Here is a 72,089-nt window from a genome sequence, read left to right as displayed (position 1 = left end):
CTCACTTTATAAATATTGTTTTGGTTTTTGGATAGAGAAATTCAGAATGTAGAATGTTGTCTTGCAAAACAGAGCATTTTTGGAAATATATTTATCTTTTTTGAGAGGTGGAAGAACCACTTAAGTTGATTTTGGGATTTGTGGAATATATATATATATATATATATATATATATATATATATATATATATATTTCACTTCAAAGAGGAAGGGAGAGAGAGAGAAACATCAATGATAAGAGATAATCATTGATTGGCTGCCTCTTGCTCATCCCCTACTGGGTATAAAGCCCCCATGTGCCCTGTCCCAATTGAACTGTGACTTCATGGTTCATAGGGCAAAGCTCAACCACTGAGCCACATCGGCTGGGCAATTGTGGGTCCTTTTTGACTGATATCGGTTACTTTACTCACATCAAATGTTTACTTTGAATGAGGTGCCTAATCCAACCACCAGGGCCAGTTCTTGGCTAACTGAGAAACAGGTGGGATCCAGCTTTCATTTCTGCCCTGAGGTCCAGTTGTCCCCTCCATCCTGCACAGTCCTCCAGGCACTCTGTTCAGCCCGTTCTCTACCCCCACTTAGGTTCTCTGTACTTGAAAGTGATCCACCTTTGCCCTAGAGGCTCACTGCTGCTGAGACACCTCTGCTCACTTTCCTCAGTTACCCGGATTATTCAACCACATATATACATAAGCACGGGTGGGGGCTGAGGAGAATGCTGTATCTCTCCTCTCCCCAAACACACATTCACAATTTTCTCCTGTTTGGGCCTGAATTGTGTCCACTCTCCCAATTCACATGTTGAAGTCCTAACCCCTAATACCTCCGAATGTGACTGTATTTGGAGATAAGACCCTTACAGAGGGGATTAGAGTAAAATGAGATTGTATGGATGGGGTCCTACTCCAACATGACTGGTGTCCTTAGAAGAGGTGATTCGGACATAAACACCCCCAGAGGGAAGACCATGTGGGGACACAGGAAGAAGACAGCCATCTACAAGCCAAGGAGATAGACCTCAGAAGAAACCAACTCTGCTGACCCCTTAATCTCCAGAACTGTGAGATAATAGCACTTTGCTATGGCAGCCCTAGTAAACCAATACACCGGCCCTGAAGAAGTTTGTTGACTGAAATGAGCCTACACCTATGCAATACATAGGGGAGATAGCTTTGAGCATGGATTCCTGGTCTCGTCTATTTTCAACCTTCTTCTCCGGCTACTTTGGGAAGCACTGTGTCACCAAGGCTCACTTTTAAGTCGGCTAGATAACAAATTGTATTTGTCCTAAAAACACTATTATGTGCAGTGATAAGGTGCCCAGACCACAATGGTCTTTTAAACCTTAATATATGGCATTCTTAGTCATTCTGTGCCTTCTCTCACAACCTCTTAGACACACACACACACACACACACACACACACACACACACACACACATTTAACCCCAGCCCCAGAGGGCACACTTGCTTTCTGTTTTGCTGGTACCACTGACAGCTTCCTCTTGGGCTCATCCCAGGGTGTGGGGCTGGTGTGCTGGTGAGACCCCAGATGGAACCTGGGACAGATGTGGGGTGGAGGAGTGGAGGGGAGCTGTGTCCTACAGGACTGTCTTTATCCCTCTACTTGAAATCACACTATTTTAGCAAATGGTTTTGCTTGTTTTTCCTCCACGTGGGTTATGAGCTGCCTGTGAGCAGGGACCTCGGACCTCACCTTCTTTTCTGTAGTCCTTGATGCCCAGCAGAGCACCTGGCACCTGCAGGTGCTCACTAAGTACCTGGGACTGTGCTGATGGATGCTGTGTCCTCAGTAGAGGGTGTGGGTGTCCCTCCTTCCCTTTCTGTCCTTCCTTGGGAAACCTTACCCAGAGAGCTAAAATATCTCTTCTTCCCTGTCCCCAAGGGCTCTATAAGGGAAGCAAGAAGGTAGGACAAGTGCAGGAAAGAGGAATTGCCCAGCTGAGCTAAAACTGGCACCTGTGGGTGTAGAAAGCCAGCTTCGTGGGCCAGAAGCTGCTTGCTCCCCTGCTCCCAGCTGCTTGAGCCCAGAAAAGAGATGTCCTCCAACCCCCAGATTTCAGGCTTCTAAGTGGCATTGTGGTGGAAAGTTTTCAGAGGCCGGAACCAAAGCAGTTCCCTGAGCCTCTGGTTGCCTGTGGTGTCCCTGAGCCTTGGCTGTGGCAGGTTTGGCTGGGATCCACAGGCTCCCACACAGCTCCGCAGGCCTCCTGCCTGGGAACCTCTCCAAGCGAATGCAGACGCAAGCGATGAGCCAGCTCAGGCATGGAACCAAAGTGGCTATTTAAAAAAGCAATACGCAAAAGCTGTGCCTGTGACACAGAACGAATCTTCGCTCAAAGCAGCAAATGGGATCCATCTTATGACGATTTGCAAATGTCACCATGTCTGAGGTCATGAAGACATGTGAAAACTCATTTTTCAAAGGCCTAGATTTGCTGAATTTTATGAAGTAGTAATTTTTTTAAAATGCTCATATTCGAGAATAGTATTACAATATCCAGATTTGAAAATAGTGTTGGACTAAAAATATGTAAATGGAAAAAGTTTTTTAAACATATTTTATTGATTTTTTACAGAGAGGAAGGGAGAGGGATAGAGAGTTAGAAACATCGATGAGAGAGAAACATTGATCAGCTGCCTCCTGCACAACCCCTACTGGGGATGTGCCTGCAACCAAGGTACATGCCCTTAACCGGAATCGAACCTGGGACCTTTCAGTCCACAGGCCGACGCTCTATCCACTGAGCCAAACCGGTTTCGGCTGGAAAAAGTTTTGAAACCATGCCTGAAAATATTGCCCTGTCTTCAAAGACATGTCCCTGAATTGGTGTCTGAGACTTGTTTATGTGTTTTTAGATGGGCCTCTCACTTCCTAAATTGAACTCATTGGCTATCAGTTTAAACAATCTTCCTCCCTCCCTCCCTCCCTCCTTCCCTCCCTTCCTCCTTCCCTCCCTCCCTCCTTCCTTCCTTCCCTCCCTCTCTCCCTCCCTCCTTTCCTCCCTCCCTCCCTCCCTCCCTCCCTCCCTCCCTCCCTCCCTCCCTCCCTTCCTTCCTTCCTTCCTTCCTTCCTTCCTTCCTTCCTTCCTTCCTTCCTTCCTTCCTTCCTTCCTTCCTTTCTCTCAGCTTAGAACTTCTAAGCACAGAAATGACCAAGCCCCCCAAAATCTGTGATCAATTCATTTGAATTTTGGCTTTGACCAGAGCACCAAGAATTTCAGATTAATTCAACAAGCAATTGTTGGTTGACTATTGAGGAAGAGATACAGGAGTAAGCCTAATGTCAAGGTAGGTTCCAGAAGGAGATGATTGTCTTTTCTGATGCCAGTTTCAGAAATGTGCCCTGGACAGCCTACTTTCCCATAAGAATGCCATTAATAATGTTATTAATACACTTAGATAGCTTGTACTAACTTATGTGAGTATTGAATTTCATAAGTTTACTCATAACCATGTGCAGCCCACCTTCTTTTAGTCTTAAACTTGCATCTTTCATGCTTTGGTGAAGCTTTTTCATTTGATACGTAGAACCTCTGTTTACCCACTTATAAATGCTTGCATTTCTACCTATTATTAGTGTTTGCTTGATCTCATTCCATGAAGAATTTGGGACTCATACATTGGTTGTTATCACCTAACTTTCCTTTATTACTTACACTAGAGGGCTGGTGCATGAAATTCGTGCATGGGGGAGGGGGTCCCTCAGCCTGACCTGCACCCTCTCCAATCCAGGAGCCCTCAGGGGATGTCCTACTGATGGCTTAGGCTGCAGTCTGGCATCCATCTGCAGGAGGCCCGAGCTGATCAGGGGATGGCGCCGCCCCCATCACCCCACTGCTGCTGCCACTGCTGGCCACCATAGCTGCCAAGGTGTTTTCATCAACACAGACTCCAGACCCTTCACCACAAAAAAATGACAACTTTATTTAGGCATTTTCAGGATGTCTCTTTCATAGGATATGACATTTCGTTCTTTCTTTTTTTTTTTATCCTCACCTGAGGATATTTTTCCATTGATTTTTAGAGAGCATAGAAGAGAGAGGGAAAGACAGAGAGAAACATCAATGTGAGAGGGACACTTCGATTGGTTTCCTCCTGCATGAGCCCTGACATGGGAGGAGCCTGCAACCTAGGTACATGCCTTTGACCAGAATCTAACCTGGACCCTGCTGTCGGCAGGCCGAGGTTCTATCCACTGAGGCAAACCAGCAAGGGCAGGATATGACATTTCTTAGCCCCTCCAGCAGTAGACCTTCGTTTTTTCCTCCAGGAATGAGGTGGAAAAACCCTAGATCATCTTCTTGGATTCTTATTACCCAAGTTACCAAGAACACTGCTAGTGGCGTCTGGGGAGCTTAGCCAATGAGCGGTCAGAAAAGGTGTTTCCTCTGCAGCTCACATGCAAAGGTGGGACTGCCGGTGCTCTGCAGCTGGCAGGCCCTGTTCTCTGCGAGGCTGCACATCCATGCCTTGCCTCATTATGCATGCAGTCCCCTCCTGCTCACCTGCGCGCGCAGCCTCCTTCTGCGCGGTTGTGATGTTATGGTGTCCCAGACAATTTGCATATTACCTCTCTCTCTATATCTATCTATCTATCTATCTATCTATCTATCTATCTATCTATCTATCTATACATATACATACACACACACACTAGTGGCCCGGTGCACAAAATTCGTGCACATTAAAAGGGGATTAATTAGAGGAAATAATTTAATATTGCTATTTGCCCTTTCTCTATAATAGAAGTGTCAGAGATGAAAGAAAATTAGTAAAATGTATATGAAAATCTTCCTCCTGTCAGAGTCTGGGGCACACCACGGGACTCAGAGTCAAGTCCCTGCCCACCCACATGCGCCTCAAAATCGCATGAGACCCAGACCCGGCTGGTCCCCGCCCCCATTGGGCTAGATCCAGACCTGGCTAGTCCCACCCTTGTCAAGCCCTGCTGGGCAGGGGAACATAGCCTCAGGTCCCTGGCCCGGCGCCAGGACGGGGGGCATAGCTTGAGGTCCCCTGTCAAGCTCCACAAGGCAGGGGGGTGCAGCCTCAGGTCCCCCGGCCTGGCACTGGGAGGGGGGCACAGCCTCAGGTCCCTCATCAAGCCCCACTGGGCAGGGGGCGTGGCCTGAGTTCCCCAGACCCAGCACTGGGGGTGCACCTTGAGGTCCCACTGGGTGAGAGGCATGGCCTCAGGTCCCCTGTCAAACTCTGCCGGGTGGGGGATGCGGCCTGAGGTCCCCTGTCAAGCCCTATGGGGGCAGGAGAGGGCGTAGCCTCAGGTCCCTGCTGATTGCTCATTAAGGCTCCTTATGGGAACTTGGCTTCAGCTGTGGGTGCATCCATCTTGGAGATGGAGTGATAGTAAATTAGCATATTCCCTTTTTATTAGATAGGATATATTTTTTTTTATTCAAAATTATTTCTTAATCTCTTGCTTGTCTGAAGGGTTATTTTTTCCTACTGTGTAAATGTTTGAGTCCAGTGGGTTGAATTTAATGAGACATTGTTTGAAGTTTGATAAGTAAGATGTTTATTTCCTCGGGCTTTTTTACTGTACAAAGAATGGAGAGGTGTAATAAGTCCTGGCACCACTAAAGCACAACCATGTCACAGTTATGCTCACAATAGCCACATTAGAGGTCCCCTTTTAGTCACCAAGGTTCATTTGCTTCCCATTGTCATAGGTTGTGGCTTTTGTTTGCAACTCATCGTTTTTAATCTAATTCCAAAGTCAAATTACTCTTGTTTATTTGAGTCAAATGAGGTCTGCTGTTAGTCAATTTTGCAGGTGTGAAAAATATATTGTTCACTTTTCATCAGCCTTTCCCTTGTTGTATCAAATGACAAATTCTAGCCCTAGCTGGTTTGGCTCACTGGATAGAGCATCGGCCTGGGGACTGAAGGGTCCCAAGTTCGATTCCGGTCAAGGGCATGTACCTTGGTTGCAGGCACATCCCCAGTGGGGAGCGTGCAGGAGGCAGCTGAATCGATGTTTCTCTCTCATCGATGTTTCTAACTCTCTATCCCTCTCCCTTCCTCTCTGTAAAAAATCAATAAAATATATTTTAAAAAATGACAAATTCTAGTGAATCAAAATATAACAGGAAAGTAACCATCTTTACATAGTCAGAACCAGCAACTCTTCCTCTTAACCTGAGGAAGCCACATATAGGTTTCATTTGTTCGATCATTCATTCGTAAAACATTTGCTACATGTGATAGACCATGCAAGGCTTTAATAATTAAAAGAAAGAAAGAAACGAATAGAATGCAATACCAAGGACTTCAGGGCTTTACATTTTGTTCAGCTGTCTCATGCTGGCTACACGCACTCACCTGGGCAGGGGTGTAGAGCTGTCTTAAGGAAAAACTGATGCTTGCTCCCTGAGGGCCAATTAAATAGAACGTCTTGGGTAAGGCTCAGGCACCGGTACTTTGAAAGTCTCCCCAGGTATGATGTGTAGCAAGGTTGGAATCACTGGCCTGGTTAGACATTTGGTGAACAAACCTCCGCTGTGCTGAGTGCTCTAACTCAGTGCCAGCCCTGGAGGAGGAAGCATGGTTCTGCTTGTCAGCTCAGAGGACATGACTCCCACAGGCTTGCATGGACTCCGACCTTGTGAGCTGCAACCCTTCAACACCATTCCTGCACGGCCTCTATTAGGCCAGCCTATCCATGGCTGTGCTGTGGACAGAGTCATGTAAGCTGGGGCCGACTGAGTGGCTAGAGCAAAGCATGTCCGGTGTGGACAGTGTTCTCCTCCAGGGCCACACACTGGCTCAGAAGCCCCCAAAGCAGCTTGCTGAGCCTGGGCAGGTTCTGAGAGGGTAACCTGTGTCACTTAGCACAACAATCCTGTAAGATGTGTGTACTGGTGGGGTGACCTGAGGGTCACTCTGGGTCTATACTCTGGGCTTCAGTGCTGAGCCAGATGCAGGCATCCTAGATGGCGACAGAGGGTCTCCTGCAGCCTCGCTCCAGGTGGGACAGTGCAATGAGCTAACCACACTGCCCTTGTGATCTCAGACTCAAGTCCAGAATCCCACTGAGAAAAGGACGGCAGAGCGGCAGTCCCAGGTCACAGTTGAGATGCCTGCTTAGAAACAGAATTGATGAGCACACTTTCCTTCCTCTGTTTTCTCTAGATTGAACTTTCAGGTCATTATTTGTCATTTTTAAGAAGATCAATAGATACCCACCTGTTCCATAAAAGTAGTCCTTTCTGTCAGCGAAGGGTCCAAAGTGGGCTGGTGGTATTGTAAGTGGTGGGAACGGCACCAGGTGTCTGACCAGTGGGGTCAGATCAAACCTGGCTTCAGAAACCTCGGTACTTGGTTTCTGGCTAGGGAAGAATTCAGAACAAGAGCCAAACTGTAAGAAAACATTTATTGTGTAAGTCATAGAGGTGGAAAAAGTAATTTCTAAGAGAAACGGGCTTAGGAAACAAGTTACAGAGGTAAAGGAAGGGCCCTTGGAGCTTGGGAGTGAGGAAGCCAATGGTAACCTGCAGGGCGGGGGTGGCGAGCAGGAGGGCAGGGGAAGGGAAAGAGAAAGGCTCTCCTGTGCTTCCTGGAGGGAGAGCACCCTGGGTCCTCTGTCCTAAGGGTTTTAAGGGTGTAGACATTAGGGGAGGTCCTGGGTGTGTCAGCAGTTTTCCTGGTGTGTCCTTTCAGGATTGTGGTCTCCACGGATTGATTGGCAGGCACCAGGGCAGGGGGTTATTATTCCATGCAGCCAGTCCTAATGTCAGCCATGGCTGGTTTTATTGCTTATCTGGGTCTGGAGCTGAAATACAACTCGAGGCCTAGATGTTATCTCTAGGGAGGAAAGGTCAGGGGGTCCAACTGCATGACCAGCGATATGCTAGGGGAGGAAAGTCACCCTGGGGGCGAGGTCCCACCCTACAGTGATTGTCTGCGATTACACACCCAGGGCTTTCCAATCTGTTGACCTTCTGGTAGGGACCATAGACACCCAGGGGTAAAGGTTTTTGTCTGTGACTATTACATCCGGTGTTAAGGAGTGATAAAGGTGCCCACCACCCATTGGCTGCACTGCCCTCTCCCACATGGCCTGCATCTGTACTGTCGTCAGTGTGTCCCTCAAGACTCAGTGTGCTCACGTCAGCTCTGGACAAAGTCCCAGCTCTGGACAAAGCAGGTGGGTGGGAAGAGGTACCGGTACAACTAAGCAGCACTTTTCAAAGGAGATTTTTTTTTTTCTTCTAAAATGAATTCAGCTTTTTTACCACTAGCAAAATTTAACTGGATGAATTTTAATTAACTGGTCTGTGCTTCAGCTGTGGACCTGCTGACTCCTGACACAGAAAGTGATGGACTGAAAGGAGGTGAACTCCTCCCAGGGATGCTGTAGCAGCTCCTCAGGCTGGGCTCTCAGAGCATCCTCTCCCAGTCCTGGAGGGCAGAAACATGCTGTCCCGTGTGGGCAGGGGGCCATTATTCCACGATTCATTTACCGGAATGAAACTCCAGGTAGAATCCCTCAGTGTCTCCTCCTGGCTTCTGGTGGTGCTCATAGCCCTTGGCTTCCAAGATTTGCAGCTGTGTGGCTCCAATGGCCTCTGCCACCACATGGTGACCCCCCCCCCCCCCCCGTGTGTCTCTGTCTTCATATGGCATTTCCTTTTCTTATACGGATGCTAGTCTTTGGGTTAGAACCCATCCCAAGGACTTCCTCTTAACTCAATTACATCTGTAAAAGAGCCCATTCATAAATAAAGTCACATTCTAAGGACATAATTCAACCCATAGCAGGTGAGAGAAAATGGAAGGTGGAAAACAGTGAATGGAGCAGTAAAAATAGTTGGTGGTAAACCCAATATGGGGACCAGGAGGGCCCCTTTGTCTTGCATATGTATATGCATACTGACCATCGCAAGCCCTCCACATGCTGCTGCTGTCCTATAAAATACATCCAATTCCCGTGAGAGGGGTTTTCCATCTGCAAATAGGGGATTATGTCATGAGTATCATTTAAATGGACAGAATTTGAATGTCTTAAATGGCAAAGTACACAGTCTGTCTTCCTGTTTTGGTAGCACTGGGAGGAGGAACTGGGTCAAGGTGAGCAGAGACAGTGAAGGAAGAGCAATGACATCATCTGGAGTTCTGACTTCAGCCACTTGCTTCAAAGTCAGGTCCTATGGGACTCCATTCATCTGCGGTGCTGTGAGGATGGCACTGCCCTGGCGCTGCCCTCCCCATGATCCCAGCTTGATTTCCCTCTGGAGTTTGGAGCTGTGCATTGCTACTTCCTGTTTCAAAGGCAAGACATTCTGTTTTGAGAAAAAAAGAAAAAAGAAAGAAAACAAATAATCAGACATAGGATCTCCAGTGCCATAATAACAAGACTTAAAAAAAAAAATCACTGCAAAGCTGAAAGTAGAAGCAAGTTTCCCGCTGACACGTCGTGTGTGACACACAGGGGTTTCTGGTGTTCTAGGGCAGCTGCAGGGCTCTTAGACACTAATAAGAGCTCCATTAGAGCAAATCAACTTTAATGACAAGGATAAAGAGAAGCAATTGCAAGTGGCAGGTTGGACTGGGCAAGGGCACAGCGTGTAGAATTGGTCAGACCAGTTGTTAAGCCTGAGTCTAAGACACCCACTGTGTGAACAGATCATTTAATGTCCTTTCAGGTACTTCATACAAGTGGGAGAAATTTGTGGAGGGATTGAATTTGGGAATGAATACAGAGGATTTGGTGTGATGGTGCTGAGTGGGCCCTCAGCAAATGCCCGCCCCCCCCCCCCCAGCACATTTATCAAGGAACAAACCAATAAAAGCAATGTGTTAAAGGTTGAATTGCATTCCCCCAAAAAGATATGTTCAAGTGCTAACCTCCTGTACCTCACAATGTGACCTAATTTGGAGACAGGTCTTTACAGAGGTAATGAAGTCAAAGTGAGATATCCCTGTCAGTGTGGGCTGCTATAAAATATCATCACAGACTGGGCAGCTTATGCTACCTGCCTTTAATTTTCACAGTGCTGAAGGCTGGGAGTCCAAGAGCAAGGTGCTGGCAGACCCGGCATCTGGTAGGGACCTGCTTACAGGTGGCCACCTTCTTGCCGTACCCTCACATAGTGGAGAGCAGAGAGGGAGCCAAGCTCTCTCATACCTCTCCTTAGAAGGGCACTAACCATGTCACGAGGGCCCCACCTTTATGACCTAAGCACCTCCCAAAGTTATCACCCTAGGGATTTAGTCTTCTGCATATAGATTGTGGGAACACAAACGTGCAGTCCATGGCATGAGGTCATTAGGGTGGGTTCTAATCTGATCCGACTGCTGTCCTTATAAAAAGGGGAAATTTAGATATTGAGACAGGCAGGCATAGAGGGGGAAGATGGCCATCTCCAAGCCTTGGGAGAAGCCTGGAATAGCACCTTCAGAGAAAGCACAGGCCTGCCCAGCCCTCACCCTCAGGCTTCTGGCCTCCAGCCCTGTGAGTGGTACAGTGCTGCGGGGTAAGCCACCCAGTTTCTGGTACTCAGGTACAGCGGTCCCAGGAAACTCATGCGCAGGGGTTGGGGTGTGACAAAAGCAGGGTTTAATGCACGGATTGAACTGATGTTACACAAGTTGGGGACTGTTTTCACTCTATGATTCACACAATGGATGCTGAGAGCAAGGTAGCCTCACCTCCTTAAATGCCAGGACACTGGGTACAGTGAGGACACAGACATTGAACATAAAGATGCCATGTTAGCAGTTGCCTTGCTACTTGTTCTCTATTTTTAGTCGTTAGAGCTATAAAAAGACTAGAGCATCTTGAAGATTGGGAAACGTTTGGGTGCAGCACAGCCACTGAAAAACCCCCCAAAGAAGAGTTTGGAGTGCACCTGGGACATCACATGCTGCAACAATGTGCAATTATATGAGACGTTACTACACTGTGAAATGCAAAGGTGTTGGAGGTCTCCTGTGGGTCTAATTATGTGCCTCTCCTTCGGTTGACATTGTAGTTCCAGGGCCATGTCACCTGGCCTGTTGCCATTGTCATTAATGTGAGACACATCTGAAAACATGCCAAGGTGACAAAGTTGGCGTCAAAAGGAGCACTCATCTTATACAGTACGGATGTTTCATTTGCACTCTGATGTGATAAGTTCGACTGCTCCATTTTGATAGACACCGACTGGAATGTTAATGACTACCTATTTCCCTCCTTTGTACTTTCCTCCATGACTTTCTTTTTTAAAAATTTCTTTATTGATTAAGGTATTACATATGTGTCCTAATCCCCCCATTACCCTTCCACCCCCCCTACTCATGCCCTCACCCCCCACCCCCTGTTGCATGACTTTCTTTAGGTCTCTATAATATGACTATTTACATACTTCAGCTAATAATGGTTGACTAGGTTGACTGAACCTGGAGCTTGAAAAGAGTGTAACAGCCCTAACCGGTTTGGCTGAGTGGATAGAGCGTCAGCCTGCGGACTGAAGGGTCCCAGGTTCGATTCCGGTCAAGGGCATGTACCTTGGTTGCGGGCACATCCCCAGTAGGGGGTGTGCAGAAGGCAGCTGATTGATGTTTCTAACTCTCTATCCCTCTCCCTTCCTCTCTGTAAAAAAATCAATAAAATATATTTTTTTTAAAAAAAGAAAAGAAAACAGTGTAACAAATTAGAACATGAGTCTGTGGGGACTAAAGCAGGTTTCTCAGCCTTGGCACTATCAACATTGGGACAGGGTCATCCCTGTCCTGTGCATTGCAGCATGTTTAGCAGCATCCCTTGCCCAATCCACTAGATGCCAGCAGCAACCCCACTTGGTTATAATAACAGAAGTGTCTCTGGACACTGCCAAGTGACCCTTAATGAGAGCAACGTTGCCTCCCGTTGAGCACCACTGGGTCATAGGAAGGGGGGTAAAAGTTATGCAAGGAGAAAAGAGTCAAGGACAATCGAGTGACCTCTTATCTGCTAATACACAATCCCCGGTGCTGGAGTGCTGACAAAATCAAGTCCTTGTTTTATGGCCGGCAGCACCGTTTTCTGAAGCCAGTCATCTTGTTTATTTTTTCCGGTTTACATGATGAAAGCAAACACAAAATTATTGATAAAGTAGGAATAGATAATGCTGCATTAGTATGCTAGGGCTGCCATAGCAACAACAACAAAACACAGATAAGGGCAGCTTAAACAACAGAATTTATTTTCTCACAGTTCTGGAGGCTGGAAGTCTGAGATCAGAGTTGGTTTTTGGTGACCTTTTTACTGAGCTTGCAGATAGATGACACTGTCTGGCTATGTCCTCACATGGTCTTTTCACCTTGTCTGTGGAGGGAGGGAGGGAGGGAGGGAGGGAGGGAGGGAGGGAGGGAGGGAGAGAGAGAGAGAATATCTTTCTCTTCTTATAAGGATGCTAATCCTATTAGATTAAGACCTCTTATGAACACATTTATCTTTACTTACCTCCTCATAGGCCCCATCTCCAAATGCAGACACATGGGGGTTAGGGCTTCAATTTATGAATTTTTGGAGAACAAAATTCAGTCCATGACAAATGCTAAAATTATAATCTTGCCCAGGAATTTCCAATGTACAATCAATGACAAGAAATCAGGAGAAAGAATGCCCATCCTTTTAAAGTAAGATCTTGTTGGGAGCTCTCTGGACCCCAAAATTGTGTCATTTTTCCTGGTTTGTGTTTTATCATCTTCAGCAAAAGCAACCCAAAATGGAGGAGAGCAAAACCAAGCAGCCCCCACCTCCAGGCTGTGTAGCCGCCCCGCCCCGAAATGGCAGCTTCCATTCCCCTCCTGCTTTTAAGCTTCCCTGTCAGGTGGCAAACTTCCCATGTCCCTCTTGATTCCATGTGGGAGGAAGGACACAAGCTCTTTGCAATAGGAGGAACAGCCCTCTGTGTACTCGACGACTGCGCCAGCCATTGGGTCAACTCCTAGGGATCCCTCAGCAAGCCATGTCCTCGCTGGACAGAGAGGAATCAAATCAACCTGAAATCAATGGCTGCAGACTCTTGAGTGACAGGAAGAAAAGGTCTACAGAGCTAAGAACGCCCTTGACCAGGGGTTTCATTTCCTTTGGGGAAGGTCAGAGAGGGCTTCCTGGAGGAAGTGACAGTTGGGCCGAGATGCTTTTAAGTAGTAGTACTAATTTTCATGCTTGTTTTAAGAATTTAAACAGAGGCCTTGATTTCTTCTGGATGATTCACATCCACCAGGACACTTTAATTATAGGGACATTAACAATATTTGAGATAAATTAATGATAAATTTGAGATGATTTATTTTAAGGATTTTAATACAATTTCCCTGATTCTGGATGCCCCGGAATACAAGCAGGAGCTTTAAAGGGGAAGAGATGAATCATTCCCTTCTCCTTATAGAAGTGAGGATGCTTTCAGGAGAGGCCCCGCCAGGAAGTTGTTTTCACAGGGGTCCTAGGTTTCCTGTGACCCAAGGACCCAAGACAGGTGCAGGAACCTGAGGCTTATCTTAAATGTCACTCAGGAGTGGTGGTCTGTGAACAACTAAGACCCAAACTGTTTCAAACTACTACCAAGAGTAAACGGCACTTTTGACCCAGAGTGTTTCGGTGGGAGTTCCCCCTTGAGTATTCTGACACGTAATTCCAATGGGTGGTTTCCCCACATCAAACAATTCTCCAACACCAGCTGGGTGTCTACAATTCAGCTCAACTGTGACATTATCTACCTGGGGATAGCATCAGATGCTACAGTTATGGACTCAGTCCCAGGAGACTGCTCCTCCCCTCAGTTTCAGACCTCAATCACAAGTCTGAGTTGTCACCTGTGTTTCTGACCCACTGACTACAAATGGGTGGTTCCAACAGGCCCCTATTTGGGTTCGATTAATTTGCTGGAGCCTCTCACATAACTTAGAGAAACATTTCACTTACTAGGTTACAGGTTTATTATAAAAGGATATAACCCAGATGGAAGGATGCACAGGGCAAGGTAAGTGGGATGGAGTGTGGAGTTTCCACGCCCTCTCCAGGAGCACCACTCTCCCGAATTTCCACTTGTTCACCAACCCAGAAGCTCTAGGAACCTGTTCCATTTTTTTTAATGGAGGCCTAATTATGTAGGCATGATTGATTAAATCATGGCCATTGGTGATTGATTCAACCTCCAGCTCCCCCCCTCCCCTCCCCAGAAATCGGGGGTGGGACTGAAAGTTTCAACCCTCTAATGACATGGTTGGTTAATCCTGGCAACCAGCCCCCATCCTTAGGTGCTTTCTGAAAGTCATTTCATTAACCTTTTGTTCTCAAAAGATACCTTTATAGCTCAAATCACAGGAAATTTGAAGGATTTTAGGAGGTCTGTGTCAGCAATGGGCAAAACCAAAATATACATTTCTTCTTATAACTTGCAATATCACAGCAGCCTAATCTCATCTCTGAAATTATTCAAGGTCTTGTTGGGAGAGAAGAAATTGTACCCAGATTAAAATGGGGCATGGGTTCTTAGCCCTTGATTCTTTACCCTGGTTGGACATTAGAATTGCCTGAGAAGTAATAATGAAATAAATTTAAAAACAATAAAATAAGAATTTCTGAGATCTTTCCAGATTCTAATGTATAGCCAGATCAGTGGACCCTGTTCTGGACTGACCTCTAGTGAAGAAATAGATTTTTTAGACAGAGCGGGGCTCCTGTAGTGCACCAAGTCCGGGAAGGACCTAGACTCAGAACTTCTGGGTTGTTCCTGATCAGCATTTCTCCAACTTTGCTGCCCATCACAATCACCTGAGGAGTTTTGAGAATCCCAGTGTCCATACCACACTACAAATCAGTAGAATGATAAGCTCTGGTGATCTGGTGTCAGGTTTTTGTTTAATGTACAGCTAGGTTTGAGAACCAGGGTTGAAGATTAGGGGTCCTCACAGGTGCGAGTGCATCAGAGTGACCCAATGGGCATGTTAACTCACAGGTCATTACCCCCTTCTCACCCCTGGTTCCTGATTCTTTACCCTGTGCATTTCTAACATGTTCCCAGATGACGCAAATGCTGCTGGCATGACCTTGGAGAACAATATTCTAGGCCAAGAGAAACCTCCTGGTCTCTTCAGATTGGCTGGCCCCAACAAAGTGGCCCAGAGCCATCCTAGAGAACAAGTGTCCACAGTGCCCCAGCCTGGGCGGATGTACAGGCAGTGCCTCCTGCTGCTTGAGGAACGAGAGTCAAAGTCTTGCTGTGGCTACAGGGAAGCTCTCCCATGACCTCTGGTTAGTGGCTTCTCAGGGTTTCAATCTGTCCTAACTGACCTTGGTTGCGACTGTTGAGTGGCCAGAGCCAATGGGACATTAAGAAGATGACCACTTTCCAGCTAACCCCTTTCTCCTAACCCTTTAGATATACCCAAGAAAGCTAAGCAAGGGTTAAAAGTTATTCGGGATTAGAAGTAGAGACACATTTTTCAACCAGTTAGTTTGACATTTAAAAAGCTATTTATAAAAGTGATTATTTCTCAAGAAAATAAAAATAGTGAGACTCAAAATTGGCAGTTCTAGCAGAGGGAGATAATATTATGCATTTTCAGGACCTCCTTAAAACATATTTTGGGTTTATTCAGTGCTCTTTCTTCTCAATGACATTTAGATATTCCTCAGGCAAGATTCATCAATCCTAAATCTTTTTTTTTTCTTCACTTTGTCAATTTTAAACAATGCTTATTTGTTCATCGTTGTAGCCATACCAACATCGGCTGCTTCCAGTGGTGGTTGGCCCTTTAGAACTCCCCTGGCGGTGGGCAGTGGAGGAGGAAGATTTGGCACCAGTGTTCTACCAGTGGGTGTTTTGTGGCATGACAGCGGAAGTTACGTGGCACTGCACAAATGGAAAAACTGTTTTGCAGCTCTCAATTCAAGTAGGAGGTGACTCTTCTCCCCCAAATTTTAAATCTCCTACCCACTTCCTTCAATCTGTATCATGCCTGGTTGCTCGCTATCAAGAACAAAGACAATGAAACGTTGATCCTTCAGATGCTACCAATGACATAGAATGTCCAGGGTAAGAGAAAGAGTTGTAATACTGTGTGGTTCCTTACTGCGGTTCATAAGTGAAGGCTGAGAGCTGCTGGCCATGGGGCCTCTGGACAATAGCTCCATTACAACCAGTCCAGACTATATGTGGCCAGAATAACATGAGCCTCACAAGTCAGGACCCAATTGGATGTGGTTTATCCTTATTTGGGTCTATAGTTGGTTCTTTAGGGGTTCTTATCAGAATCCACACTTTATCATCCCTGTGAACAATAAGTATAGTCCATTAATATACTTCCAATGGCATGTGGGTCAATATATACTCAACAGATACTTTGATTGCATTTATAAAGCTCCAAGTTAAGGAGTCCCTTTGGGTATTGTTAAACATGAATACCTTACTTGGGGACCTCCTGCTTGGGTATTATGCCCAAGTTGGGCTGCTGGGACTGTCTGATGTCACTGTCTCTCATTATGTTGCAGGTCTACGTGCTGACTTCAGCAGTCACAGGCTTGGAACAGAGTGGGCCCTGTCTCGTCATTGTTCCAAATTCTCCCTCTTCCTTGCCATTAATATCACTATTCCAGGAATATCCTAATGAGGATATGGCAAGATTTCAACCAATGCCTTTTTCTTTTATAAAAATTCCAAAATTTTTGTTTTGGAATAATTTTAGATTGACAGAAAAATTGCAAAGATAGCACAGAGCTCCCACACATGGTGATGAGAATGAGAACCTCCCTAAATTTGCACCCTAGGTGCCTTATTCACATACATCGAGTCTTAGCCCCATTTTCATGTACCTCCCACCCAGTTTCCCTGGATGTCAACTTCCTCCATTGCCATAGTGCAGTTGCCGGGCTAAGAGATTCATTTTGCTGCATTACTATTAACCAAACAGGGGCTTCCTTGGTCTTTGTTTGGATTTTTCTAGTTTTCCCACTCATGCTATGCTTTGGTCCCAGGTCACACATAGGGCAGCACATTGCAATTAGTGTGTCCTTAGGCTCCTCTGGTCTATAACGGCTTCTCAGTCTTTTGTTGTTGTTTTTGATGACCTTGACAGTTCGAGGAGTGCTGGTCCAGTATTTTGAAGAATGTCCCTCAATTTGGCTTCTCTGATGTTTTTCTTATGTTTATACTGTAGTCCTGGGACTTTTTGGAAAGAATACTGCAAAGGTGAAGGTCCCTTTGCATCGCATCATATCAGGGCACATAATGTGATGTGACATTGCTGGGCATGGATAAACTTGACCATTTGGTTCTGGTGGAGTCTGCCAGATTTCTTCACCTTAACACTTCCCTCTCCCCTTTCTGTACTCTATCCTTTGGAAGCAAGTCGCACAGTTGAATCCATACTCAAGGGGTCAGGGGTGGTGCTAAGTTCCACACCCTAGATGGGAAGGTATTTGCATGTATAATTTGGAAGTGAGCTGCTTTGAGAGGTGGGTCCAGGTGTTCCCTGAACTTAACCCTTTGCAAACGACAGATGCCAGAAACAATCAGTGACTCAGACAGCTCTGGTCAGTAATGTTAATGACCATGAATGATGTTGGTCTTTGGAGTCCAGGGACCAACGCTATGTAAATGGTGTGGCACTTGTGCTGATGGGCTTTTTGTCAAAGGCAGTTGGGGCTGCATGAGTCTGAGTGGATGCTCCATTGATCTTGCCCCCTTTGGAGAACTAAACTGACCACCCGTGGGTAATTTTCTGCCCCAACTGAGACCTACCACAAGGCCAGGGAACTGGGAACTTTCTCGACAATACATAGATAGCAGTAATTAGCAGAGACATCACAAGACAGTTTCTTGAATGAAGGTGGAACTGACAACCTCCTCTTCCAAAGCTATAATTAAAGAAGCAGTTGAGAAATGTTATCTTTCTCATCCTGCATGTGCAAACTTATCTGTCACAAACATATTGTTAAACTCCCTCTTAGGTCTCGGTTGTCACTTTCAGACACCTGCTTGCACAGATCATTTCTTATGCCTTTACCTGGAGTGCTTTTGCTAGCAGAGCTTACATCTTTAAAGGGCTATCTAGATCTGGGGATATGGGGTGGAGTCTGATAGTTCAACAAAAAGCAAATCCACTATATGTCTTTAACAATTACTTCAGTTACCAAGCTGGGGACAATCTCATTGAAAACCCAACCTTTTTGGATGGATTTTTTTTCCATTAGATTTTTTTTTTTTGATGGGAATAATCAACAGTGTTATCAGAAAAATGGACTGGAGTCTGGAAATTATTCAGTGAGCTCTGCCCAGGAAGCCTAGGATTTTGTTTCTCTAATTTAAAATCTCTGATGCAGCAGCATTATTCATAGTACTTGTTTATTGTTGAATCTCATAGGAGAGGCGGTACTTTTCTTTTTCTTTTTTTCATTTATATTAAAATGCCTTTATTTCACATTTGTTTTTTAGGGTATTTTTCTTTTGTTCTGTAAAACATTAAAAATTTTAAATTACAATATTATATTTGTTTTAGGTGTACAACATAGTGATTATATATTTATATAACTTATGAAATTATTACCCCAGTTAAGTCTAGCACCTTCCTGGCACCATACATATTATCCTATATAATAAAGGGCTAATACGCAAGTTGTCCCCTCAGGAGTTTGACCAACCAGGAGTTTGACCACTCGCTACGACGTGTGCTGACCACCAGGGGGTGGCACGGAACAAAGGAAGGCCCCAGCCAGTAGCCTGCAGCCAGGGGAAGGAAGGCCCCGATTGGCCCTGATCACCAGCCAGGCCTAAGGACCCTATGCATGCATGAATTTCATGCACCAGGCCTCTAGTTGATTATATTTCCTATGCCCATGACTATTTTGTAACTGCCAATTTGTACTTCTTAATGATTAAAGGGCATTTTTCTGTGGAGATGTAAAACTCTAGTGTTTGTGTATTTTTCCTTTCAGCAATTTCTGCCATTCAATTAATTAGAGGCGGTACTTTTCACCCCCAGGGGATCCATGTGGCCAGATCTGGGCCCATCGATCTTGAAGGCAAAAGGAAACAAGGCCTGTTCTCACTTGGGAGGGTCAGCCCAGGACTGAGCTGGCATGTCCTCTCACGGCAAGGTGGTGCTGTCCCAAAGACAGGAGGCAGGATCTGTCTTGATGTGCTCAGGGCTGATGGCATTGTGGGCACTCGCCCATATTCTACAGAAAATACATTTTTATTTGCTGGCACAATCCCTAGGAGTCTCGGCCCCAATTCCTCATCTTGAAAACGAGCTACCTGTGGGCCAGAGGAGGGCCGTCACTCATGATCATCAAGAAACCAGCGTGGTGACTCCATTCACTCCTGCTTGGTTAGCACTGAGGATCTGGGCTGATTTCTTTTTCTCAAGTCGGATGGCTCTAGACTTAGAATATTGAGAATTCATCTTAGATAGGGTTATGTGAAATTCTCAAAGGGGTCACTCTGATGGGAGATAAGAAATTAAGTTTTTGGTAAGCACTTCCAAATATCTGAAGTTCCGGAGTCTGAGGAGTTACTTATTTCATCTCCAGGGTCTCTTTATCATTCTCTTGTCCCATTCCATCAGGGAGCTGATGTGTTCCCCTGTTCCCCTCCCCACCAGTGTTACTGCGTTGTCCTGGGAGCTGGTTAAGCAAAATGATCCTGGACCCTGCGGGAGCTGTGAGGTTGGAGGTACAGGGCCATGAGGCTCAGAAATCTGTGCTTGGAATTTTATTCCTTTCTTCACCTGAAAACACACACCTTCTTCCTAATGACCACTGGCTCATGCCCTAGAATTTTCTGGACTGGTGTTCAGGTAAATATGCTTCTCATTTTAGACCTCACATCCTTCTTTAAAACAGAACCCTATGAACACAAGTAAACTAGGGTTCAGGGAGTCTTAAAAGATGTAAAGAAAGAACAGAGACTATCGCTCTCTGTCCTCAACACCCGCTCTTGCCTGACTGTGCCTGTGTTGTCATGGTGAAGCAGGTCACTGCCCACATAGCAGCTGGCTTTGGTTTAACCTGTGTTTTTCCAGGGAAGCTTTTGGCATAGAATGGACATTCCTAGAGTTGCTGGAATTGTGAGGAGGCAGGAGGCCAGGGGCCAGAATGTCTCTTTGAGGTGACCACAACTATGCGACCTTGAGGAGAGGCGCCCAGCCCCCAGGGAGCTGAGCTTTGTCTACAAGTTATATCTTGCATTTCTGTAAGTCAGCTGTCACATGATCAACTCTAATAAGGATGACAGATGGACCGTCTATTGACTGGGTCTTGGTCAAGGAGGAATTGGGTTTATTATGGGATTTCTTGCTCACACTGCTTGTGACGCAAAAATAAGTCACCGTATCAATTTCAAAGTGCTGATATGAATGTCCATGGGTCGCACATGAGGTTTTTAATTAAACTTATCTAAGCAAGATTGTCTGTCTGTATTATGTAACTGGACATATCTATTTGCACTTTTAGTATTTATAATTCAATGTCAACATCATAGTTCAAGATAAAATATGACTCTGGGCCATAGAAATACTCCCACCAGGAGTGTTGAATTTTCAATTTTTGTGTGACCCGAAATGCATCAGCACGTTGGTGAAGAACTCTGTGGTTTTCAGTTAAGAACTCTGTTGCGAGAGTCAGAGAGGGGATTTTAAGTGGCTTGTTCTTGAATCACATTCTACAGAAAATACATTTTTATTTACTGGAACAATCCCCAGGAGTCTTGGCCCGAATTCCTCATCTCAAAAATGAGCTATCTGGAGGCCACAGGAAGGCAAGTGACCACTGAGGCTGCCACTAACTGTGGTGAGGATTCAGGCCTTTGTTGGCCTCAGAAATAACATCTGGATGGTCTGGACCCCCCCACCTATACCCCAAAAACCTTGTTATTCTCAAAGATCCTTTTTTAGATCTTGAAATTTCCATAGTTTGTCAATATCCAGTTACTGCCTAAAAATGCTGGGCAGAGATAAATCAGACAGGATAGTCAAAAGATCTGTTATCATGAGCAGCTTTTATCATGACAGCCAGCTAGTACTGTCCTGTCCGAAACCACCTGTATCAAACAGGACAACAGGAAGGTGCCAGGTCCATGGAAACAGGAACTTATTTGTTCAGTTGGTCTGGTAAACAAATATTTACCATTGAGTTTCTGTCTCCTGAGGAGCACTTATTAAAAACTAACAAAATTTTAAAGTTATCAGTGGCACAAATGCCCCATGTAAATGTACACACTATCATCCCATTAAAACTCTTGCCCAGCCAGTGTGGCTCAGTGGTTGAGCATTGACCGATGAACCAGGAGGTCACGGTTCAATTTTTGGTCAGGGCACATGCCCAGGTTGTGGGCTGGATTCCCAGTGTGGGGTATGCAGGAAGAAGCCGATCAGTGATTCTCTCTCATCATTGGTATTTCTATTTCTCTCTCTCTCTCTCTCTCTCTCTCTCTCTCTCTCTCTCTCTCTGAAATCAATAAAAATATATTTAAAAACAAACAAACAAACAAAAACAAAAAACTCTTCAAAGAAAAGATGTTCTCCCCAAATTAAGTTAAAGCCTGGAAGCACCATCTTTTGTTTCCCTACTGAATTTGAGAAAAGTTAATAGCAGACCAAAGTTAAAAGCAAACCAAATTGAGGAAAGTTAATAGCAGAATGAAAAAATATATATTTTTAAGTACACGTAAAGCTTTGGAGTCTGGAGATTTCTGAGAAAATGTTTTGAAAATAATTTCTCAAAACAGCTATTTGAGGAAATTTCCATCTTTAAGACCTTAAGATGCACTTGAAGAAGCTTATCACTCCAGAATTCTACTAAAAATCATTAATTAGGATATAGCCACATGTTTTGCAAAGCATGTTTATCACACAGAGATATTCTGACCATTCATGGTTCTATTTTTTTAAATGGTCCATGTGCACCTGGAATAAATAGTCTTGGAAAATGTGTCAGCCAGTATTTGTTCACACATCTTGTTTCTCATGGTTTGAAACCCACAATACTGGTTTGTGGATAGAGTTCTGCTGGTGACACAGCAGTTAGTGGAAAAGTAGCAGACTGTACATGGTTCTTGTGGCCTCTGTCATTTAACTTGCTGTGTCTATTTGGTCAAGCTACTTATGTATTCTGTCCTTCACCTGTAAAATGAAGGCATCAGAATGGATTATCTCAAAGCCTTTTAGGAATCTTAAAACTTAATTAATGTTCAACTCTCTGACCCTCTTTAGATCCTTTGCCATTGGTTCTGAGAGCCTCATGGGGGTGTGAGAGAACCACCTGGCTTCCCAAAACTCACCTCCTAGTATATGTGCAGGCAATGATAGTTAGAATGGATTTAGGCAAATGTGTTCAGGGGTGTCTTCTGTACCAACCAGAACACTAAGCTTACATTTCTCATAATTTTTGCTATCTTGCAGGATCTGCTGGGATTTAGAACACCCTGTATTTCTGCAAACAGAACTTATGTTCACATATTAATCTACCAGAAACATATCACAGCCAATATGTTGGCCAATCCAAACCAGCAAAACTGGAGCCAGACCCAGACCTTCTCACTCCAATGCCATGTTCCTTCTTTTATTTTCTCACAAGCTGGTTGTGTGACCTTTGATGTTACACTTTTAAAAATTCCTTAGGCTTCAGTTTCTTCATCTCTAAAATTAGAACACAACCCAGGTGATTATTAAGGCAGTTTATTTTAAACATTGCACACTTGAAAGTCAAGCTATCTGGTTTCATATGTAATTTGAGGAGTTGATATAAACAGGCCAGGGAAAGCCATGGATTGTAGAAACATGCAGACCATACTCCCATCTTGATAAGACTTAAGAGTTCTTTTTCATTTGGGTTCAAACTTTATATGCCAGAAAGCACTGTAGTTTTGTATTCATCAGGGATGTCATAGAAATTTCAGTTTTATCATGACCTGAGGAGGCCAGACCAGTTTTCCATGTGGGTTTGAATTTCACTAGTTTTGTGGACTTATCAGAAACTAGAGTCCCAGTGCACAAAATCATGCATGGGTAGGGTCCCTAGGCCTGGCTGGTGATCACGGCTGACTGGGGCCTTCCTTTATTCCGCGTCACACCCTGGTGGTCATTGCATGTCATAGCGAGTGATCAAACTCCCAGTTGAACTCCTGTGGGGACAATTTGCATATGAACCTTATATATATATATACTAGTGGCCCAGTGCACAAAATTCGTGCACAGAGGGGTGGGTGTCCCTCAGCCCGGCCTGCACCCTCTCGCAATCTGGGACAGCTGGCTCCTAACCACTCGCCTTCCTGCCTGCCTGATTGCCCCTAACCATTCTGCCTGTCAGCCTGATTGCCCCCAATTGCCCCCCTGCCGGACTGCTCGCCCCCAACTGCCCCCCCACCAGCCTGATCACCCCCAACTGCCCTCCCTTCCTGGCCTGATTGCCCCTAACCACCTCTGCTTCAGCCCTGCCACCATGGCTTTGTCTGGAAGGACGTCCAGGAAGGTCTCCCGGAAGGTCTCCCAGTCTAATTAGCATATTACCCTTTTATTAGTATAGATAGAGGCCTGGTGCACAGGTGGGGACTGGCTGGTCTGCCCTTAAGGGGGTCCTGGAACATAGTGGGAGTCCCCTTGGGGGGTGGGGCCAGCCTGGGTGAGGGGCCTGGGGCAGTTTGCAGGCCGACCACACCCCCATTGGGGGAGCGTCCCTGCTGGGGGGCATGGCCGGTGTGGGCGAGGTGCTGATGGCTGTTTGCAGGCTGGCCATGCCCCCATCAGGGTGAGGGTCCCCACTGGGGGGTGTGGCCAGCCTGGGTGAGGGGCTGAGGGCCGTTTGGGGGCAGTTTGCAGGCTGGCCAAGCCCCCGGCTTTGTCTGGATGGATGTCTGGAAGGTCTCCAGAAGGTCTTCCGGTCTAATTAGCATATTACTCTTTTATTAGTATAGATAGATATTTGATGCAATTCCCTTGCTCATTACTGTAAGGGATTTTGACATGGTTGCAGGATATGCTATACCTTTTAAAGAACCAAATAGTTCTCTATCTTCCCAAAGATGGGACTATTAAACCTCTAGGATTTATTTTCTAGCAAAAATAGTAATAATAATAACAGCAAATATGAACAATCCCCATAATTTTATCCATCTCCCTTCCCCGAAGTAGAATTATTTTCTGAAGACATTAAGTGAAATGTCTGCAGAGAACTCAGGTAGCTAGTTGTGGGAACTGGTTTCCCAAGCAACACACTCTGCCTTCTTGCATTTAGAGGCCCTAAAGCATGGTTTCCTCCCACCATTCTAAGCCAAATTAAGTAAATTAGTTCCATCTACATATACTGAGCTTATAAGCAGCTTTACACTTCACTGAGAATGGGTAAGTAGGGACCAGCTGATGAGAAAAGCCCTGCCAGTGACTAGAAAGACCAAACTATATGAATATAGGAAAAGAAAGAAAAAGAAACATCCCAAACAAATAGAGCTAATACAGGGAACAAGGAGCATTTTATTTTTTGTGTGTGTGTGTGTGTGAAAACAACAACAACCACCCACTATTTGTATTCTCAGAGATTCAAGATACATTGCTTTTGCTAAGCAAGAAAAGGGTTTTATAAGGAAAGGAAACAAGTAGAGACTAAGAAAGGCTGTTGAAATAAAAGATAATTGATGAAACCAAACCAAACCAGTGAAGGGAAGATAAAATAGAAAAAAAAAAATCTCCTAGACAAAAGAATAGCAATAATAGAGACAGAACATAGAGAAAAAACAAAAGACCTGGAGGATCAATGCATGATGTCCAATACATGACTTAAGGAGTCAATAAAATAAAATAAGAGTGGAAGGAATTATATATAAAAAAAATACTGAGAATTTTCCAGAATTAAAGGACAAATATGTTCAGTTGAAAAACCCCTCTGAGTTCTCAATGCTGTGAATAGATCTAGGCCCAGATATATTCCTGAAAATTTTCAGAAAACCAAGAATGCAGAAAGACTTTCTGGAAATGAGAATCAGTTTGTAATAAGATCTCTTGTTATCCACAGCAGATGCTAAAAGATTATGGAGTGTCATCTTCCAAGTTCTGAAGAAAAATGACTTTGAATCAAGATTTCTCTATTCAGCCAAACTATCAAAGTAGACAGATCCTCTGCTCCCTACTAAAGATTCTATTCTGGTCTGAGTTCTGGTTTCCAAATCTAAGTCCTTGATGTCTTTACCTCCCTCCCACCCTAACTCCCTACTCCAGGAAATTCCTGCCTTTCCTGCCCATGCCCAAGGATGCAGGCTGCCTTCAGTTTTGTAAGAAGCCATTAATCCTCGACTTTGATTTCTAGACTTCCAAGGGAACTATTAGCTGAGTTTCATCACGCTTGCAGCAACTTTATAAAAAAAAATCTTTAAAGATCATTCCTCACCAGTTGTTTGCAGCTTTCTCATCAGTACACACATACTCACACACACAGATACACACTTACATGCACACTCACACACACACTTATGCATATTCACATCTACACATGTCCACACACTGTCACACATATTCACATATACACATTCTCACATATTTCTCTCACACTCATATACAGTCACACATACACTCACATGTACACCCCCTTTTGTGCACACACAATTGCATATACATATATACACACTTTCTTACACTCACACACATTTACAGACACACAGTACAGATATGCATATATACACCTTTATACACATATCCACACATACACACACACATACACACACTTGCACATTCACACATGAACACACACTCTCACACATTCACACATAGTCACATATTCACTCTCTCACATGTACATTCCAGGATATTCCCATATCCCCCAGGACATGACCTGAGGGGACTTTTCTGAGTTGTGTCTGACTCACATTTGAGTAAGCCAACACCAGGTTCACTGTATGAAGTAATTTATCAGCTGTGAGTCTTACAACCTCAGCACTGAACAGAAAGGCAAATTTGTGCATGGAGAAATCACTATTTCTGCCCAGAGGGATCCCATAAAGAAAGAACCTGCTACAGAGAAAACAGAATGTACGAATCAGGCCAAGGAGCTGCCAAGTAATAATAAAAGAAAAAACAGATTTTCAAAAGTAATTGCAATAATATATGTAAAAATGCCTGCCATAGAGTGGTTCCTTAATACTTGTTAGCTTAAAAAGGGGTCCCTGCCCCCAATTTAGCATCTGTAAATAGTGATAAGCTTTGAGAACTGCTAATTTACCCTCTCAGGGAATAAGAGTCCACATGCTATTTGGAAAATAATGGAATTTTAAAAGCCAACAATGATTACAGAAGCCAAAGTAAAGTATATACCTTACAATAGATTATTGTTCAGAGTAGTTTATATGTTAGGTGAAAAAATCCTTTGAGAACTTAATGGCCAGACATTTCTTGGTTCAATTTACTGTCATGATTATGAAAAAACTAGAAGCCTGGTGCATGAAATTTGTGCACTCGGGGCGGGGGGATCCCTCAGCCCGGCCCATGCCCTCTTACAGTCCAGGAGCCTTTAGGGGATGTCCCACTGACATCTTAGGTCCGCTCCCCACTGCTGCTGTGTTCGCCAGCCATGAGCCCAGCTTCTGGCTGAGCGGTGCTCCCCCTGTGGGAGCGCACTGACCACCAGGGGGCAGCTCCTGCATTGAGCACCTGCTCCCTGGTGGTCAGTGCATGTCATAGCAACCGGTTATTCTGCAGTTTGGTCGATTTGCATATTACCATTTTATTATATAGGATAATGTTATTTGTATTTTATTTAGAATAAACCTGGATAATTTTTGTGATGATTATTGTGAAATATTCAGATCAATAGGCTGGAGATTAATATGTAAGAGTAAAGGCTGGGAAATTGCAATTCTGGGGTGATCATGCTCTGACTATAAATATATATATCTAGTTCAGCTTGGCAGACACAACCAATAGACCCATGTCATTGTTTGTAAATAAGTATTTTCTTGAGCAATTGTATATAGCTAACAAATTATTAGACCTCTATCTAAGATTTGAAAAAGGTATGATATTGAAGTGAGCCAACACCCAACTCTTAACTACCAGGGTAATTACTGCCATATGTATAAAAGGTGTTGGGGGATGTGATGCTTTCACTGGAAAGGGGCTGGGCCAGAGGGGGTCTGCCTTGGGCTGGCTATAGTATATGGGTTCTTGACTTCGTGCAGGAAATACTTCACAACACGAGTCCAGGTGATTTTGAGAGTACATTTATTAAAGCTGCGGACAGTGAAACAAGGAAGGAGTTGGGATAGACCAGTGGTTGGCAAACTCATTAGTCAACAGAGCCAAATATCAACAGTACAACGATTGAAATTTCTTTTGAGAGCCAATTTTTTAAACTTAAACTTCTTCTAACGCCACTTCTTCAAAATAGACTCGCCCAGGCCGTGGTATTTTGTGGAAGAGCCACACTCAAGGGGCCAAAGAGCTGCATGTGGCACGCGAGCCACAGTTTGCCGACCACTGGGGTAGACGAAAGCAACAGGAGAGAGCCTAGGCGGTGCTCTGCTTTGGCTCCTTCGACGCTTTTTGGGAAAGAAGTGAGCCAAGGCAAGGCTGCTGTTAGCTCACTGAAAAGTCAGAGGAAAGGGGGCTTTGGAGACAGGGGGTTAGCCCAGGATGAGCTGCTACTGCCCTCTGCTCCCTTAGTTGCAAGTCTCGTGGGGACCCTTAGAGTTTAAGAGAAAGATAGTAAAAAGCTCACGCCAGAGAAGGGGTATGGGCATGCTCTAGAGAGAGCCAGAGCCGGCTTCCTTTGTCTTAAGGATTTTTATCTCTCTTCTGTGGGGCGAGAATCTTAGGGGAGAGTTTCAGTGGAATGAATATTCATCAACTTTCCAGGTGTGTTTTTAATATGCTGATGCATCATGATGAGTGGATAGGAGAGTTTGGTATTCTTCTCTGGTGAACTTCACTGCTTTACTTTTATCTTGGGTCTGTCTGACTCTAACCAGGTTTGTTGTTGTTGTTGTTATTTGTTCCTCTGACTTCATTCTTCCTTGGGATTAGCTGGCACAAATGGCATTAATTTGGTCTTGTCCTCTATTTCCCTGACTAGGGCAATTTAAGCTCTGTATTCTCTGCTTAGGGAGGAGAGGTATAAACCATTTATTCTTAAGTGTCCTTGGTTAGGGAAGATAAGGTCTTGTGATTCACTAGCTGGCTGTAAGTTGTTCATATTGTTTGGCCTTGTTCCACTGGCCCAGAAATTTTCCTACCTTCTCACTATCTTGCTTCAGTGTCATATGTGGGAAGGAGATTCTGTGGTCCAGGTTTAGTGCCTTGGGCATGCTTTGAGTCCCAGCTGTGGGAGGCAGGCAGCTGAGGACCGCAGGAGGGCTAAGATGAGTCATTCCCTGCTATATGGCACATTATTATTTCAGGTGGTGAGCATGGGTTTAAACAATGGCAGTAAAATCTATACAGTACAAAAAGAATTACTAAGCATTTAACCTGAACGATTCTTGAACTCAGACATTCCAAGCTGAGTGTTCTAGTTTGAAATGCTTGGTGCTTGTGGAACTTTAAAATACTTTCTGGAGATCTCCCTTCCTAGAATTCCAGGTGTGGTAACAAGAACAATGATGTTCAAGTCTCAGAGTTAGCAGGGAAGGAACTCAGGACAGACTCTGAAATCCTAAATGGTTTTGGTACAAGTGTGTTGGTTTCGTATTGCCACCATAACAAATAACCACAAACAAGTGGTGACTTAAAACAGCAGAGATTTTCTCAACATTCTGGAAGGTGTAAGTCTGAAACCAGGTATCTGAAGGCTCTGGGGGAGGCGTCTTCCTGTGTCTTCCAGCTTTTTGGTGGCTTCTGCCATTCCTTGGCTTGTCCAATCTCTGCCTCCAATCCCGTGGTCTTCACATGGCCTTCTCCCTGGTGTCTCTCCCCACTTCTGTCTTTTGTAAGGACACTTGGTATTAGTCTACCTAAGATGATCTCCTCATCTTCACATGCTTAATTTAATTATTTAAGCAAAGGCTCTTTTCTCTCCCCAAATTAAGTCATATTCACAGGTTTCAGGGGCTAGCTAGGACAATAGACATGTCTTTTCAGGTGTGTGTCGAGGGCACCATTCAACCCATTACAAAGATTATCTGAGTAACACGGGAAAGCTGTCAAGTAGAATTTCCTGGTGGCATCTTAACCAGCTGCTCTGTGAGGAGGTAGCACTGTGTCTTAGGAATTAGACCCTGGATCCCATGGCCAACATTCAGTCCCAGTGTGGAGCTTAAATGGCTGCACAACCTCAGACAAGTTACTTGGGTAACCCCTGCCTCTGTCCTTTATCTGACATTTGGCAAGAACACTAACAACTGTATGGAAAGGCTGTTGTGAGGATTAAAGGAGTTAATATGCGTGAAGTGATTACAAGATAGCCGGGCCAGGGCAGGCCCTAGAGTGCTGGTTTCATTTTCACCACCCAAGATGCCAGTGATTGTGTCCACAAAAGAAATTTTAAACCTAAATAAAGGTTTAATGAGTTTATTCGAGCCAGAGTTGAGGACCAGACCCAGAAGCAAAATCTCAAAGGGCTGAGAAATGTTCTGAGGAATAGCAGTTTCATAGCTTATTTTATATATTAAAACCAAAGGAGAAAGATTAAGGAAAGGTGCATGAAATCCATTGGTGGTAGATTAAGAAAGCAGGAGAAAGTAAAGTGGGAAAATCTCTAGGTCTGGATAAAAAGATAAATGAGAGATACATGCTTCCTTTACATTGGTGGGTGCAGGGTTTAATATGCATAGTTTACAGAGGTATGAGGCTAAAAGATAAAATGAAGAATGTTGGGGTCATCTCACCCCGGTACCGGGTGTTTATCTCTGGAGGTCTGGAGAAGAGATCATTCTGACATTTTAAGTATGTTATCCTAGATGCACAAAAGCGATGGATGGGGCTTGCTCAAGATAAAGATTAATCTATCACATGGGCCTTAGGACATGACTTCTCATTATAACCTGTTCAGTTAGGAATTTTAATGACCAGAACATCCTGTGTGGCTACTTTCAGTTATTGAGCTTGTCAGGTCTGCTATGCAGCCCTTTTTCCTTTCACAATTACCATCTATGAAATGCAGAGTCCAAAATTGCAGTGAGACTTTTCATGACCTTGCAAGCTGCCTCACCCTGCAGCCTGGTCACTGCTCACATACCACAGGATGCTGGAGAAGACCTCTCCTTGACCCTGCAAAGTTGCCTTTCTCTCTCCCATGAGTGCATTTCCATTCTTGTTCTCTCCTGTGGTCATCCAGTTCCTGTGCCCAAGTCCTACTCAAGACAGTCCCCACTCTCAGCATCACCTGCTCCTCCTTCTCTGGCTTCACCTCACACCTCTCAGATGCTCCTCTCAAAACCTTGCTGGTGGCTCTTTCTGCCCTTCCTTATGCATGGCAGACCTCCCACATTCCTGCCCTGAGCCCTTCAGGTCTCACTCCATGCTCTGTCCCTTGACAATTTCACCCTAGACATGACATTAATGGCCTATAATTCTGTGTCTCCTCAACCCCTTTCCATGGCTCTGTCATGACCGAGACACTGAGCACTGGGGCATCCACTCAACTGTCTTCTGGGTATTTCCACTTGAACATCCCCAAAGCACCACAACCTCAAGATGGCTAAAATGTAACACCCCGTGCTCCCTTGATTTCTTCCTCTGGAATCTTCTGTCACATTTCATCCTTTCACCCGCTCCAGGTGTTCAAGCCAGAACCAGAGTCAGGTGCAGCTCCCTCCCATACTAGTTCTTTTGTTCCACTGACTCCCATCCTAAACATTCTCACAACCATCCCTCTATTCTACTTTTCATCATTCCTCATGTGGACTGATGCTGTAGCTGGGACCACTGTGTGGATGGACTCCTGCTCACCTGCTCAGACCTTTAGGGGCTTCCCATTGGGTGTAGGCGAAGGTCTCTGCAAATTGGTCCTTTCCCCTCATTGTACTCACCCCACGAGACCCTCTGCTCCTGTGGGACAGAACCCACTGTTCTTGTCCAAATGCCCAGACCTGTGTCAGCATTCAGTTTTTCTGGTTTTATAAAGTGATATGTTTGTGGTGGTTAATTTTATGTGTTAACTTGGCTGGGCCATGGTACCCATATATTTAGTCAAAATTTGTTCTAGAAGATTCTGTAGAAGTATTTTTTAGATGAGATTAACATTTAAATCAGTAGACTTTGAGTAAAGCAGATGATACCCCATCCAATCAGGTGAAGACTTTAAGAGAAAACCACTGAGGGCCTCCAAGTAAGAGGGAATTCTGCCTCCAGACAGCCTTCAGACTCGAGCTGCAGCGTTAAATTTTCCCTGGTTCTGCAGCCTCCTGGCCAACCTGCAGATTTTGGGCTTGCTACCTTCTACAACCACAAGAGCCAATTTCTTAAAATGATCTCTCTCTTCTCTCTCTCTCTCTCTCTCTCTCTCTCTCTCTCTCTCTTTCTCTCTCTCTCTCCTCTCTCCCTTCCTCCCTCCCTCTCCCCCTTCTCATCCTCTCCCTCTTCCTCCATTCTATTGGTTCTGTTCCTCTGGAGAACCCTGATTAATATACCACCTCACCCCAGGGATCACTGCCTGGGTCTCTGGGCACCACGACTGCCCAGCTCTCTCCTTCTCTAGCCCTGACCACAGGGAAAATTCCAGGTCTTCCTTCCAGTAAAGGCTTGAATAAAGATTTCCTGCCAGGCTTCTGCTTATGGCGACTTATTTGCATGAGTCAGGGTATACTGCAGAGCCTGCCAAGCCCTTAGATTCAAGCCACATGCCACCAGTTATCCCTGGCACCCCTCAGAGGCAGGCACTTAATAAGCAGGAATTGATGAGAGTGATCCCGCTGGTGTCCTTTGTCAACAGCAGCTTGAGTGAGTCATATTGGTCAGTCTTGTGCTGGGCTGAGGCCACAGAGTAACACTTTATTTGTGTCATAAGAGCTGTTGTCCCTGGGGATGATCTGGGTTGAAGAAACAAACACCCTTGTTCAGGCATGCTATTAGAGTACCATTGGGATTTGCCATCCAAGTGAAGTCTCAGAAGCAGCATTTCAACAGCCAAATAATTGGGCTTTCAGGTAAACTAATGCTGGAGGAGTTATGGATCCATTTATTCAATAAACAATTGTTGGGCATCTTCATTGTGCTAATCACTGAATTACAAAAAGATACATGACAGTCTTTATCCTTGAGATAAAGAGAAACACCTAAACAGCAACCAAAACTATAACATGATGTGTGTTATAGTAATAGTTACAGATATTGAGTGCTTAACATGGGTCAATGACTTGCCAATATCTACAAGTAAACAGAAGAGCCATAATTTAAACCCACATGTATTAGTTAGTGCAAAGCTAAATGCTGTGTAACAAAGAGACCCCAAATTTTATAGCAATAGAGAACAATTATATAGTGGATACAATATTCTAAGTGTTTTTGCATTTAATTCTTCATTTAATTATCACAACCACCTGAGGTGTCATGTGTATTCTTAATCTCTCCAGTTCAGTGATGAGAAATCTGAGACAAGGAGATTAAGTGATCTGCTCAAGGTCATAGCTATTAAGTGGCAGAGCTGGGATTTGCTATCATGATGCACACTTCCCTGTCTTAACCTTTTGCACTCGGATGTCGAGTGTGACGGTTATTGAATGTATCAATAATTTGAAATATAAAAAAATCCAAATAAATAAGTTTGTATGAAAAGAAATTCCAGTTTTTTATTCTACTGCCGCGCTTTGTAAAATCTGGGGTATTTAAAAAATTAAATCCCGAGTAGAATAAAGGAATCAAGAAAAAAAGCAAGTGAGTGCAAAGGGTTAAAAGCATTCACTTATTTTATTTTTTGCTCAATCACCCAACAGTTCCAAGTTAAGTAGACCATTTCAGTGGGGCAACTGCTCCACTGGGCATTCCAAGTCCCATATTTCTTCTGTCATTCATCCTTTATTCTCAAGGGCACCAAATCTGATATAATAGCCATTGGCAACATGAGGTTATTTAAATGAATTAAAATACAATTTAAAATTCAGTTTCTCAGTTGCACTAGCCACATTTCAGCTGCACAGTTGCTACCCTATTGGGTAGCACAGATCTATAACATTTTCATCATTTCAGGAAGTTTTATTGGAAGTAACTGCCATGGTCAGGTCCAGCCAGAGAGATGAGAGAGGTGATCATTGAGAGGACTCACTGGATGTGTTAAGCCTCAGACCCAGGTCTGGCACACATTGCTTCTGCTCACATTTCTTAGTATCAAGGCCACAAGTAACTTCAAGCAAACCTGGGCAAGGTGGACCAGCTGGGGAAGCCATGGATCTGGCTTCACTTCCATTTCTGTGGGAGAAGGGAGAGCAGATTTTATTGGCATTCAAGTGGTCTCCACCATATGCATCTGCCTGAAGGTAGAGCCTGCTCATTTAGCCTCTCGCTGATCCACTGCCTCTGTAGGAAGGGACAGGTCCCAGATGTGCCAGCATTCTGACCAGGGAGTTATAATTCTACCCAAGGGAATAAGTGAAAGCTTCATTGAAATGGATGAGTGAGTATCCCCAAGCATGGGACAAAAGTGCAAAAAGAGGACTTCCAAGCAGAGGGAGGAAACCTGTGAAGGCGAGGAGGCAGGGACTGCAAGGGTCCAGCCAGGCCCTAGGGTGTGGGTCAGTGGAAGGCAGTTTTAGGTCCCTGAGAAAGACTCAGAGTTCATGCTGAGGACTGGAAACTCTCAAAGGGAAGATGAGGGCTGAAGCCTAACTTCCTAGAGGATGAATATTTCCAGACTACATGTTCCACTCCTTGGAGGGTCTCACGGTTCTTCCAGGGGCACAAACACCTGATCCCCTCTGGCCCCACCCACATAACTGGGGTCTTGTAATGGATCAAGTATGTGGGGCACGTGAATAGGGTAATGCAGAGAGTAGATTTAAAAATCCCTGCTGTAGACAATTGGAAGATGACAGAAGATTTTAGGTTGAGGAATGATATAATCAATGCCTTTTTAGAAGAAAGAGCCAGTTTATGTTACAAGAAGTTAAGGTTGGTTGTGTGCATGTTGCATTGAAGCCAATAGAGGGAACCAGATTTGTCAAATGCCTTCCACAGTCCAATTGCTATTCTGGATGTCTTACACATTGATAGATGCTCCCTTTATTTCCAGGGGGAGAAAAATGATGTCCAAGGTAAATAAAAATGTGGCACAAGTCATACCAGTATATCAAAGATGTGCTGGGGCTTTGTTTCTTCCTGGCCATACCTAAATTCCTTTTTTATTTTATTTATTTATTTATTTATTTATTTATTTATTTATTTATTTTTTATATGATTTTAGAGAATGGAAGGGAGAGGGAGAGAGAGAGAGATGGAAACATCAATGATGAGAGAGAATCATTGATTGGCTGCCTCTTGCATGCCCCCTACTGGGGATGGAGCCTGCTACCCAGGCATGTGCCCTGACCGGAGAATTGAACTTTGATCTCCTGGTTCATGGTTCAGTGCTCAACCACGGATCCACGCTGGCTGGGCCTAAATTTCATTTTTAGACAGTCAGAAGAACATAAGGAATACCACTTGGGGTCATTGAGGGTTCAGTGCAATGATGAGTCATTGGTGTGAAGGTGTGATGGGGTAGGTCTCAAAGCACAACACTTATGAATTATGTAGAACACATATACCATTTGTTTATATTTTTAAAAACTCAACCTTTTGGCTTAACAAGCTTAATATATTCAGTATTTATTATTGTAGAAGTAAAAGTCCTCTCATTTGTTTGTGGATGTAAGAATATGGACTTTGAAAGTCAGTGGACCAGGATCTAATGTCACCTCTGCACCAGCCAGTTGTGTGGTCTTGGCAGAGCTCTTACGCATTTAAGCTTCGATTGCCTCATTGAAATTGGGGACTAACCATACCTATTCTGGAAGGTTGTTTTGGCAATTTTGTTTAATATAATAAAATATCTAGTGCAATACTCGACTGTCAACAAATGGCCATTATTATGATTGTTATTTGTCCTAATGTGGTGCTCATGGAAATGTATCTCTCAGCTCTCTGATTATAGGGCCTGTAATTGACCAAGGGCTATAATGCTCCACTCTAAGATCTATTGCAGCTTTTACTCCAGTGGGCTGCTTCCAGCCAACAACTGGGTAAAGCAGGGAGGCTAAAGCTTATTCATCCTGAGAGACCTGGGACTTGCTGATGAGGAATTTGGGTTTGAGGACTCTGTAGAGGTCTTACTGAACCCTCCTTAGAACTGCTCTGAAGTCTCTAATGCTTCTAGGTTTCCTCCCTCCCTCCCTCCCTCCCTCCCTCCCTCCCTCCCTCCCTCCCTTCCTTCCTTCCTTCCTTCCTTCCTTCCTTCCTTCCTTCCTTCCCTGCTTCCTCCCTTCTCTCCTGCTCTTGGGGTCAGACCTTGGTCTGATAGTTCTTCCAGATGTTTCTGATTTCTTCCTCATTTTCTCTAACAATTTCCCTAAAACTTTCTTATATGTTTAACCCATCTTGGGATCTGACTCCAGAGGACCTGGACTAGCACAAACAACTAAAGCCATTTGCTAGAAGGTTAAGGAGATTAACACTAATTCTTGTGTCCTAGGCACTAACAAGCATGTCTGTTCAAAGATGTGTAGACCTTGATTGAGTCCCTTCTTAGCTTCCATCTTCCATACTGGAGAGTCTTAATATATTTTTACTTAGTTTTATGACAAAATCTACTTCATTTTTGCTTATTTCAGGTGCTCTTTGCTGGATAGGGTCCTGATTATCTGTCTTTCTTGGTCAGAACCAAAAGCAGGTGTTCCAGGTCCAGGCGCTGATTTTCTGCAAGGTAAGATGTTGTTTTTTGATCATCACAATTAGAGGAGCATACTTGAGCACAACTCATTTCTCTTTCAAGTGTTTAAGACAAACTTAGACTTCAGCTGAAGGTCATTAATTTTTACAGAAAACTATGCGGTATCAGGACTTAAGCAGTGTACTGAAGGAACTAGTAGGGTGAAAATGGGTATGAAGTCTAAAAAGTTTACATGTCTGTGTTTGTGTGTCTGAGTGTATAATTGTCAAAAGGTTTAGATATCTTATCTTATTCCATTTCTGTGATTTGCCCTGTCCTCTCTTGAATTTGTGACAAACTTTTCATAGAAATTTGATAGTGAAAGTCAACTGCACCCTTCTATTACCTGATTGGTTCACTTGCCAATCTGTAGGCTTTATAAGTGTAATCTCATTTTGTAGCTTTTAAAATATTGTTACACTTTCATTAATCAGAATTCCAAGGTAGAACCACAAATGTTGCATGTAAAAGAAAATGAAGAAAAATTTCACTGTTTCTTAGTACTAAGTAATGTAAAAGCAAGACACAATTTATATTTTTTATTGCACAAGTCATGCCCTCTCATTGATATGTGAACCTACTAGAATGAGTGGTAAATCTAATTTATTTCAACATTCATGTGTCAGTGTGGCTCCTGGGAAAAACAATATCAGCATACTCTACCAGCTAGAATTATTCTGCCTCCCAATTGTCTATTTAGGGAAATTTTTTGGCCTATAGCTGACCATCCATGGTGCAAATTATAGTAGCTTTCTCTTAGGGTTATGAAGAATAAATAAAATAATCTATATAAATTGCTATTGTCATCAGTATGATCATGACCACCACCACCACCATCATCATCATCATCATCATCATCATCATCATCACCATCATCAAAACAACAGAGTTACACATATTCCCTCTGCTACAATGGTTAATGTGCTGAAAATCCGCAAAGTGAAAAGCAGAAACCAGCTGTTTTGCCCTCTTGGCAGGATAGCTGCATTAAAAAAAAATTAAGCTGAATCTAGTTCTCAGAATAAATTAGAATAAATGGCAAAAAGTTGCTCCAAATGGCATCACAAAGGGCCATAAGTGCTGATGGAGCAACAATAATGTGAGTGGGGGAAAAAACAAAAACAAAAAACAAACAAACCCAAAACCAGCCTCCAGATTCCAAGGTCACAAAGATTTAGCAGTAAGGAAATTTCCCAGTGGCAGATCATGTCGACGGAGGGAGAACAAGGCAGCCAGGTTTACAGTCAGCAGAGCTCGGAGGGCTTTCTGCATGCAGCATCCTACCAGGTACACCAAACTTGCTGGAATTTTTTAGCCTAATTTCATTTACATTTGGAGCTTGGGGTGTTAAAATTTTTAAATGGTTCTTGCAAACAAACCAACAGTATTTAGGATGTTAAGGGAAAGCAGTCACTACTTAGATGTTTAAGGAGGCAAAGGGTGAATTTCAAATGTAGATTTCAGTGGGCTTTGAATGCCTTTTGTTTCAGCAGAGAATAGTCAATGGAGCAATAATTTTGGAGAACTGTGAGATAAGTGCTTTAGAAATGCTTTTAAAGTCCTGTGTATTCAGTAGATCTCAATGGCTCCATTTGGGATGGTTTCAAAGTCAGACTTTAAAACCTCAATTTCTGTTCTCTCTCTAGCCAATGCAAATAAGAAGCAAGGGGAAGGAGAAAGTTTATAGAAATGAAAATTGGAGCTGAAACGTAGGGATTGATACCATAATTGCACTCATTACGACCTGACACGAATATCGAATATCGCAGTCACAATGCAGAGCTGGGGCTAGTGTTTCTGAACAGAAGAGGAAGGTTGAATTGTGTCCTGGAAAAAAAAGATTTGTTGGAATCCTAACTCCCCGTACCTCAGAATGTGACCTTTTTTTGGAAATAGGGTCTTTGTAGTTATGATCGAGTTAAAATCACATCATCAGGTTGGGCTCTAATCCAAAATGACTGGGGGAAAGGGGAAAATTCTGACAGACACGTGGGGAGAAGGCCATGAGGCATGCAGGCAGAGATCAGGGTGATGCTTCCACAAGCCAAGGAACCCCGAAGATTGCCATCAAACCACCAGAAGCCAAGGGAGAGGCCTGGAACAGATTCTGCCGTAGTCTCAGAAGGAACCAACCCTGCCAACACCTTGAACTCAGAGTTCTGGCCTCCAGACCTGTAAGAGAATACTCTTATGTTGTTTAAACCCACCTGGTCTGTGACATTTGCTTGCAGCAGCCCCAGGGAATTAATACAAGGGTAGCATAACAGACCAGGATGACTGTTATTAGGCAGGGAAAAGCAGCAGTGCAGACATCTCCACTGCTGTCAGAAACTGGCCCTTGCAGGCGACACAGGCAAGTACAGGAGTAGAGAGAAACAACTCAGTAAATGCTGAAACAACAAACAAAAGACATAGGAGAGGGGCACAGCAGATGAGCCATAAGTCAAAACTGCAGAAGAACCCATTTCTCTTAATTATTTGGAAAGCAAGTTGCTGCCAGGTTCTATCCCCACATACAAGAATAACTTCCCGAGGAGTTACATTCATAGTGGAAAAGTAGGCATTTGGTTTCTTTCTGCTTCTTCCTTTGTCTCTTTTTCCTGTAGCCTTTAAATAATAAAAAATCATTTATTGAGCTAGTTTGCATATACTTGGGACTCTGAGGAATATGTAAGTTTAGGTTCCTGTCCTCAAAATGTCTAGAATATAATTGAAAAGCTTAGGTATGAAAAATAAATTTTAATGACAATTCAGGAGATTCAATGTCAAAATAAGGGCAGACAATAGCAAGGACATAAAGAATAGCCATGTGCTACTTACTTCCATGACTGCCTCTAAGCTGACTGGAACTCCAGTGTAAAGTAATACTGAATAGTTGGGTGACAGTTTCATCATTAAGTGCCGCCTTCTGCAAGAGTTTACTATTTATCCTTTATTAGATTCAGGACGTTTCTTTCTATTCTTAACCTTTTGCACTTGGATGTCGAGATTAAAATTACTCTTTGAATGTATCAATAATTTGAAATATAAAAAAATCCAAATAAATAAGTTTGTATGAAAAGAAACTCCAGTTTTTTTATTCTACTGCCGCGCTTTGTAAAATCTGGGGCATTTAAAAAATTAAATCCTGAGTAGAATAAAGGAATCGAGAAAAAAGCAAGCGAGTGCAAAGGGTTAATTTTCTCAGAGGTTTCTTTTTTTATTAATCATGAATTTGGGTTGCATTTTATCAAATGTCTACTTTTTAAATCTACTGGGGGTATTTTTCTTTTATACTCTTTCATGGACTTAATTATAGAAAAGATTTGAAGATGTTTAACCATTCCTGCAGTCCTAGGAAAAGGCCGGTAGATCATTATTATTTTTTTGCAATATGAAGTGTGACAGTTGTATTAAATGAGAATGGCTTCAATAAGACTTTCCATGTTACCTGTTCTTCCAACAATGTGATTTGCTTCTTCCATGGACAGGTTGGGTTTAGGTTCCCTCTCCGGAAATCTAAATGTGCCAAGGCTCTGGTAGAAGTGACATGATGGGACTTCTAAGGCTAGGCCATAAAAGGCAGTACAGCTTCTGCCTGCTTCTCTTGAGCTATGTGCTCCTGGAATCCAACCATGATGAGGTGAGAAACCCTCAAAAGCCCGCAGAGAGACTAACATGAGGGGGACCCTGGTCTTTAGTCTACAGGCCAGCTGAGCTCCCAGCTGGCATCCACTATCAACATGGCAGCCAAGTAAGCCAGCCACCTTGAAAGCAGATCCTCTAGCCCCAGTGAGGCCACCCCCACCAATGTGACAAGGAGGTGTGAATGCCATGCATAGCCCACATTGCAGATTTGGGAGCAAATAGGAGGATAGTGGTTGTTTTAAGCCACTAAGTTTTAGGGAGGTTTGTTATGTAACAATAGATAGCTGACACATGATATTTGATTCAATTTGCTTATGTTTTATTTAGGATTTTTTTCACCCACTCTCAGAAGAAAGATTGCACTATATTTTCTTTTCTTCCTTCCCCCACCCCACAGTTCTTGTTATCTGATTTTCATATCAAACTTATACAACCCTTTAAAAATGAGCTGGGATGTGTTCGTTTGTTTAGACAATCTAATACAAGTAGCTGTCAGGGCTTGAGCCTTTCATTTCTTTAAAAGAGAATTTGCCCACAGACCAGTTTATTGAAAGATTAGGGTCTATTCTGACTTCCTAGTATTTCTTTTTTAAAAAATATATATTTTATTGATTTTTTACAGAGAGGAAGGGAGAGGGATAGAGAGTTAGAAACATCGATGAGAGAGAAACATCGACCAGCTGCCTCCTGCACACCTCCCACTGGGGATGTGCCGGCAACCAAGGTACATGCCCTTGACCGGAATCAAACCTGGGACCCTTCAGTCCACAGGCCGATGCTCTATCCACTGAGCCAAACCAGCTAGGGCCTTCCTAGTATTTCTTAAGTTAATTTTTGGTAGTTTCCTAGAAAATTTTCCATATCTTCCAAACTTTCAAAATATGAATATCAAAACAAACAAACAAAATATGAACATCAAGTTTCACTGTAAATGGATTATGTTCCATCATCCCATTCTCGCCATTCTCTCTTTCTGTCTCCCTGATGGGACTTGCCAAAAGTACGTATATTTGGCTTTTCAAGTTTTCTTTACTGTTCATCTTTCTTGGTTCTGAGAATAGAAAGAAAACTAGTGAAACACTTTTATTTTCATCAGTATATGTCTTTGCTTTAATCACTCCTTTCTATATAATTGTTGAGCTTTTGATTTTTCTCTTGCTCCTTTATTTTTCTTTTTGAGTTGAAACCACAGCTTATTGTTTCCAGGCTATTTTCCCTCGAAATATCACTTTAGAAACAAAGCCGAAGTTTGATAAGAAGTACTTGTTATTCAGTTCCAAATATTTTACAATTTCCCCTTTAACTAGGATGACATATAATGTATCAACCAAACTGAGACACTTGATAGTGAGTAAAAGGAAGTGCTATTAATAATTATACCAGAGCTAGATATTGATGTAACTTAGGTTTTATTAAGTATGTCTTTATGACAGGTATAAATAGGATCTTGCCCCTACAAATTCAGATGTATGTATACCCATAAATGATTTCAAAGAGTGTGTTTAGGTTTTCAAGTATCTGTGTGGGTGTGCCTATGTATCTAAAAAGCAATCAACTTCATTGATTTCCACTGTTGTTACATTGAGGTCCCAAAATCTGGTCTACATAATCCTATCTAATAAAAGAGTAATATGCAAATTAACCATCACTCTGCTACACCCATAAGCCACTCCCACAAGCCACGCCCACATAGCCAATCAGGAGTGAATATGCAAATAAACCCAACCAAGATGGCTACGGCCACAGAGAGCAGGAGGGAGGCTTGGGTTTCCCAGGCAATGGAGGAAGCCAAGCTTTCCGCCTGCCCTTGCTGGCCTAGGCCTCCACTCAAGGCTACAAAGTTTCAATGATAGAAGATACATAAATCCAAACAGAAATGGCGACAGCCATGGAGCTGGAAAGAGTGGGAGGCTAAGGTTGCCCCCTGCGATGGAGGAAGCCAAGCTTTCCGCACAGCCTGGCCTGCCCAGGCCTCCACTTAAGGCTACAAAGTTTCAATTATAGAAGATACATAAATCCCAACAGAAATGGCTGCCGCCATGGAGCAAGCAGGAGCCTTGGCTCCACTCCAGGCTACAAAGTTTCAATTGTAGAAGATAAATAAATCCCAGATACCAGGGCCTCTGCTTGGGTTGACAGGGGGCGTGGCCGGCCTGCAAACCACCACAGGCCCCTCGCCCAGTTCGCCCCACACCCCAAGGGAACCTCCACCCTGATCTGGGACACCCTTCAGGGCAAACCAGCCGGCCCCCACCCGTGCACCAGGCCTCTATCCTATCTAATAAAAGAGTAATATGCAGATTGACCATCACTTCAACACACAAGATGGCTGCCCCTATGTAGACACAAGATGGCCACCACAAGATGGCGAGAGGGGAGGGCAGTTGGGAGGGACCAGGCCTGCAAGGGAGGGCAATTGGGGGCGATCAAGCCTGCAGGGGAGGGCAGTTAGGGGTGACCAAGCTGGTGGAGGAGGGAAGTTAGGGGGGGCCCAGGCCTGCAGGGAAGGGCAGTTGGGGGGGGACCCAGGCCTGCAGGGGAGAGCAGTTGGGGGGGACCAGGCCTGCAGGGGAGGGCAGTTAGGGGCAAACAGGCTGGCAGGGGAGCAGTTAGGCATCAATCAGACTTGCAGGGGAGTGATTAGGGGGTGATCAGGCTGGCAGGCAGAAGCGATTAGGGGCAATCAGGAAGGCAGGCAGGTGAGCAGTTGGGAGCCAGCAGTCCTGGATTGTGAGAGGGATGTCCGACTGCCCGTTTAGGCCCGATCCCACCAGTAGGGTCCCAGATTGGAGAGGGTGCAGGCTGGGCTGAGGGACACCCCCCCTCCCCCCGTGCATGAATTTTGTGCACCAGGCCTCTAGTAGAATTTATAATTTGCTGAAACTAACTTTGTGATCTAGCAAATGGTGAAATTTTATAAATATTCCATATGTGATTGGAAGCAATCTGTTTTCAGACGTCACTGTTTCTCACAGATCACATTTATTAATCATATTATTCAAGTTTTCATATTTTTTATATATTTTTGGTCCACTTGATTTATTATTTTCTGATAGAGGTAGTCCGAATTTCTTGTTATGAATATGGATTTTTTAATGTTCCCTCATAATTTGTCAAATTGTGGGCTTGATATTATAAGACTATGTTGTTAATTGTTTTAGTTTGACATTAGTATATTATGTTGGTGAAATTTTCCCTTTATCATGAAAAAAGTTAATTTAGCCCAGTTGGTGTGGCTCAGTGATTTACCATGGATCCATGAACCAGGAAATCACAGTTTGATTCCTGGTCAGGACACATGCCTGGGTTGCAGGCTCGATCCCTAGTTGTGGGGCATGCAGGAGGCAGCTGATCAATGTTTCTCTCTCATCATTGATGTTTCTATCTCTCTCTTTCCCTTCCTCTCTCTCAAATACATAAAAATATATTTTAAAATAGTTAAAAAAGTATTTTACATTTCCATTAATTTTTAATATTATATGTTTTAACAATTTTTTTTGGTTGCCTGGCATATCTTATTCTAATTTTTCCCTTTATTTTAACTTTTATGTATGTTTGTTTTAGGTGTGCCTTCGAAAAACCACATAGCTAGATTGAAATAGCAACAAGAGAAAATACTTCCAATCTGAGAGAATCTTTCTTTTAAACTAGTAACATTTGTTTACATTAATCACGATATTTGTCTTCAATTCTTTCATCTTATTTTGTGCTTTTTCATTTCCATGCTTGTTCTGTGCTTCACTTATTCCCTTTTTTTACCTTTTATCGAATTGTTTTCTTTTATCCCTCTATTAGTTTGGAAGTTACATATTCTACTACAGAGATAACCTTAATTAAAAAAATACATATTTAATAAAACCTAAGTTGCATCAATATCTATCTCTTTTTTCTTATAATATTGAGAAATAGTGTTAATTTCATATTCTGACCTTTCCCCAGATATACTTTTTTCTTTTGTCAGATATTTTATTTCCACCTTGTTTTAAAATTCCCCTTAAGTTAATTGTCATTAAATTGGGAGGGAGGTGTTTTACATAACATTTTTGTGTACTCAAGAGTGGGAACAGAGACTTCCCATGTCAGTTCTGTTCACCACATGGATTGAGTCCCTGATTCAGTAAGTTTACAAATTACCTACCTTCTCTGAGTTTCCATTTCTGGTAACAGCTGGGAGAAGGTTGCAGATTATTTAGAAAAGAATCTTCCTCCTTTTTCTGGATTCTAAGAACTGAAAAGTACAGGTGTTGAATATTATGATATTCAGTAAAATGAAGCACTCTGGCTTGAGGACAGGTGAGTGTATGAGCAAACATTGGATAGTCCTAGAAGAATGAGCAGAAGAACTTCTTAAGTGCAAGAGTGATGTGATCAAAATGGAAGTTCAGTTTACTAAAAGCTTAGTGAAGTAGGAGAGGTTATTCTTGATAGGGAAACCGCACAGGGTGTTGTTTTATTAGAGTTGGCCCAGGAGGTAATTGCCTCACCTAGGCATGTGGAAGGAATTAGGGAGGGAAGAGCTCAGTGAGAGACCATCTCCTTCTTGGGAAAAGCAAGGGTTAGAAGAGGTGGTGGCTAATTGTATACAAGAGGAAAGAAGGGAAGCTGTCCTCAAGGATTCCAACTGAGGGGCGGTGAAACTGCCTTTATTGGTGCCTTCATGAAAACTTTAGGGTTTTCATCCAGGTGGTGTTTGTGAAGATGCTGCATTGTATGGAGCATGGAGGGGACCAAGACCTCTGGTGGGACTGGCAGCAGTTAGTACTAGAAGGCCTCAGTTGTGACATTAGGGTTTAAGTCAAGGTGAGTTGTCTTGGCTGCTAATTTATTCATTTGGGGATGGCAAATCCCTACTGGGAAAATCACAGGTCTGAAGACCAGCTTGAGCAGCCTTTCAGGCCTGCTGGATCCTGCACAGCATCTTAAGGGTGTGTGAATGAGAAGCTGAGAAAGCCTTACTCCCGCCCCCCCCCCCCCAACCTTTGCATAAAGAAATGCAGGAAGGGATGGTCTCCAAGATCTTAAAGATGGCTGGCGGGAGGGGGGGGGAGGGGAAATGGGGGGCGGCGCAGGGTTTCCACTTTCTTCATTATACTTTTATCTGTAGTTTTTAATTACTTACAGTGAATACATGTAATTTGTATATCCAGAAAATAAAGTCATTTTTATTGTGGGTACAAGCTACTCTCTCCAAGCCCTAACCGTTGTGCTTTTCCCCTTTTCCTCGTGTTACTTCCTCTAACCTCAGGTAACGGTCAGGTCTCATTTTCCTGATTTTATCGACGTGAACAGAGGCTCAGGGACAAGAGAACTTATTCAGGGCCAGTGGAAGTAGAGCGGGGGTCTTGCGGGTCCTCACCACCGGCCCTTTGAGGCCCTCGCAGCACGCTCGGGAGTCCTGATGATTGACACCTGGTTGTCCGCTCACCGGTGCCGCTTAGGGCTGCTGGGGCGGGGCCTAGATAAAGCCCGCCCCTCCCGCCCCCAAGGCACTCCAGGATCCAGATCCAGCCCCCTCCTCCCGCCCCCTAGAGGAAACGGAAGTGGTGGTAGGCTCGGGCGGAAGCAGGAAGCGGCGGAGCAGGACGACGCCAGTGGTGGTGCAGCCGTCGGTGGGGCCATGGCCGAGAAGTTCGACCACCTGGAGGAGCACCTGGAGAAGTTCGTGGAGAACATCCGGCAGCTCGGTATCATCGTCAGCGACTTCCAGCCCAGCAGCCAGGCCGGGCTCAACCAAAAACTGTAAGTGGCGGCCCGAGTCCGGCGGCGTCCGCTCGGGGAGCCGGAGTGGGGGTCGGGGATGGGGAACCGGGATCCGAGAGCCGGGAGCGGGGGTCGGGGAGCGAGGGCCGGGCGGAGAGCCTCATCCTCTCCTTTCCTCGGGGCCTGGTCCCTCTCGGACTCCTCCCGCTCCAGGCTGTGAGCCTTGGCGGGCCGCAGCTGCCGCCTGTTGCCCGCCCGCCTCCTTCCCGCTTTGCCTTGGTGGGACCTTGAGGGCCCATGCGGAGACGTTATCATGCCAGACAATAAATACAGTTTCTGTACTGGGGCCACATCCGAGGGAGTCACGCTTCATTATCTAAGCCTCTCCCTGCGCACTTGTGACTCCCAGGGTTTCCTCCTGAACTCTGGGGAATTCAGAGTCTGCCTCTCTCCAGAGGGGAGGCGGGCTTCGCTGGGAGTGCTCTGAAGCGGGCCCGGGGAGCCGGGGCTGCTGGCTGACACCACCTGCTGCATAGGTTTGAATGTGGAGGAATTGAAGGGAGGGGCGGTGAGAAAGGCCGCAGACCGTTTATTAACTAATATTTTTTGGCAACAGCGTTGTTCTGGCCATAGCGTTAGGCCTTGGGGTGGACCAAGGCAAACACACAAAGAGAATGCTCTGGAGAAGAGCTCACAGCTTTATAGGGAGGATAGGCTTACAAACATAGTTACATACCCAGAACTGTGGGACTAGCCCGGTGATGTAGGAAGGCTCCCCACCAGGGGATCTAAAATTCAACCAGGTAGTGATGGCATTCTTCCCCCCAGATTTGGAGGATGGGTTCTTAAGCTGGAGTCCACTACCCCATGTGTTCTCTGAAACCCACACACAAAATCACATGCACATCACGGTAATTGTGTTTGAGAGAAGGTTTATATTTTTCATTAGATTCTCAAGGGGATTGGTTCCTGCCCCCCAATATTGGCAATTGCTCATTTAGGAAGCAAATCAACAAAGATCTGAGGATAGTCTGTAATTCCAAATCCTTCCTTGGAATTCTGTACGTAACCAAAAAGTTATGAGCTATGTGTAACGCCCGCATGTGGAAGGACCACTTTTGTGGGTGGTGCTCATGGTGTCATGGAGAGTTAACCAAATGTCCCCATTTTTGCCTTTTTCCCCCAGGAATTTTATCGTGACTGGCTTACAGGATATTGATAAGTGCAGACAGCAACTTCATGATATTACTGTACCTTTAGAAGTTTTTGAGTAAGTACCATTTCTGATATTCATTCAAGTATAATTCTTGTTTAATTGTAGTGTAATGACTGCTTCAGTCATGGGTGTTTTAGTGCCTGCTGCTATGTTGTAGGCACAGCCTAGGTCAGTGATGGCGAACCTCTGACACGCGTGTCAGCACTAAATATCTAGTTTTTGGTTTAGTAAATACAATTATATATGACAATTATACATTTATGTTATTTAAACTATAAATATCGCGAAATAATGTTTTTTCCTCAAAGTGACACACTACCCAAGTTATGCTCAGTTTTTTGGCGAAGTTTGACACACCAAGCTCAAAAGGTTGCCCATCACTGGCCTAGGTGCTTGGAGATATGCCAGTGAAGAAAATAGGCAAATACATCTGCCCACATGGAGTTTCCTGTTCTAATGGGATTAGCAATTTAAAAATCTCAATATTGTTGAAAAAGAGTTACTTGTGAATAGAGGTATATGAAATATGAAAAACATCATAGACCCTCAGAGTTTTGTTTAGCTAGAAGGATAGCCATATAACTTTCCTTTTTAACTTAAAAAAAGAGAAAAAAGAGGTAGAAAGTCTTAAGTGGTTTGTATTTTTAAAAAATTATAGCCAGAAACAACCTGAAAAGTAATCTGGTCTAGTATCTCTGATACTGCCCTGGGACTGCTACTTCTGGGAGGTGGATATATATATATATATATACCGTATTTTCTGGTGTATAAAATGACTTTTTAACCCAGGAAAATCTCAAAAGCCGGGGGTCTTATACGCCGGAAAATACGGTATTTGGGTTTTAAGCAATCTGATATACATTGTCAGAGATTTTTCTAACCTACCGTATTTTCTGGCGTATAAGACCCCCGACTTTTGAGAAGATTTTCCTGGGTTAAAAAGTCGTCTTATACGCTGGAAAGTACAGTGTACACACACACACACACACACACACACACACACACACACACACACACACAAACACACACACACACACTGTTGAAAAAAAAGTTTCTTAGGCCAAGTAAGTGTGGGAAGGCTGTTCACGGTTTTCTACAGGAGTTTATATGTGCCTACCACAGTCATGGCCCAGAGAATGCATCCAGGAAGTAAACTTCTTACGTCTTTTTAATCCAAGCTTTATCACACTGGTTTGGTTATCACACCCCTGCTTTCACAGGTGAAGGAACTGGTAAGTAACTACAGTGGGCTATTTACTAGTCAGTGTCAGAGTTAAGACTAAAATCCTGGACTTGTCCTTCCTCATCCAGTGCTTTTTTCCTGACAGACAGCCTCTCCCTCCTGGATCTGGCTCCAATCTACAAAAGCATGCTAGCCCTTTTTGTGGTATAACTGCAAATGTAAACCACCAATTTCCTTGACCAATAAAGGAAGAGCTGTCGTTATTTTACATCCCCAGAAGTTAGAGATACAAGTCCAAGTAACAACACAGCTCAGCAGCTGTCCACAAAGATAGGACACTGCAGTTTTCACAGGCTTGGCTCCATCCTCGCCTTTTGGCCATGGTGTCATGTTTTCTCACTCAGCTCCACTGAGTTTTCTGGCTTCAGGTGGGTGAAGGTCATGTATTATGTGTTACAACTCTGGGCTCTTGGTGATGATGCCGGCTTGTGAAGTGTGGGAAGGTGGAGGCTACTTTGCCTTCCTCATCAGTGCTCTTCTGGTCATGAATGTGCAGGATGGGTGTACTGACAGATGCCAGTAACTACTTGAGTCATTAAAGAGGGACAAATGAGAGTAAGATGATGGGGAGAGGTTGCTAAAGGACAGGGGGAGTGGGGCCTCAGCCAGCTCAGCCACAGTCCCAGGCCCAGCAGGTGGGCAGAAGGGGCAGTGGAGACTCACTTAGGGTATTGGGAATGGGGTGGCCTCTGGACTCTAATAAGCAGTGATACAAACTTAGTCATTTTTGCATGAAGTAGAAGGAGTTTCCAGGCTCACAGTGGCCTTCACATACTTGGCAGACACATTGTGTCTGTAACAAAGATAAAGATGCAAGTCTGGGCCCTTCTGTCCAGCACTTCCTGACCTCAAAGGGTGGTGTGTTGGCAGAAGTGGGGCCCAATCTGAATAATATTGCTGTTGAATGGTTGTTTATTTAGGACACTTGAACCTGTAAGGTTTTTTTTTCCCTCCAGAAATGGACGGATTTTGTTTAGAATTAACCATAATTCTGCTTCCTTCATTCCATCATTTAAAAAAAACAACATTGCAATACAATGGAATTTCTAGAACTTGTGATTTATTAATTTTTGCTGTCTGCCATGATTAGAGGCCAGTTTTTATGCTGCTAACAGTAACTTAACAGTGCCTTCGATCTGAAGTGATACATTTTTTTAACTGATGCGTTAAAATACATAAATCGGACTTAATGTGGTCGTGGTAATTTTTATTTCTTTGTAATGAATAATTTAATTTAATTGAGTGAGGTCTTCAGGGTACAGAAGTAGACAGGTGGCCTACAGCTGGTAAAATGTGCATATTTGCCTAGGCAGTATGCTTAGTGAAATCTTTGGGATAATGAATACATTTTGGAGACAAGTGTTGAAAATTTCAAGAAACAGTTTTATACTGTTAAGAAATTATTGGAGAGAATCCCTCTCTCTGTTAAATTCAAGTTACGTAGGTTATTTAATGGAACCGAAAGAGTGGAACAGTTTTTAAAGCAATCTTGGGGTGAGCAGGGCCCGGCTATCCGCTTGCAGCTCTCCCCACTTCTTCTTCCAGCAGCCCAAGGTCCCTCCACAGAGGATCCCCAAGGGGACGAGGACCTGGAGTGTAGGCTGCATCTTGGAGGGCTCTCCCTGGCTCTCCCATGTTGCTGGGCCTGAAGCCCTGGCCCACTTTTAGTTCTCTCTTATCAAGAGCTTCCTAACCTCGCAGGTTGTGAAGATGAGAAGGTAATGGCCATGCAGCCTTTGGGAGGCATCGATGCTGCCCAGGTGAAGTGGTGTGGCTGTGGAGCTTGCCAGGTTATTAAGTGATCATTGCTTGATTTTAGGAGTTGTTCATGTTATTACAAGTAATATGAGAGCACATCATCTATACTTGTATAAATGAAGGAATCCTAACGTACCTGGTTCTTGGACACCGTTTCTTCTGAACAGGCCATGTGAAGTTATATACAACTAATTTTTTTTTTCCCTTAAGAAAACTGAGAATAGATATCAGCCAAGAGAGTGTTAATTAGATGTTTCCTGTTTTCAGATATATAGATCAAGGTCGAAACCCACAACTCTACACCAAAGAGTGCCTGGAAAGAGCTCTGGCGAAAAATGAACAAGTTAAAGGGAAGATTGATACGATGAAGGTAAGGCTCCTATAAACAGAAAACGTCAGGACATAAAGAAAGCCTTAAAAAGCAAATTTGGCTAATAGACTTGTCATTCTTTTCCATATTTGGTAAAACATCACCTATTTTATTACATTACACAATTGAGATTTCTGAATTATATACCAGGTAGTAAACAAAGTTAAATATCAGTGATGCCTTCTGTTGGGCCTTTTCCTGTAATTGTGGTTCTTTGGTTTGGAGGAGTCTTGAGTCCTCATTCTGTTTTTCTTCGCGGGTGCTGGTCTCTAGCTTCTGACTCCAGACTCCTTTATAGCATACCTCCTGTCACACTTCTCCACAGAGAACCTGCTCTGTTTCTTTGCTGTGATGAGGTCTAGGAAAGGTCTGATGAGGCATGTACCACAGGAAATATGTTGTTTTTTCTTACTTAAATTCACTCAAATGTGGTCCCAATTGGAGCCTGTGTGGTTTGCTTTTTCCTCTAATTGGATGGTGCCATTCCTTTTCTGGTTTCCCATTTTTGCTGGCCTCATATAATAAGGCCATCTCCATCCCCATTCCTGATTCTGCCCCAGCCACATTGTTTCCGTTTCTGTTGTGACCTCTTAGGGTCAGACAGTGTGAGGAGCAAGCAGAGACACTCAGGATGACAGGCATCACCTGTGAGGTCGCAGGGCTTCTCAGTGTCTCCCTCCCACCCTCCCACCTGTACTGATGATAGGCAGCGTGCCTGGAGGTGGCTTTGCTGTAACTGTTAATGTGGCTTCATTTCTATTTTGTCACCTTGGGACTGAGTTGCTGTTGAACTCAGTGTCACCCTTGGAGCATAGTACAACGTTCATCAGTAGTGAGTTGTGACTCTTTGGACTGTTTTGTGAGTTGCATTGTCAAGCAGAAATCTCTATATGGACAGGGTGTGGTCCAAATGTGTTCTGCTTGGTCCCACCACGCTTCTGTGGGTGATGCAGAGGTTTCCTGTTGGAGGTACTGCACGGGGACTGTATGATTTATCTTCAGTTTGCCTCTGTTGTCGCTTGGCGTCATTCTGTCTGAGACCTGTGAATGTCACTGTGCCGTCCCATGGCCTGCCTTTGTGCAGTGCTTGTTTATTATCCTGTTGGAGTGCAATCTCCTTTGACAGTGTATTCTTGCCTGTGTATTACATCTTTGTTTATATCCACACAGCTTCTTCTTAGTGTAGCTTATAAGAAAGATTTTGAGGTGCTGATAGGTACTTAACTACCTTTAAGACTGGCGTATAACCAATGTTAGTGGATAAGTAGGGTCAGGAAGCCATGGCATTTGGTAGACAGCTTTCCAGGTGCTCTGAAAGCTTTGATTGAGCTGTTTGCACACAGTGTGTGTGATGTGGTTCGAATCATTAATTACTTAATTAAGTATTATTTGAAGATTCCTGTTACGTGTGCTCTGTGCAAAAATCATTTCCACCTGTGTGGCTGGCTCCCTATAGGATGGCCTGTTTTCACTTAGAAGCAGGAGGGAAGAAGTTGTATTTGAAGGAGAATTTCTCTTTCAGGTAGTTCTTAATGTACCTGTAACATAGTTGCAAGTGTTATTTGCAGCTGGTTCACCAAGTATTGCATCCATGGGCAATGAGCAGGCAGCACTGGAACATGGGTTTTCGTGAGGGCAAAGCAGATTCTGTTCCTTCAGAGGGCTATAGGGGTGGGGGTAGTCTTTAACTTGGGTGATGGGTCACAAACAAAGCTGTTCTGATTGTACATTTTTCTTCTTAGAAATTTAAAAGCCTGTTGATTCAAGAGCTTTCTAAAGTCTTTCCAGAAGACATGGCTAAATACCGAAGCATCCGAGGGGAGGACCATCCCCCGTCGTAACTTCATCCTTCCACTTTGAACATCTAGTCCTGTGTGAGTCACCATGACCTTCAGGCAGCTTGTGACTGAGCGGCCTCAGCGACAGGAGGCCTAGAGGGCTTTGTAGAGCTGTGCTGCCAGCGGCCCCCTCTTTGCAGAGGGCTGGTGAGCGCACATTTTTGAGCGTGATGCATTTGATCCTGTATGGCAGAATTATCTTGGAAATATTAAATATGGTAGGTAAAGTAAAGGGTTTAAAAATATTACCTAAGACTTTTCTTTTTGTGTACTTTTTCATTTTATTATGATGTCAAAGAAAGCTAAAAAAAATTAAAAGGTTTAATATGAGAAGTACTTGAATTGGTTTTGTATTTTATATTTTCAAGTATAGTGCATAAAGAATGTGTTCAATGTGACTGTTTACGTGGATTTCAATTAGACATAAGCATATAATAAAGTCTTTTAAGTACTTATATGACTTATTCCATGTAATTATTTTGTAACATTTTTACAGTGTAGTGCAGTGCATCTTGTAAACAGTCAGTTATTACTTCCCTAAAGTGTGAATAATATTCATAAAATTTGTTCTTCTGGAAGTGGATCATGGGATTTACGCTTGTTCAGGGTTGCCATACTAATTTTCTATTGCCCTCAAGCTCTGAAATAATGAGGTATTAGTTTCAAAGGCAAATGTTCATCTATGGGGAACATCAGTAATGTCCCTGGGTAGTTTATTGTGTTATTATCAAATAAAAAATATGTAAATGGCTTGTTGAAGTATTGTAGTCAGTGACGACCCAGATGCTTACTACTGCTGTTGTCACATGGTAACCCTGAACAACCAGATAGCCTGCTCTGTTTCTTGCCACTCACCTGTACAGAAACCACCTTTCCGTCCAAGTGACAGAGGTACCATTGATCCAGGAAGGAGTGACAGAGCATACAATGCTTGATTCTTTAAAGACCCAGCGATGTTAGGTGGCAGCTGTCCTTTTTAAGAATGCCACAAACCCAAGAAGCTACATAGGAAAAAATGAATACATTTGGCTATATAAATGTTAAAAAACACCCCAAACTAACATGAAGTTACAAAAACACAATATAAACCTCAAAGACAAAAAGCTAAGGAAAAATATGGCTATGTATGACAAAAGGCTAAATATCTATTGTATATAAAGCTCTTACACTAATAAGAAAAAGAAGATAAACTTATGGAAGAATAGGCAGATGTTCATTGTTACATTGTTTATAATAGGAAAAAAAGGAAAAGGAAAAGCAGTAAGTTGAATGTCCATAAACAGTAGCTAGATTAAATTATGGTTTATCCATTTGATGGAGTACTACACAGTGATTAAAAAGAATGAAAGGATAAAGAATATATGCAATGATAAGGAGAAATTGCCAATATATATTATTAAAAAACAAGTTTGTTCAATAAGCATTAATTAAGAGTCTACCTACGGTAATCTAATGTATATGCAAATTGGAGTGAGTGTTTCTCCAAGGTGATGTACCCACTGGTGGGACCACTGGGGAGCTTATTAAAAATGCTGATGCTAGTCCCCACTCCTCCAGGGCTGCTGCACTCGAGTGAGTCCTTTCCTCCCTTGACTTCTAACCAACACACTCCACCTACGAATTCAGTGTTGGGTTTCTCAGTGGTTCTCTTTCATTGTACACCTCCCTGGGTAAGCTCATCCATCTCATGGCTCCAGTTACACTCCGTGCCAAGATCCTCAGGTTTGTATACATCCCTGCTAAGGGAGTCCTATACATCCTTAACCCAACTTTCTGTTCCTCTCCACTTGGCTGTCTCCCAGGTGCTTCCAGCTCAGTGTCCCTAAAGCTGGACTCAACATCTTTCCCACCCAAACATCTTGGTGTCTCCTCCTCAGAAAGTGGCCCTGTCTGTGTCCAGGTCCATCATTCTTGCCTCCTTTTTCTCCCTCACCACTTCTGCCTTTGGAGGCATCACTAAGTCTCCTAAATGCCCCATTTCCTTGCTATTTTTACTTCCCTGATGCTAGTCTTTGGTTCTCCCAACACAGCACTTCCCTTCCTTCATGCTTCATCTCCCTACCTGGCTACTTCACTCATATTTCAGGTTGCAGTGTAAAAGCACATGCATTAGCTCACCTTCTCAGACCTCAGAGCAGAGCTGGTCTATTTGTTAATTTTTCCTTTGACAGTATCAAAGGCACAGAGTTACAGCAGAAACTGTAATCTCCCTAAGAGCCTGGATCATGCCAGCCTTGTTCCTTTGCTCTAAGACAAGCGTGTCAAACTCAAAGGCTTTAACATGGGCCAAATAAACAAGGTTTAAGTTTATGTGGGCTGCAAAAAAAACAAAAGCTTCAATTTTCATAGAAATGTAGGTTTATTTTGATAGAGACATGCAGAATACAAAGGGCTGAAATAAATGAGTAATAGTTAACAAAATAATAGAACATTTTAATAAAAATTAATATTTTTTTCTTGAACATTTACTTAGCAGACACTGAATAACTGCACAAATTAATAAGTGTAACGCAAATAAACCTATTTTTCTTGTTCTCTGAAAGCGAAATATTTCCTGTCGCACATGCCAAACAAGTCAGTCCAAGATTAATGGCATGGCGATTGGCTGCTAAAATATTCGCTGCTAGTATTAGTGGAGAGAAATGGTGCGCCTGGTTGTAAGGCGCGTAAGGGAAATTAATGCAAAATGATTATAGTAATCGGTCATTAGTGAACATTGTAATTCGTTATTAATAACTAGAGGCCCTGTGCATGAAATTTGTGCACTCAGGGAATCCCTTAGCCCGGCCTGCTCCCTCTTTCAGTCCGGGAGCCCTTGGTGGATGGGGACATCCTTAGTGCTGCTGCAGAGGTGGGAGAGGCTCCTGCCACTGCCACTGCAGGTGCCAGCTGTGAGCCGGGCTTCTGGCTGAGCGGTACTTGTGTTGAACATCTGCCCCCTGGTGGTCAGTGTGTGTCATAGCGACTGGTCATTCCGCCATTCGGTTGATTTGCATATTAGCCTTTTATTATATAGGATTATGTGTAATGGGATATTGTAAAAATTAAGTTACGAAATTTTTATTAAAACGTTTCTTACATACTGTTACATTGGCTGGGCTGCAGAAATATTCATTGTGGGCTGCGAGTTTGACATGCTTGCTCTAGGATTTACAATGTGCTTGATACAAACAAGTCTAGGTATTTGGGGAATCATGCATGGATCCAGCAGTGGCCAAGTGAAACTGCACAAAGCAATTGTGTGACGGAACGGAAGTGAAGTGTCACAATTGCATTGGACCCTAGAGAGGACTGTTCTGTTCCCACAGGAGGAAAGTTCTGGGTGTTGCCCAGACCATACATCTACACTCTATGACATAACAGGGGGCAGAGCTCATGATATGAAGAAAATGGCCAGACTCCATCAAAAGCAGTTCTGGTTGGCTGGCTGAAGACTCTGTAACTGAAACTTTGAATGGAGATGGTTGTGAAATGACCCTCCCGGGCCACCCTGCGTGTTTCTGCACAGAAAAAAAAGATCTGGTTCAAAATGGCTTCACATTCTCATTCACTCCCTTCATCCTGGCCCATTTAGGATCTGTTGAGGGCAGGCGCTTTGCAGGGACTTGTGGTCCATTAACTTTGCCTTTGCCCAGCTGAGCTGATGTCCCTGGATCAGCAATGTGGGGCCTTCTCATGTTTGCCTCTTTCCTTTTTGGGACCCTCACACAACCTTTGGCCAAATTTTGGTTGTTGACAAAAAGATCCAGATATGTGATCGCTATTCCTATTGTTATAGAAAGAATGTTGCTTGTCTTAAAGGGTACAGCCATATGTTTATTTGACTCTAAAATGACTTCGTATCCAATTTATTATAGTTTCTAAGAATCTATTGTAATACCATTTTGGTCCAGGGCTATACTAAATACAAATAACTTTATTACATAGCATTCGTTATCATTGAATTATTGCACCCCAACTTTAGATTTCATTGATTTTTTTAACATAAAAATTTTAATGCATGTACTTATATTTCTTAGGTAAAAATGAAAAGTCAAATAGTTTTGTATTAAGGTGAAGGTGAAATCACTATAACAAGGAGACCAAAAATAAAGATAAAATAGAAGATTATTTCTCTTACTTGCAGCCTGACTGGTCTCGGTCGGCAGAGCAGCTGTATTAAATAAGACCATTGGCTGCCTTTTGGGAGAGCTGCCCTATGGAGAGGCCCACATGGCAAGAGACAGGTGCCTCTGGCCCAGAGCCCAGCCACTGCCCATAGTACACATCTGTGCCCCTTTTCCCAGTGGACACAGGCCATACCTTCAGAGTTTAAGACAGAGGACTTGTGAAAACACTAATCTAGTGTGTGTCCATGAGAAGACAGCACCATTTGTCTTCTTCCTTGTCCCATATGATTCTTTTTTGCTTTTTGAAAGGAAGAAATGGAATTATACAAAAAGAAGAAAAAGACACGGGCCTTCTGGCTCATTGATAAGGAAGAAATGTGGGTGACAGTGAAAGTTATAAAGCTGAGAAAGCAGGAGTCTTTGTGGACGGCCTTGACACGCACACACTTCAGTAAATCCTCATTATTGCAAATGTGCTGATGGCGGGACTGGCTTTCATGCAGCAGGAAGACCCAGCAGTGCGGGAAAGGTGTGTGCTGCCCAGGCAGCTCTGACACAGGAAATAGCCCCTGTGGGAGCTTCAGGAGCTCTGGGACCGAGGTTCACGGAGGGGATCCCGGGCCCCGTGTGGGGCAGTGCTGGGTGATGCTCATGTGGATGCTCCGGGAGAGGATAACTGACACATGCAGTGACCCCAAACTGCACATCCTCATCCTCGTTTGCTATGAGCCTACCGAGGGGATGTTTGTATCTTTCTGTTGAGCTGGTGAGTTCAGGCGCGTAAGGGAAAGCACATCATCCAGAGGCTCTCACTAAGCATTTCTGTGAGTACCATTTTAAAAACAAACATTGAAAATGGCTTGCTTCATTTGGTAAATACACTGTGAACACAGAGAAATGCGATGCACACATCCATTTAGTTTTTTTTTGTTTTTTTTTTCATCCATTTAGTTTTAAAGCACCTCGGAGATACAGGAGCAGGCCAGTGCTGATTCGTGGCCATCGTTGGCTATAGTTACTTATATTACCCAGAGCCCGTGCTTCAGGTCCACGTTCCCACATGTGCAGATGTTACGGCGTCCAGACAGACAGACACCCATGTGTACCCTCTACCGTGCTTGGAACGTTTTAGCTCTCACTCAATAAGTCAGTAAATAGTGACCAGTCAATAGGAGTCACTCCCTTTGATTAATTCCCTCTTAATTCTACTGAGTCCCATTGCTAGTCTTGGTTCCCAGAGCAGCTGTTTGGTTTTCTTGGCAGCTAACACATTGGCCCAGCGGGACACTTAGCACCGGTTGGAGGAGGGTGAGGAGGAAGATAGAGAGACTGTGATGTCCCCATGGTGGGCAACGACATGCTTGGTAAGACAGTGCTCAGGCCCTTTGTTATTTCCTTTTAAACTTTTCCTGCCAAGACATGGACTCAGACAGATTGGCCGCTCTTGCGATGTGGGCACAGACAAGTGTGGTCACAGGAGCAGTCGTTTTTTACCATTTTTATGGCAGAGCCATTAGGATAATGAGAGCTGAAGGGAGGCCAGGATTGCTCTGCAGCTGAACACACACAGGCTGCAAGAACAAGGGATGCGCTGATGGAATATTTATTTCTGACTTTATTTATAGCATCGTCTGGTGCAGAATCCGAAATCAGCAAAGCAGCAGAGAGGTGGGACCGCCCTCACATGGTGCTCAGGCTGTCAGACTTGTCCCTTTGTTTCCTTTCATGTCCCAGTCCACATCCAGCTCTGCACTTTATCAGTTTACCTGAGCTCCTTGGGGTTCTGTGGCTGAGCTACATTTCACAAGGCCTTTTACTGCCCAGTAATTAGGGGACTCGTGTGCGAGACAAGCAGGATTGCTGGAATCTTGCTTTCAGCAGGGCTTTTCTGACTTTTTATTTTTGTGAGTCCCCATCGGACTAGGATTTTTCACAATGGTTCAGAAACATTTATTTTTGTTTTCAGTAATTTTGAAGTTTCAAAGGCTTTTAGGAGTGAGCAGTCTTATATAACATCAATAATACTTTAAAAGTTATTTATTTATTTAATGATATTTTAAAAATATATTTTGATTTTTAGAGAGAGAGGAAAGGAGAGGGAGGGAGAGACAAACATTGATGTGAGAATGAAACATCAATTGGCTACCTCCTGCACGTCCTCTACTGGAGACTGAGCCCCCAACCCAGGCATGTGCCCTGACCAGAAATGGAACTGGCAGCCTTTTGATGTAACTAACTGAGCCACACCGACCAAGGCAATACTCTGAAATTTAAAAACAATTTTACATACTACATCTCACTGGATAAATTAAAACGGAATAAATTGGATAACTGAAAATAAGTGGCTTTGTCTTCCCATCACAATTCCACATAGGGGAGCATAAAAGAGAAAGGCAAACGGTGATGAGCAAAAAGACTTCTCCTGTGGAGGCATTGCCATTTTATTCCAGAAGGGCTCTCCCTCTGAGACTTTTGCCCACATGTCATTGATCACAATGGTATCTCATGGCCACTCCTAGTTGCAAGGGAGGTTAGGTGATCTCGATCTTAGCTTTTACAACCTAGAGCAGAGGCAGGCAGGAGGGGAGGGGACTGGGAACGGGAGTTGTCAGGCCACCTTCAGGGCTGGCTCTGGCACATACAGAACAAAGAGAGACCTTGATCCCCACACACCGGGTGCTGATGTTGGTCCTTTCCTGCAGAAACTTACTGGTAGGGGTAACTTAGAGCTAGAACTTTAAATTTTATATAAGTAAGTTTAGGTCCCAGATGCAGTGTTACGAATTTTTTAAGTTTGGTTATTTGGCAAATATGTGGGGACTTTTATATTAGGAACCAAAGGCACAAGGTACGAGGAAGGCTATGTCACATCTCACCGTCTAGACAGAGTCTGGAATGAGAAGGACCAGGACACGGGTCCTCCACAGGCTCACTCTGGGAACGCTGGGTAATTACATCGATGGTAAAGATGCTAGAGCAGCATTGGGGTTCGTGGCCATTTCTCCTTGCATTATGAGCTGCAGGTGAGTGACACCGTCCTGCCCCAGGTCTACGCCAATGCCTCCCAGGCTGCATTCACCTCTGCCCTGTCTGTGTGTCCCAAGTCAGTGTCCAGATGCCGCAGCTGAGATGCACAAACTGCTAAAAAAGCCCGAAGGTGTCGGCCCTGGTCCCTGAGGTGGCCGACCCCTGGGTGTAGAGCTGGAAGAACTTGGAAGCACAGTGGCTCTAAAACACTTCCTGTGACGGGTGAGGGAGGCTGGGGGTCTAGGAGGACAGTGGTCCTTGTCTTCCTGCCTTGGCGACAGTGCCAGTATCTGTATCAGCAGCAGCAGCCTCTTTACAGCATCATCCCCAGTTTATTTTCAACTTCTCATCTTTTCTCCTTTATCTGTGATCATCTCTTTCGACCTTGCTATTCCTGGCGCCTTTGCCTTCCCGAGGCTGGGGAAGGTGATGGATGAATAGACAGTTCCAGAGTTTATGGGTCTCCCGCCTCCTCTTTCTATCTGTTTACCCCCCACCTCCTTCCTCTTTCCTCCCTCTCCCTCCCACTCTTCTCCTGAAAATGCCCTGAGCTCTGATCTGTGTCCTTCTCAGTCGCCCTCCCTCCCACAAAGGGACTGAGTTTGAGATTGCTCAGGATGAAGAAGAGGTTGGTCCTGCCCTCCCTTTCACATGCTCTCCATTCACCTCCCCCAGTCAACCCCGCGGGGACCCTCATGTGTCCCTGGCAGTGTGTTGGGGGAAGATGCACATATTTTAAGGTGCCCTCTGGGCAGCCCATTCGTGCTGTGGTGTTTATTAATTCTGGAGCATGCGCAGGCTGCAGCATCAGCGTCCCAAGGGGCTGCTAACACAGTTGTCCACTGATTTAATCAAAAGAAGCAGCTGGGGCTCAGGGTGAGGTTGAGTTATGAAATTAAGGCACAAAGCAAAACACAGGATGGGCCTTTTATGTAAACTGTTGTCTGACCCCTTTAAGTTGGGGGTGCGAGTGAAAATCGAATGCTAGTCCTCAGATGTATATCATGCCCCACTGTGAAACTAATTGCATTGCAGGAGCAAATGGAGGCCATTATCGTTACTATTATTAATAACCATGTATTCGCTGTCTACATTGTCCATCCGGAAATCTTACTCAGCTCAGAGCTCAGCAGCCTTCCCATATATATAATGGCTTAAACGGTATTGATTTGGATCAGTTTTTTATTGCACCTTTTGTTAAGCTTCAGTAGTCCTTTGTTTGTACAAATGTTATCTTATACGGCAAGCAAAACCAGATAGTACACTTACTACTGTTATTTCATATGCTGTTTTCCATGGTGTGAAATGCAAATGGTGCAGTATGGATGGCACCTTCCAGACCCTAGCCTCCTCCTCAACTACATATATCCTTTCTTTTGGGCAAACCAGAAATCCTTTAAGTATGTTTATGCATATACAGATACAAATGGATCTTATGATATGCACTTTTTAGCATTTCACTTTTTTTACTTAAAATATCTCTGGAGATCCTCCCTTGTCAGCATGTGCAGGGCTAACTCAAGCTAGTTGCCGCCAGAATGCACTTAAGGTTCTCACTCATCCCTTGCAATTGCTGCAGCTCCCTCACTGGTGGATCGAGGTATTGCTGCTGTGGTGGGCTGAATGATGGACCTCAAGATGTCCAAACCCCAGTCCCCTGCCAACCCCAACCAGCCCCCAGCCAATCTGGCAACTGAGCACAGATCCATGAGTAAGCCCAGCCAAGACCAGGAGAACTGCCCCGCTGAGTCTAACCCCACTGTCACAGAGGAAGACTTCTAGAGCTGGCCTGAGGGCTCCATGACATAAATACTGTACTTTACTCTGAGAGGAAGTTAAACACAGTCATACACAACCTGTGCCCAGTTCTGCAGACATCTCTAATGCTATTGGTGTGAGGCTCTGGGAGGAACAATAGGCCAAGAGGTTGACAAGGATTTTAACATGCTGGGCCTCGCAGCTGGGCAGACGAGGAGAGTGAGCAGATGCTCTGACAGTTATCTTCAAACCTTTCCAGCAAAGCATCCCCTCATATCAGAGGAAAAGGACTTCTGCCTGGATTCATACAGTTTAGAAGCAAAAAACAAAACAAAACAAACAAACAACAAACAAAAACCTTCCTCTGCAGACTTTAAAAAAAATATTTCTTATCTATAGCTTCATAGGCTGGTATTTGTTTTAAATAAAATAGTGTTGACAATAATAAAAATAAATAAATAAAATAAGTTAAAATTATTTGCATTGAGCAAAATTGTTGGCCCGAAAATCTCTCTGGGTTTATCCAGTTACTTTTCTACCCTCGGGCCCCCATGGCGGTGAGGGGGTAGAACTGTGAAAGGATTGACTGCTAGAATTTGAAACCGAGTTACCAGTTGGTTCTTGAGACCCATGTGTGCATTCTCAGCAATGCCTGTAGGCAAAGTAGAGAAAGCTCTGATCAGGGTCTGATCCGTTAATAAATAGGTGCTTAATATATGTATTTCCTTCTCCTCTGCTGGGAAGAACACAAGAGGTTTGGTTGAGAACAGAACAAATGAGGTACCATTATTAAACAATTAAATCACCTCTAAGCAATTATCCTGAATGGCTCTTGATGCAATGCAGGTGGGTACCAGCTGTTTCCCTCTCTCCCAAGTAAAGCCCTTAAGAAGGAAGGCTGGACCCTGTCTCTATCCTGCTTCTCTCTGGGGTCTGTTCACCATAGTCTCTGCTTTGCCTCAGTCTCTCAGCTTGGAGCCCATGTCACTTCAGTCCTGGTGGGTTCTTGCTCCCTGGTGGTAACTTAACTTGGGAACAAAGCACAAATTGCAAAACCTCTCCAATCTTTAATGGTAAACTTTAGAATTTCAGGCTCTTTGGCAGCTGTGATTTAGAGCTCTCTCTACTTATCGATGCTGTTGGCTCCTGTACAGGTTGTGTAGTTGCTGGAGGTGGTGCCAAGGGAGCCCATCGTCTTTTCCCCTGCAGCGTCAGGAACCCAATGGAATAATGTAAGCCGGGGCAAGAGGAGAGCTTGCTTCTGAGGTGTGATAGGCTGAATAATGGCCTCCAGGGCTGTCCACATCCTACTCTGTGGGGCCTGAGGATATGTTAGTGAGTGAGGAAGGGGAATCAAGGTTGCTAATAGGCTGACCTTCTCATAGGGAGATTATCCTGGATTATCTGGGCCCAATGCCATCACAAGAGTTCTTGAAAGTGGAAGAGGGAGTCTGAAGAAGAGAATCAGAGGGCGATGTGAGGACAGAAGGGAAAGAGAGCAGAGACAATGTTGCTGCTCTGAAGATGCAGGGAGGGCCATGAGCCTCTAGAAACTGGAAAAGGCAAGGAAACGGATTCTCCCCCGGAGCCTCCAGGAGGAATGCAGCCCTGGCAACACCCTGAGGTTAGCCCAGTGAACACTTCTTTGGACTTCTCGCCTCTAGAGCATGAAGGTACATTTGTGCTCTTTTAAGCCACTAAGATAAGTGGTAAGCTGTTCCAGCATCCGCAGAAAACTATACATGAGGTTTCCTGAAAGTCTCCCGACCCTGAGGTCATTCACTTTCCATTGGCCAGGGGCATCTTGGATTCTGCAGGGGGTGGGGTCTCATTCTGTGGTACCCTCAAATGCATACAAAGCAGAGTGTGCATGTGGACGCAGAGAGGATCCTTTGTAGAAATCTCCATTGGCTGGGCAGAACACAAGAGGTTCCCTCCAGGAAGTATGGGAGAGCTTCCGGCAAGGGCAGCAGGAGGGCCCTGCCATTGCAGGGACTGAGGTTGAAACAGGGCTTCTAGGCACTAAGGCAACCCTCTCCATGAGCAGCCCAGCAAGAAGCAGTGTGAGAGACCCCACAGATACTGGAGTGAGGGTGTGGGTCAAGGCAACCCAGTTCCCGACCTGCTCAACCCCAGCAGAGAACAACCACAGGAGAGGTGTCTCCCACGGACCCTCTCTGAGCCTCACTTGCCTCCCAGCTGATGTCACACAACAGGGACCAGGGAATGTCCCTTGGAATGGGACAGATTCATTCCACTCCCAGTTCACCTGCTTTCCACATCTATAAGGGGGCGTGATAAAACAACCTGCCTGGTGAGGGTTTGAAGGCTGCAGCGACGTAGCGTGGACCTGTTCTGTGAACTCTCAGGGCTGGAAGGTTAAGAAGATGCCTGTCTCATGCGTTTTCGTCAATCTGTCCGGATAGTAGGATTCTCATGGATAGTAGAATAGCAGTGTCCATCCATTTTCTCCCTGACGTATTTCTTTTCCATCAACTCCAGAGACCTGTGTGCAGAAACCCTCGCTGATCCTCAGCCTCTTCTCTGAAAGCTCCCTTTGCAGAAATTGGCCATCCCCTGAGGCCCTACAAAGGGACGCTGTTCTACCTCTCACTGTCCATGGTCTCCGTGGAGCAGGGGCCCTCCTGGGTCCCCCCACCTCTTCCTGAGCCTTCTCCTTCCTCCTTCCTCACACCCAGGCGTGACAGCATGGAACCTGTGGGTCCTCTCCCTCATTCCCTGAGACTGTGGCTCCAGATCATGGTGTTCCCTCTGTTTTCTCTCCAATCACCATTTTTATGTCATGGGTCCCTTTGAAGATAATCCAGGGAACTATCTTCAGTGCCTGGTCACTGTTCCGTGACCTCCTCAGAGCTCCAACTATCTTTCCCCTGCTCACCTCAGCCACCTACTCCCACGGGCATACCCGAGGCCTGCCATTCCCACAGAGTCCTGCCTCCTCCGAAATCTCTTGCAAGCCTTCTCCCTCGGACTGTCTGCTAGGTCTCCCACTGCCGAGCTCTCTTACCCTCCTGGAGGCCTCTGATTCTTCCATCTTACCCAAGTCCACTCCCCTGCTCCCCCCTTCTCATTTCCCTCCCCAGCTAAGATTCTGCCGTTTTCCCTGTACCCACTCCTTTTATGCACCCTCAATTCCCTTGCCCTCTTCCCTCTATTTTCTAATTCACTTGGAAACATCCCAGCTCTGATTAAACCCATCCATCTGCCCCGAGTGTCTGAACATTGCAGGAGAAAATTACACGACTGGGCTATGCGCTCACTTTAGATTCATGACAGCCAGGCTTGAAGGGCCGTGGAGCCCGAAATTGCCTGCGTTTTCCTGGCAAGGCCTGGGCTCCCCTCTGAGGGCCTTTCCATGGGGCGTTAGGCAGCCATGTGTCTCTCTCTGTGATTCTTAAACCTGGCGAGGCATTGTTGGCATCCCTGTAAGGCTGCTAAGGCCCATCTCCCAACTGTTCTCTCTTGTTTGGTCTAGGGTGGGGCCCAGGCCTCCTTAGGTCTTACTTGTTCTTTCTTTTCTATGTCACTGATGTATGAGAATATTAGTTTCCTGGGGCTGCTGTGACAAATTGGCACACAGGTAGTGGCTTAAAGCAACAGAAAAGTATTCTCTCACAGTTCTAGGGGCCGGAAGTCTGAAATGGAGGTGTCAGCAGGGCCGAGCTCCCTCTAAAGGCCCTGGGGGAGGACCCTGCCTGCCTCTTCCAGCTTCTGGCTCATGGCAGCATCACTCCAATCTCTGCCTCTGTCTTCACCTGGCTCTCTCTGTGTCTCTGTGTGTCCTTATGTCCCTTAAGGCAATCTTATTTCGGATTGAGAGCCCACGAGGGCAATCCAGGATGAGCACCTCCTCTCAAGAGCCTTAATTTAATGACTTCTTTTGCTAAATAAGGGGGCATTAACTCTTTTGTCATATACGACTCTGGGAATAAAGACATGGGCATATTTTTTTTTGGCGGCCACCATGCAGCCCACTATACACAGATATACAGGAAAATGGACCAATCCTGAAGGCGTAATTCAGCAAATTGCTGCAAACTGGATACACCCCGGCAAATAGGGTACAGATAAAGTAACAGAACCCCCTGTGCCTCCTGTCTGTCATTGCTCCCTACTCCAGGGACCCTCTACCCCACCTCTGAGCTGTGATGTAGTCAATGCTGATTTTGAATTACACATTCATGGAGCTTTGTGTGTGTTCTCTGTTTGCTTCTCTCACTTGCCATCTTGTGTGAATTTGATCCTCATGTTGTTGTAGCTCCTTCATTCTCATTCTGGTGTCCTCCTATGTGTGACCTCACCAACGTTGTTAATCCATTTAGCCCTAAATGGGCAGTGGATCATTTCTGCTTTTTGGCCACTACAAGTGTGCTGCTATGACTACTGTCGGATCACGTCTCTTGGTGCACACACACACACACACACACACACACACACACTCACTCACTGCTGTGTGTGAACACCCAGCAGTGCGAGAGCTGGCCAGAGGGAGGCATGGTCTCAGCATCTTTATATGCTGTTCCCAAGGCAATGAGTCCACTTTCCCAGGGGAGGACCAGAGCCCGTCACTCACTCTGCCCATTGCTGGCATTGCCTCCTTCTCTTTTCAGCAGCTCTGGTGAGTGTGTTGGCCATGCCATGTTGTGATATACTGGCAGGTGATGGTGACCATCTTTTCATCTGTTCACAGACAATGTGGCTATTCTCTTGTGAAGCGCTAGTCCCTTTGTCCAGTTCTTTGAATTTGATTGTCTGTATTTTTTATTTTTTATTGAATTGCAGGTGTTTTTGCTTTACTCTGGACATACGACCTTTTTTGCATATACATCTTGTAAATGTCTTTTTCCTCTGTAGGTTGGTTTTTTCCTCTCTCAATGGTGTCTTTTGATGAACAAAAGTTCTTAGTTTTAATGTGGTCCAATTTAACAATGTTTTCCTTTTTATGGTTAGTGCTTTTTTTTTTTTTCTTTTCCCCTGTGTTCTTCTTAAAGCTTCATTATTTTGCCTTTCACATTGCGATTTATAATCTATTTGGAATTAAATTCTGAATGGCGTGAGGTAAGGATCATATACGTGTGGATTGCCCTCTGATGTTTGAATCAACCAGTTGAGGTTTCCCACTTTCTCTGTCTTCTTGTCTTAGATCTGGGGATTCTTCTTTCTTGTATTTCCTAGGGCTCATTTTGTGTGGGTGGTGGTGACAGGGCAGAGAGAGATGGGGAGGCAACAAGCTCCAGTAGCTTTGCTCCTCCCTTGAAACTGCTTAGCCAAAGACGCCTAAGGCCAGATGGCATCTGCTGGGATGTCCTCCCCTGCCAGGAGCCCGTGTGATTGGCCCTCCTGTCTCCCCCTGTCTCCTGGCCCCCTCCAGTCTGAGCAGTGAGTGCATCTGTCCCATACCAACCCCTTATTTCTCACCTTGGGGCCCCATCTGCTCTTCATTTTCCAAAGCCTCTCCTCTGCTTAAAGCTAGTCACATCCACAGGCCACCTTCCTGCCCTGCCCCCTCCACCTTGTCAGCTCTTTCTGGAGTGCAACTCGCTTCTGTCTCTCATCCTCCCAGACCCAGGTCAGATGCTGGCTGCCCTGCTTGCCAGTTCTAAGCGAACAGCCATGCCTCCTCCGCCCCTTCATGAGGTTGCACAGCACATCACACTGCAGTGCTTTCCTTACAGTGTCCAGGAGCCTTTCCAGGGTAAGTGCTCTGCCCTTTTCCTCTGGGCATCACTGTCTGCTGAATGGCATGGAACTCCAATACTCTTCAGTACAGCCCAGGAAAATGTGGATGTTTTGTAATTCGGACCTGAAGCTTAAATTAGATCCTCGAGTGCATTGTAAAACTATTGGGGAGTGTGATAGTCAATTACTGAAGTTACGAGGTGTTTGTGGGCTGGCTCGAGTGGCCACCGGCTTACCCGCAACACTCCTTCCATGGTTTTGGAGGAAATGAAGGGGCTCCAGCCAGGCGTGTGTTAGGTGCTAAGGGACAGTTAGCTCCTGCTGACCCATGCTTCAGGCAGGGTGGGGGGGGTGGGTCCTGATTTCATTTGAAACTGGTACTGGCACCCTCTGCTCAGCCTCTTGCCACTGTTGGTGCCTTGTCTCTGTTCTGTGGGAAGAGAGGAGCTGTGATGTAGTCAATGCTGAGGGCAGTAGTTTAGGTCCTGAAGAGAAGGGGTGGGGTCTGCACTGCCCAGAGGCACTCCCCAACACTGCTTAGCCAAAGACACCCAAGGCCAGATGGCACCTGCTGGGATGTCCTCCCCTACCAGGAGCCTGTGTGATTGACAGCCAGTTTATGAGCATCCTGCCTGAGTGTGTTTACTGAGCCCAGGAGTCCTGCTGAGAGAGTTCCCTGGTATTTACCAAGTGATGCCCTTACGTGGACCTTATAAAATGAAGCTCAAGTGGAACAAACAACAGCCACCGCCACAGCCAGCCCCCTTGGGCCAGTGTCAGCTTTCAAACCCTGTGTCTCTCCTACCCCCCCTTCCCACCTCTCCACCAGTCGCTGATAATATATTAAAGTTCCAGCTATAAGAGGAAAATATTTTATAGACAGATCCCCAGTCCAAAGATTATTGCCTTTCAGTACAGTTATTGCTTTTTGGGGTGGCACATAATATTGTCAGAATTATTGAGACAAAAAAAATGAAATTCAATTAAAAGAAGCTTGTTATTAAATAGTTCATGAATGTCTTGTAACTAATTAAAAATAGTACTCCACTTTTATTACTGGCCCAGTTTGACAAGTGAAATTATTTTAAAGCTACGTATAGGGGCAATATCCCATATATAATTGCATAATGTGTGAAAAAAAACACCACCACATTCATTTTCCTTGTACCTTTAATAAGACAAGTATGGATAGATGCCAGATCAATGATATCAGACTGGCTAGTTACATTAAATACTTTTCCTAATGTTTTAACATATATATATGTGTGTATTTTTAACTGTGCTATCATTGACATAACATTATATTAGTTTCAGGTGTACAGAATAATGATTCAATACTGTTTACATTGTGGAATGATCCCCACAAGTAGTCTAGTTAACATCCATTACCATACATAGTTACAGCATTTTTGGGTGTGTGATGAGAACATATGCATTTACCACTCCTTATCTCATACACTTGTATTCATTAATGGCCAATTGATAAAATGATGTCCCAAAATATGAATGCAAGGCAAATAGAGATATAAGAATTAGCCCGAGGGTCTATTTTGCTGCACGCACCCCTCTATTTTAGAAAATCTGACTGGGCACCTCAAAACCTATCATGTCTTAGAGCTCCTGTCCCCTGGTCTGTCGGGGACACACTCATGCCTGCCCCCTCCTGGCAGTGTGAGGACAGGTGTCTAGTGTGGGAGGTTCTCCTGGCACCAAGATGAGACTGACCTTCTGATGTGGGGGCCTTTCTGGCCATGTCTGCAGCCTCCTCGGTGGGTGACAGACAGTACCATGTGGCTTCTACGAGACAAGGCCTTCTGATGATAAAAATGAGGCAGGAAACGTGAGCCAGCATTCTGGATTCAGGGCCCCGCTGCAGTCCGCCTTCTCCTGCAATGCGCTTGAGGAAACCACATTAGGAGCCAAAGGGAGATTTGTGTTCTTGGTGTTAATCGTGTAAGCGGCTTTCCCACGGCTGGAAGGACCCTCCAGGACCACACACACACACAGCCAGGACAGCGCCTTCAGCACCAGGGTGTTTATTAACCACTAGATAAAAAGGTCAGGGCGACTTAAGCTGGGATGAAAGGCTGCTGCCGCTAAAGATCATTTGCAGGGAAGATAAGGCCTCTGTAAAATTATAATGTCAGTCAGCAGGAAGATAGGATTCAGAGCGGTTTAAAGCTGAAATCACCTTAGAGATTTGCAAGCAAAGCCCTTTTTTTCTGGATAAGAAGACAGGAGGCTGTTGAGATTAAGCAGGCTCAGGAGGCCCAGGGCTGGCTCTGGAATCCAGACCCCTGGGGCTCAGCCCTAGGGTTTTCCCAAGACACTAGTTGGCCTTTCTTTTCTGGAAGAGATAGGGACTGGTTCCCTCTGCCAGGGTCTGGGATCCAGCCTGTCACAAGCCTCAGGCCTAGGCCACCACCCCAGCCTCTTGTGGCTCAGGTTTGTGTGGAGGTAGTGGGGAATTTCCATGAACACAAGCAAGTAGCAATAGCAGCAAGTAGAACTCAGCAGTCACCTAGGCACCTCCTGGTGGTCAGAAGCCCCAAAGCTACATGAAGCTGTGTTCCTGCTCTGGGTCCCTCTCAGGGACTAAAACCTTCGTCTCCTGCCCACCAGCATGGCCATTGGCCAGAGCTCTCCCCTGCCACTGTTATGCAGCCCAGCAGACTGATACATGGTCCTTGGAGTCTACTCCCAGCTTCCCCGACACTTGCTGCTTCTGCTCCCGCTGTCCAGGCAGGGACTGCAGCAGTCCCCTGACTGGTCCCTACACCTCCCCCAGCTCCATCCCCACCCTCACTCAAATCCATCCTCCTTGGCTCTGCAGAGTGACCTTGCCACTCTTGCATCCTTTCCCCTCCGCCCAGCAATCCTCAGATGGCCCAGCACTGCAGCTCAGTAGACATGGCTCAGTGCAGCCACCTGCCATTTGAGAGCCTCCTCTGTCCTCTCCAGTCCCTCCATTCTGCAGGGCTGCTGTTTCAGTATCAGGGAGCTGCTGCCTCCCTGTCTTGCTTGTACACATCTGCCAAGTTTAGATGCTCCAGAAGGCCCCCTTCCTTGCTCTGCAAAGAAATTCCTACCCCCATCTGGCCCTAGAGGTAACGTAGTCCTCTTGTCTCCATCCACCTGCCCTGGGCATAGATGTTGGTGACCCTACTATAGGTGCCATGGCCTCTGGATTGGTTGACAGGTGGCCTCCCCAGTAGATGTTTGTTTCTTGGTAAATGTTTGTGCTGGATGTTTGGTTAGCCACGCCGTGTGATTTTAACCCAGAACTGGCTCAGATTGCATGAGCATCAGCTCATCATCATATCATGCTGTATGTTCAATGACTTTCATAAAAATAAATTAGTGACTTTTATGTTTAGCTTTTTTTTTTCCTTTTGAACGATGCTGGTTAGAACTCAAAGGAAAAATTAAACTGGTGCTACTTATTTATGTTTACAAAAAAAGCTTTTACAAAAACATTATAAAGATAATTGCTCCAGAATTGTCCTGTCCACTGGCTAGAAAACCCACTTAAATGATATTAAAATTAATGTTGATAAGATTAGGAATGAAAAAATAAACTTAATTTTAGTAATCAGATTTCCATTAGAATCAGATCACTTATAATGAACACTACTTAAAATACACCTTAGTATTAATATGCATTCTATATTATTTTGCTTACAGTGATGCAGTTAATGTTCTGGGCAGAATAATAATTCTCATATGTTTTGAGATGATTTCTCTAGTTCATGTGGGACATGTGCTAAATTTAGGAAAGTGAGTAGATTACATTTCCCCAGACTTTACGGGGTTTTATTTTCAGTCTCATTTTCAAATTTTCTGGTGTTTATTTTTCCAGGGTCTGAACAGAGTTAGCATTAAGTGCTGGAGGCCTGTATTCTGATGGTATAGGACAGTGATGGGCAACCTTTTGAGCTTGGTGTGTTAAACTTCGCCAAAAAACTGAGCATAACTCGGGTAGTGTGTCACTTTGAGGAAAAAACATTATTTCGCAAATGTTTCATCCTCAGGAGCAGCAAATGTTTCATCCTCGGCATGCGGCTGCCTCAGCAGCCGCGTGTCATCAGAAATGGCTACATGTGTCAGTGCTGACACGCGTGTCATAGGTTCACCATCACTGGTATAGGAGAAGCCCATTGATTGGTTCCTTCCATCCTCTTTCCTTCCTATCTGAACATCCTATCTAATAAAAGAGTAATACGCAAATTGTACATACCTCTGCTACACTCACAAGCCATGCCCACCATCCAATCAGGAACGAGTATGCAAATTAACCCAACCAAGATGGCTGCGGCCACAGAGCAGGAGGCTTGGGTTTCCCTGGTAATGGAGGAAGCCAAGCTTTCCGCACACCCTGGTGGGCCCAGGCCTCCACTCAAGGCTACAAAGTTTCAATTATATAAGATAAATAAATCCCAACAAAAATGGCGGCAGCCATGGAGCTGGAGAGAGCAGGAGGCTTGAGTTGTCCCCGGCAATTGAGGAAGCCAAGCTTTCTGTACACCCTGGCCAGCCTAGACCTCCACTCAAGGCTACAAAGTTTCAATTATAGAAGATAAATAAATACCAACAAAAATGGCTGCGGCCATGGAGCAAGCAGGAGGCTTGGCTCCGCTCAAGGCTACAAAGTTTCAATTGTAGAAGATAAATAAATCCCAGATACCAGGGCCTCCGCTTGGGTCACCGGGGGGCGTGGTTGGCCTGCAAACCACCACAGGCCCCTCGCCCAGGCCGCCTCACGCCCCAAGGGAACCCCCACCCTGATCCAGGACACCCTTCAGGGCAAACCAGCTTGCCCCCACCCATGCACCAGGCCTCTATCCTATCTAATAAAAGAGTAATATGCAGATTGACCACCACTCCAATACACATAATGGCTTCCCCCATGTGGTCAAAGATGGCTGCCCCCATGTGGACACAAGATGGATGCCACAAGATGGCCAGCAGGGGAGGGCAGTTGGGAGGGACCAGGCCTGCAAAGGAGGGAAGTTGGGGGAGACTGGGCCTGCAGGGAAGGGCAGTTGGGGGGGACCCAGGCCTGCAGGGGAGAGCAGTTGGGGGAACCAGGCCTGCAGGGGAGGGCAGTTAGGGGTGACCAGGCCTGCAGGGGAGGGCAGTTAGGGGCAAACAGGCTGGCAGGGGAGCAGTTAGGCATCAATCAGGCTGGCAGGGGAGTGGTTAGGGGGTGATCAGGCTGGCAGGCAGAAGCGGTTAGGGGCAACCAGGAAGGCAGGCAGGCGAGAAGTTGGGAGCCAGCAGTCATGGATTGTGAGAGGGATGTCTGACTGGCTGTTTAGGCCTGATCAGGGTTCCAGATTGGAGAGGGTGCAGGCTGGGCTGAGCGACACCTCCCCTCCCCCCATGCACAAATTTCGTGCACTGGGCCTCTAGTCAATAATAATAATAAATACAAGTGGTCATGTGCAGAGAGCTTCAAGCAATGACCTGACTCCATTCCTGTGGTATTAATCAGCACCTTCAAAGATGAGAGACACATTCAGAAACAACCATACAACTGTTCTTCACATGTTCTGATATTACTTAGAATCAGGGTGAGACACCAAACACAGGTGACCTTGTGCTGGGCGCTGAAGAATGTGAGGAGGACAGGGGCTCTGGAGTTGAACTGGAAATAAAGGGCAGGGGACAAGTGGTGGGTCAAAGTGAGTTTGGAAGAGCTTTGTGTAGGCATACAACATAAGAAGTGTCACTTCATTTATTGGAGCCTGATTTTGTAAGACAAAGGCTATAGAAAGAAGCAGTTTCATTTCACAGATGGGAAACTAAAGTTATTGTAAGTTTTAAGCTCAATTTGGGTGGAAGGTTTATTTTGTAGACTGTCTCTCCATCCAATCATCCAACCATCCTTCCATCCATCCATCCATCCATCCA

General features: G+C 44.7%; 1 protein-coding gene across 1 annotated transcript; it reads left to right on the top strand.

Moving 5' to 3' along the window:
* Nucleotides 1-45,016: 45,016 nt before the first annotated feature.
* MED10 (mediator complex subunit 10) lies at nt 45,017-52,037 on the top strand. Its single transcript, XM_079797057.1, has 4 exons — nt 45,017-45,196; nt 46,344-46,427; nt 49,642-49,744; nt 51,487-52,037. The coding sequence occupies exons 1-4, from the start codon at nt 45,075-45,077 to the stop codon at nt 51,583-51,585; spliced, it is 408 nt and encodes a 135-aa protein (XP_079653183.1). The 5' UTR covers nt 45,017-45,074; the 3' UTR covers nt 51,586-52,037.
* Nucleotides 52,038-72,089: the final 20,052 nt, after the last annotated feature.

Source organism: Cnephaeus nilssonii (genome assembly GCF_951640355.1).
Source record: "Cnephaeus nilssonii genome assembly, chromosome: 2".
In the NCBI taxonomy this organism is placed as follows: domain Eukaryota; kingdom Metazoa; phylum Chordata; class Mammalia; order Chiroptera; family Vespertilionidae; genus Cnephaeus; species Cnephaeus nilssonii.
Note: the sequence above shows the minus strand (reverse complement) of the source record. Positions and strands in the feature narration are given on the sequence as shown.

Coding starts and splice junctions, on each gene's coding strand:
- MED10 (XM_079797057.1), top strand. CDS start 45,075: ATGGCCGAGAAGTTCGACCACCTGGAGGAGCACCTGGAGAAGTTCGTG. Junction 45,197..46,343: donor GCCGGGCTCAACCAAAAACT/GTAAGTGGCGGC, acceptor TTTTTCCCCCAG/GAATTTTATCGTGACTGGCT. Junction 49,745..51,486: donor GGAAGATTGATACGATGAAG/GTAAGGCTCCTA, acceptor TTTTCTTCTTAG/AAATTTAAAAGCCTGTTGAT.